The 60,948-nt window shown below is 35.6% G+C and overlaps 2 protein-coding genes and 1 non-coding gene across 3 annotated transcripts; 1 reads left to right on the plus strand and 2 right to left on the minus strand.

Annotated features, from left to right (window-relative positions):
• Nucleotides 1-7,018: 7,018 nt before the first annotated feature.
• Nucleotides 7,019-7,124, minus strand: LOC112731939 (small nucleolar RNA R71). Its single transcript, XR_003167687.1, has one exon. It is a non-coding gene; the product is annotated as a small nucleolar RNA R71 (small nucleolar RNA).
• A 26,706-nt stretch (nucleotides 7,125-33,830) lies between these two features.
• Nucleotides 33,831-51,691, plus strand: LOC112727933 (disease resistance protein RPP2A). Its single transcript, XM_072209581.1, has 11 exons — nucleotides 33,831-34,520; nucleotides 36,409-37,390; nucleotides 37,476-37,930; nucleotides 42,479-43,580; nucleotides 43,738-44,013; nucleotides 44,418-44,815; nucleotides 49,393-49,819; nucleotides 50,248-50,820; nucleotides 50,898-50,974; nucleotides 51,177-51,279; nucleotides 51,364-51,691. The coding sequence occupies exons 1-9, from the start codon at nucleotides 34,021-34,023 to the stop codon at nucleotides 50,949-50,951; spliced, it is 4,767 nt and encodes a 1,588-aa protein (XP_072065682.1). The 5' UTR covers nucleotides 33,831-34,020; the 3' UTR covers nucleotides 50,952-50,974; nucleotides 51,177-51,279; nucleotides 51,364-51,691.
• Nucleotides 50,132-59,785, minus strand: LOC112727929 (disease resistance protein RPP2A-like). The gene is given in 9 exon segments (XM_072209580.1): nucleotides 50,132-52,162; nucleotides 52,638-53,105; nucleotides 53,213-53,552; nucleotides 53,554-54,017; nucleotides 54,365-54,643; nucleotides 54,889-55,993; nucleotides 56,298-56,755; nucleotides 57,123-58,179; nucleotides 58,964-59,785. Coding segments are annotated over 9 exon segments (4,668 nt in total). The 5' UTR covers nucleotides 59,416-59,785; the 3' UTR covers nucleotides 50,132-52,117.
• Between the last annotated feature and the right edge of the window lie 1,163 nt (nucleotides 59,786-60,948).

Here is a 60,948-nt window from a genome sequence, read left to right on the forward strand (position 1 = left end):
TAGTTAATTAAAATTGAATTTTGAAAAAGAGAGAGAGGATTTTCGAAAATTAGAGAGAGAGAGTTAGTTAGATGGTTTTGAAAAAGATAAGAAACAAACAAAAAGTTAGTTAGTTGATTGAAAAAGATTTTGAAAATCAAATTTTGAAAAGATAAGAAGATAAGAAGTTAGAAAAGATATTTTAAAATCAAATTTTTGAAAAAGATACGATATAAAAGATATGATAAAATGATACTTTGAAAAATATTTGATTTTTTTTAAAATCACAATTAATGACTTGATTCACAAGAAATCACAAGATATGATTCTAGAACTTTAAGTTTGAATCTTTCTTAACAAGCAAGTAACAAACTTGAAATTTTTGAATCAAAGCATTAATTGATGATGATATTTTCGAAAATTATGTAATAAAATTAAGAAAAAGATTTTTGAGAAATATTTTTAAAATTTTCGAAAATAATTAAGAAAAATGAAAAAGATATGATTTTTGAAAAAGTTTTGAAAAAGATAAGATTTTTAAAATTGAAAATTTGGTTTGACTCATAAGAAACAACTAATTTTTAAAATTTTTTGAAAAGGTTAATCCAAGTTTTCGAAATTTTGAGAGAAAAAAAGGAAAAGATATATATATATATATTATATATATATATATATATATATATATATATATATATATATATTTTATTTTTGAATTTTTAATGATGAAAGAGAAAAACATGATTATGACCCAAAACATGAAAATTTTGGATCAAAACCAATGATGCATGCAAGAACACTATGAATGTCAAGATGAACACCAAGAACACTTTGAAGATCAAGATGAACATCAAGACTTTATTTTTGAAAATTTTTAATGCAAAGAAAACATGCAAGACACCAAACTTAGAAATTTGCAATGCTTAGATGATATGAATGCAAAAATGCATATGAAAAACAAGAAAAGACAAACAACAAGAAAATATAAAGATCAAACAAGAAGACTGGCCAAGAACAACTTGAAGATCATGAAGAACATATGATGAATTTTCGAAAAATGCAAGAAAAAGATGAACATACAATTCACACCAAACTTAAAACATGACACTAGACTCAAACAAGAAACATCAAATTATTTTTGATTTTATGATTTTATAAATTTTTTGGTCTTTTTTTCGAAAATTAATTTGTGAAAAACGAAAAAGAAGAAAATTTTTTTTTTGTATTTGTATTTTTTTTTCAAAAATAAAAAAATAAAATGCTTAAAAATAAAATAAAATTACCTAATCTGAGCAACAAGATGAACTGTTAGTTGTTCAAACTCGAACAATCCCCGGCAACGGCGCCAAAAACTTGGTACGCAGAATTGTGATCTCTGGTAATGGCTCCAAAGGACTTGGTGCTCTAATCTTAATTCATAATATGTCACAACTCCGTGTAACTAACCAGCAAGTGCACTGGGTCGTCCAAGTAATAAACCTTACGTGAGTAAGGGTCGATCCCACGGAGATTGTTGGTATGAAGCAAGCTATGGCCATCTTGTAAATCTCAGTCAGGTAGGGTCAAATGTGATTGGATTAGATAATTAAAAGATAAATACTTAATTAAATAATAAAGGATAGAAATACTTATGTAAATTCATTGGTAGGAATTTTAGATAAGCGTATGGAGATACTGTATGACTCTAGGACGTCTGCTTTTCTACTGCTTCCGTCCAATCTTTCTTACTCCTTTCCATGGCAAGCTGTATGTAAGGTGTCACCGTTGTCAATGGCTACTTCCCATCCTCTCAGTGAAAAAGGACCACATGCTCTGTCACGGCACGGCTAATCATCTGTCGGTTCTCGATCATACTGGAATAGGATTCTTCGTCCTTTTGCGTCTGTCACTACGCCCAGCACTCGCGAGTTTGAAGCTCGTCACAGTCATTCGATCATTGAATCCTACTCGGAATACCACAGACAAGGTTTAGACTTTCCGGATTCTCATGAATGCCGCCATCAATTCTAGCTTATACCACGAAGACTTTGATTCCACGGAATGTGAAGCTCGGTTGTCAGGCGAGTCGACCATGCATCGTGGGTCAACAATCTAAGAGATATGCGCCCGGTCTAATGTAGAACGGAGGTGGTTGTCAGGCACGCATTCATAGGTGAGAATGATGATGAGTGTCACGGATCATCACATTCATCAAGTTGTAGTGCAACGAATATCTTGGAATAAGAACAAGTTGAATTGAATAGAAGAAAATAGTAATTGCATTAATACTCGAGGTACAGTAGAGCTCCACACCTTAATCTATGGAGTGTAGAAACTCTACCGTTGAGAATACATAAGTGATAAAGGTTCAGGCATGGCCGTGAGGCCAGCCCCCCTAGGCGTGATCAATAGCCTCCTAAGATGAATAATAGAATAAAACTGAGACCAAAGATGATCCGAAGATGAAAATACAATAGTAAAAAGTTCTATTTATACTAAACTAGTTACTAGGGTTTACAGAAGTAAGTCTAAGTGCAGAAATCCACTTCCGGGGCCCACTTTGGTGTGTGCTTGGGCTGAACTCTAGTTATCCACGTGCAGAGGCCATTTCTGGAGTTGAACTCCAGGTTGTAACCTGTTTCTGGCGTTCAACTCTGGTTCGTGACGTTTTTTTGGCGTTTAACTCCAGACTGCAGCGTATAACTGGCGTTGAGCGCCAGTTTGCGTCATCAATTCTTGAACAAAGTATGGACTATTATATATTGCTGGAAAGCCCTGGATGTCTACTTTCCAATGCCATTAGAAGCGCGCCATTTAGAGTTCTGTAGCTCCAGAAAATCTATTTTGAGTGTAGGGAGGTCAGAATCCATCAGCATCAGCAGTCCTTTGTTAGCCTTTCTTTCAGAGTTTTGCTCAGGTCCTTCAATTTCAGCCAAAATTCACCTGAAATCACAGAAAAACACACAAACTCATAGTAAAGTCCAGAAATGTGAATTTAGCATAAAAACTAATAAAAACATCCCTAAAAATAACTAGATCCTACTAAAAACATACTAAAAACAATGCCAAAAAGCGTATAAATTATCCGCTCATCACTACCCTCACAACCTTCGTCACATCTATCTCACTAACCCTATCTTTGTCTACAAACAGTGACTCCCGTATCTTTACATCTTCACTCACTCATTCATATGTACCATCTTCTACTAAGGACGGTACATTTTTTTTCCTTTTCATTATCCATCTCTATCTCAGATAGAAAAAAGAAGAAAGCAGAATAAAGTAAACCAAATAGCAGAAAACACTTACCCCTCTTACTCGTGCCTTTATCAGTACTCTTTCTAACACATTTTGATAGAAGAAAAGCAAAATTTATGAAAACTATATGAATTCCAAAATAAAAAACACATGCAAGTTAAAGAAACTATTTGAGTTCCATATCAGAGATCCCCACCGTTCAATCCCATCAGAACAACGGTCCAGATGGCCTTGGTAAGTGGAAAAGATAAATCACCCTCTTTAATGATGTCATCAATTTCCTCTCACTATGTATTTTTTTAATTTAACTCATTTATCATTTTTTAACTTCTTTTATTTTCCATTTTAATAAAGTATCATGACCTGGGGGCTCCATATCTATAACGTATACCAAGTTATACATCGTCGTTTTAAAGCTCAATCTGCTTTATTAAAATCTCACCAGGCTCAACTTGGGGTCTATGATATGACTATTATAAGTCGGTTATGAAAAGCTCGACATATACGTTATAGATCAGCTATTAAAATCATAACAGCATAACAGAACGTTATGATCTCCATACGTTACCACCATAATTCGGCTAACGGACAATCTCGGATCATGAACTCCCAACATAAAAGAAAGGGAGGAACGTTGGAGTGCTTTCTGTAAGTACTTCCCCCTATATTTGTTCACTCTGCCTTAAGGTGTATCTCTTTTGAACAAGAAGCTCAGAGTAGAGATAAAGTAGCTCGGAGTAGAAAGTCGAAGAACGAGTTATACCTCGATCATCAAGCAAGAACAGATTTCATAACCATCTTCTCTCATAATATTCTGGATTTGATGCTGCTTGATGTGTGAGCATCTTCTCTGTCTTTTCCTAGTGAATTTGCACTTGAATTGCTAAGTTTGATCAAGATTTAATACATTTTAACCACTATGAATGCTACTTTGAGTTGTGTGCAATTCTGTTTATTTCAGGTAGCATTTTGGACGAATTTGACAGAGTTTTCAAGAAGAGACGAAGCTACAACAGAATAAAGGCTTGAAGCCAAACTTGGACTCTCCAAGTTTGGCGCCAGGAAGCTTTACAAGCCCTATAGTCATCACTACTTCAGCCACGCCAAACTTGGATCCTTCCAAGTGTGGTGCCACAACAAGAAAGCTTAAGGGAGCACACTGCCATCTCCACGCCGAACTTGAGTTCACTCAAGTTCGGCGCCAACATCAAGAAACTCCAAGGAAGGCAATGCGTGACTTCCACGCCAAACTTGCAGCACCTCAAGTTCGGCGCCAGCATGAAGTCTCCAAGGGAAGTGTGTGCGTGCAACTCCACGCCAAACTTGGATCATACCAAGTTTGGCGCCACAAGCCAAGAAGCAAAGGAAGACTCCCGGCCACTTCCACGCCAAACTTGGACCCTTCCAAGATTGGCGCCAACCTTTAGTTAGGCGTGGCAACACTACCCGAACCCGCGGGTACCCACCCCGCTCCTACCCGTTCGAGGCGGGTAATTACCCGCCCCGCATCGGGGCGGGTTTTAATGGGGTGGGTTCTTGGGCGGGGCGGGTTTAGGGTTAACCCGCCCCGGTATTATAATATATATAAATATATTTTTTTAATATATAATATACGTGATATATATAAAATAATTAGTAAAATAATTAATAATATTGTATCATATTTAAATTTTTACTTTAATTTATGTTATGTATATAAATGATGGTTATATAATTTTTAAAATTTAATTTTATTTGTTAGATTTAATAATTATAGGGGCGGGTAGGGACGGGGCGGGTTAGGGTTTAACATTTTACTACCCGCGGGTAAAGGTGGGGCGGGTTCGATGCGGGTTTTTGTACGGCAGGGCGGGGTCGGGTAGAGCAAAAACCCACCCCTACCCGCCCCGTTGCCACCTCTACCTTTAGTGCAAGAGTGGTCCCCAATTCGTCCTACAAATGCTGCACAAATCCTTCGATTTAAAATCTGATTAAACTTTTATTTTATTTATAATTAGGAAACTATATTATTTAGTTTAGCAAATATATTTTACATTAATTAGGATTAGATATAAAAGGGAAAAGAATCAGCCCTTCGTGCTCTTCTCTTCTCTTCTACCTCATTATGCAATTTACAGTTTTTAAGAATCCTAGTTTTCTCTCTGAACCATGAGCAACTAAACCTCCACTGTTAAGGTTAGGAGCTCTGTCTATTGTATGGATTGATACTATTATTTTTCTATTTTAATTCATGTACTGATTTATATTTCAAAAATTGTTTTCGTTCTTTATCTTATGAATTTGAGTGGAACGAAAGTATGACCCTTGTTCTAATTGAGTTCTTGTATAACTTGGAAAAGCTCTTTACTTGAACAACAGCTTGAAAACAATTTCTCTTAAACTTCTAATTATCTGGACTTAACGGGATACGTGACATATAATCCTCTTATATTTGGGTAATCAGGGCTTTTGTGGCATATAAACTAGAATTGAGCTTTACCCTCTAATTGGAATTAAGTGACCAAGGAATTGGCGGTTGATGAGAGTTAGAGGAGACTAAAAAGGTCTAAGAAATTAAGATTTAATCACATATAGTTTGCCATGAATTAAATCTTGCATTATTAAAATAGTTAGTAAGAAAAGTCAATCCGGAAAATAGATAACTCTGAAGTCTTAACTGTTTCTCCCATATTATTTACATCAATTTATTGCTTACTATTCTGATTCTCTGATTTACTGTTTAGTGCTTTTCAACTCTAAAACACCATTTTCTGTTTGTCTGACTAAGCCAATCACTCAATCATTGTTGCTTGATCTATCAATCTTCGTAGGATCGACCCTCACTCACCTGAGGTATTACTTGGTACGACCTGGTGCACTTGCCGGTTAGTTTGTGGTTGTAAATTTCGCACCAAGTTTTTGGCGCCGTTGCCGGGGATTGACTGTGATTGACAACTATTAGTTGTTTGATTGCTTATATTAGGCACTTTAGTTTTAATTTTATTTAATTTTACTTAGCAATTTTAGAAAATTTGTGCTACTGTTTTTTCCATAATTTCTAAAATTAAGTTTGGTATCCCCTAGTTATTTTTATTTTTATTTTTCCTGTTTATTTTTCTTAATAATTTTGAATTTTTCTGTCTTATTTTTACTTATAATTTTTGAATTTTATTGCTTATTTTATTTAGTATTTTTATTTTATTTCTTTTACACATGTTACCTCACTAGAAATTTTCTGCATTCTGACGTAGAGATTCTCACCTTTTTCTTGTCTTCTGTCTGTTTGTGAGCAGGAACAGGAACAAGGAACCTCTTATTGATTTTGATCCTAAACCTGAAAGGACTTTGAGGCAACATTTGCAACAAGTAAGACTTTACAAGGCTGCAAAGTCCACTATGGATCATAATCATGCTACTAATTCTAATGTGGCAAATCCAATTGAGAATGAACAACCAAGGAGAGTGCTAGGCTCATACACTGCTCCCAATGCAGATCTTTATGGCAAAAGTATTGTGGTGCCTCCTATAGCTGCAAACAACTTTGAACTGAAGCCACAGCTAGTTACACTTGTGCAACAAAATTGCCAGTATCATGGACTACCTCAGGAAGACCCGAATTAATTTATTTCTACTTTCCTGCAGATTTGTGATACAATGAAGACCAATGGAGTGAATCCTGAGGTATACAAACTCATGCTCTTCCCATTTGCTGTGAAGGATAGAGCAAAGCTGTGGTTATATTCTCAACCCAAGGAGAGTCTGGATACTTGGGATAAGGTTGTCACTGGATTTCTGACTAAATTTTTTCCACCTCAAAAGCTGACTAAGCTAAGGATGGAGGTTCAGACTTTCAGACAGAAAGATGGTGAGACCCTTTATGAAGCTTGGGAGAGATTCAAGCTACTGACTAGGCAATGCCCTCCGGACATGTTCTCTAGATGGACTCAGCTAGATATCTTTTATTAGGGCTTATGTGAAATGTCCAAGATGCGCTTAGATAATTATGCAGGTGGCTCTTTGCACATGAAGAAGACACCAGAGGAGACTACTGAGCTTATTGAGTTGGTTGCCAACAACCAATACTTATATTCCTCCAACAGGAATCTTATGAACTCTGAGACCCCTCAGAAGAGAGGCGTGTTGGAAGTAGAATCTGTTGATGCTCTTTTTGCTCAAAACAAGCTTTTGTCTCAGAAAATAAATCTAATTACTCAACAGTTGAGTGGAATGCAAATTTCAACAGTCAACACCCAAAATTCACCTCAAGAGGTCCCTTATGACATGCCAGGTAATTTTATGCAAAATGAGAATTATGATTATGCTCAATCTTCTTCTGAACAGGTCAATTACATGAGGAGTGGTCCTAGAAACCCCAATAATGATCCATATTCTAAGACCTACAATCAGGGGTGGAGAAATCACCCAAATTTTGGGTAGAGAGATCAACCTCAGAGATCACAGAATTTTCACAACAATTCTCAAGGCGTTTTCCAATAGAATAATCATAATAACCGCCAATTTCAGTCCCATCCACAACAACCACCTCAGCAGGCAAATTCTCTGCCCCAATAAAACTCTAATTGGGAGACAATGATGAATAGTTTTATGCAGGAAACCAGAGCTTCCATTAGAAACTTGGAGGTACAAATGGGCCAATTGAGCAAGCAAATACTTGAGAAGTCTTCAAGTACATTTCCTGGTGACATAGTGGTGAACCCAAGAGAAGATTTCAAGGCTATTCAATTGAGAAGTGGTAAAGTAGCTGGTTCTGAGATCAAGGTCAATGAGGAACTAGTTGAAAAAGAAGCTCCAGAGGAGAAGAAGGAAGAAGTAGAGTATGCCCCTCCAAAGCGTGCAGATAACTCATTCCCAGACTCTCTTGACACTTATCCTACATTTCCAAAGGCTCCTGAATACAAGCCAAAAAAGCCATATCCTCAGAGGCTTCAGAAGGCTTCCAAAGACAGGCAATTCTCTAAATTTTTAGAAGTCTTTAAGAAGTTACAAATCAACATTCCTTTTGTAGAGGCTCTTGAGCAAATGCCTCTCTATGCTAAATTTATGAAAGAATTGTTGACTAACAAGAGGAATTGGAAGGAGCAAGAAACAGTGGTGTTAACCAAGGAATGCAGTGCTATTATTCAACATAACCTTCCTGAGAAAATGCAAGATCTAGGTAGCTTTGTAATTCCTTGCACCATTGGAGATGTCACCATTCAGAGAGATTTATGTGATCTTGGAGCTAGCATCAATCTCATGCCACTTTCACTGATGAAAAAACTTCAAATTGAGGAGGTAAAACCCACTCGTATTTCTCTTCAACTTGCTGATCTTTCTATTAAACTTCCTGTGGGTGTTGTTGAGGATTTACTTGTGAAAGTAGGACCATTTGTTATATTAGACATGGAAGAGGATTTAAAATCCTCTATTATTCTTAGTAGACCCTTTTTAGCTACAGGTAGAGCTCCGATTGATGTGCGAAAGGGTGAATTAACCTTAAAGGTCAATGAAGAACAGGTGGTCCTTAATGTTTTTGAAGCTCTAAAGCACCCTAATGATTCTGAAGGGTGTATGAGAGTTGATGTTGTTGAACCACTTGTTCAAGAGGTATTGGAAGCTGAGGTACTTGATGATATTCTGGATCCTATTTCTGAGTATGAATTAGTTGAAGTTGATGATTCACCACCCCAGAAGGCTATAGTGCACATGCCTAAAGCAAAGGAGGAAGCCACCAAGCTTGAGCTAAAACCTTTGCCTCCTTCTTTGAAATATGTATTCTTGGGTGAAAATGATTCATATCCAGTGATTATTAGTTCTTCATTGAAGCCTGGAGAGGAAGAGGCGCTTATTATAGTGCTCAGGAGCCATAAAACAGCTTTTGGGTGGACTAGTGATTTAAAGGGGATTAGTACAACCAAGTGTATGCACAAGATCCTTCTTGAAGATGATGATAAACCGGTTGTGTAACCACAAAGGAGACTCAATCCAACCATGAAAGAAGTGGTCCAAAAAGAGGTAATAATACTTTGGGAAGCCGACATTATTTACCCTATTTCTGACAGTCCTTGGGTGAGTCCTGTGTAGGTGGTTCCCAAGAAAGGAGGGATGATAGTAATCAAGAATGAAAAGAATGAGCTTATTCCTACAAGAACCGTCACAGGATGGAGAATGTGCATAGACTACAGGAGGCTCAACACTGCTACAAGGAAGGATCACTTCCCCATGCCTTTCATTGATCAGATGCTTGAGAGGTTAGCTGGTCATATTTTTATTATTTTCTAGATGGATATTCTGGATATAATCAAATTGCAGTGAACCCTCAAGATCAAGAAAAGACAGCATTTACATGCCCTTTTGGAGTATTTGCTTACAGGAGAATGTCATTTGAACTTTGTAATGCTCCAGCAACTTTTTAGAGATGTATGCTTTCCATTTTTTTATATGGTTGAAAAGTTCATTGAGGTATTTATGGATGATTTCTCTGTTTTTGGTAATTCTTTTGAATCCTGCCTTAAGCAATTATCCCTGGTCTTGAAACGGTGTCAAGAATCAAACTTTGTTTTAAATTGAGAAAAATGTCATTTTACGGTTACATAGGGTATTGTTCTTGGACACCAGATTTCAAGTAAGGGGATTGAGGTTGATAGAGCAAAGGTGGAGGTAATTGAAAAATTACCACCACCAGTTAATGTTAAGGCAGTCAGGAGTTTCTTAGGTCATACAGGATTTTATAGAAGACTTATAAAGGACTTTTCAAAAATTGCTAAACCATTGAGCAACCTATTAGTTGTTGATGTTCCTTTTGTGTTTGATGCTGAATGCCTACATGATTTTGAAACTCTGAAAGCAAACCTTACCTCTGCTCCCATTATAGCTCCCCCTGACTGGGATTTACCATTTAAATTAATGTGTGATGCTAGTGATTTTGCTATAGGAGTTGTTTTAGGACAGAGGCATGACAAGCTTATACATGTCATTTACTATGCTAGGCGTGTGTTAAATGATGCTCAAAAGAATTACACAACTACAGAAAAAGAATTATTAGCTATTGTGTATGCTGTTGATAAGTTTAGGTCCTATTTAATTAGTTCTAAGGTTATTGTTTATACTGATCATGCTGCTTTGAAGTACCTTCTAACCAAATAGGATTCTAAACCAAGATTAATCAGATGGGTGTTACTCCTTCAGGAGTTTGATATTGAGATAAGAGACAGGAAAGGGTCAGAAAATCAAGTAGCTGATCACCTTTCCAGAATAGAGCCTGAAGAAGGAGTACAACCACCCACAGCTGTGATTGAGACATTTCTGGATGAGCAACTGTTCCTCATTCAGCAGGCTCCATGGTTTACAGACGTTGCAAATTACAAGGCCATGGATTTTATTCCAAAAGAGTACAATAGACAACATGTGAAGAAGCTACTGACTGATGCAAAGTACTACTTTTGGGAGGAACCATACCTTTTTAGAAGATGCTCAGATGGTATAATCTGGAAATGTGTTCCAGATGAGGAGACACAGCAGATTATTTGGCACTGTCATGGATCAGATTATGGAGGCCACTTTGGTGGTGAAAGGACAGCTACAAAGGTCCTTCAGAGCGGTTTTTACTGGCCGACTCTCTTCAGAGATTCAAGAGAATTTGTGAAGCACTGTGACAGGTGTGAAAGAGCTAAGAATCTCCCTGCCAACCATGAGATGCCACAGCAGGGGATTCTTGAGGTTGAGTTGTTTGATGTGTGGGGTATTGATTTCATGGGACCTTTTCCACCCTCATATTCCAACAACTATATTCTAGTGGTAGTTGATTATATGTCCAAGTGGGTGGAAGCTGTGGCTCTACCCATCAATAATGCCAAAGTGGTGATGAGCTTTCTTCAGAGATATATTTTCAGCCGGTTTAGTGTCCTAAGGACACTCATTAGTGATGGTGGAAGTCACTTCTGTAATAGACAGCTGGACTCACTTCTGCAGAGATATGGAGTCCATCATAAAGTGGCAACCCCCTATCACCCTCAGACAAGTGGACAGGTTGAGGTTTCCAACAGGGAACTCAAGAGGATTCTAGAAAAGACCGTCAGTGTCTCAAGAAAGGACTGGTCTAGGAAGCTTGATGATGCTCTCTGGGCTTACCAAACAGCTTACAAGACTCCTATTGACATGTCCCCTTATCAGCTGGTCTATGGTAAAGCCTGTCACTTGCCAGTTGAGTTGGAGCATAAAGCTTACTGGGAAATCAAGTATCTGAATCTTGATGCTCAGGCTGTAGGAATTAAGAGAATGCTTTAGTTGAATGAGCTTGATGAATTCAGGTATGCAGCTTATGAGAATACCAAGCCTATAAGGAGAGAACTAAGATATGGCATGACAAGAAGATTGCCATTAGAGTCTTTGAGCCAGGTCAAAGAGTGCTTTTATATAATTCAAGGCTCAAACTCTTTCCTGGGAAGCTGAAATCCCCGTGGTCAGGACCGTTTGTAGTTACCAGAGCTTCACCATATGGTCATGTAGAAATTCAAGAAGAGAATTCTGACAGAAAATTCACAATTAATGGTCAGAGGTTGAAGCACTATCTTGGAGGCGAGATTGATCGCCAACGATCCATTCATCTGCTGAATTAGCAAGATTGACCGTCAAGCTAGTGACGTTAAAGAAGCGCTTGTCGGGAGGCAACCTGAGAACTTCTTATCCTTAGTTTATTCTCCGTTGCGTTGGTTTTATTATTTATTTGATTTTTATTGAGTTTTTGCTGTTTTTCCTTTGTTTTACGTGTGTTTTGATCATGCAGAATTTTTCGAACAAGACCCCAGACACTTAGAAAATTTTTTGACCACCTTGGAGGTGCATGCTGCGGACTGTGTGATGCCAAACTTGGGAGAGGCTCTGGAAGGTCCACGCCGAACTTGAAAAATTCCAAGTTTGGCGTGGAGAACAACGTAACAGCGTGCAATTGAGGAAGAGTTGACGCCAAACTTGAACTGGCGTGGGATTGGTGTACAAAAGAGGGACTACGCTCTGCCAGGGTGATGCCGAACTTGGCTCCCCTGGCGTTTGGCGTGAGAAATAAAAAAAAGGTAGGGATTGGTGCCAAACTTGAGCTTCCTCAAGTTTGGCATGGAGATGAGATATCCAATGCGTAATTCACGACACCGAACGCCACTATCCCCAAGTTTGGCGCCAGCTAATTCGTTATTCCTAAATTTTTGCCAAATCTCCACAAATCACCAACCATATCACATGCATCCCTCTGATTAATCGTTCCCTTTTTTTCCACCCCCCATATATTCCTACAAACACCGTTTTGTTCTTTTTCCAACATTCCTATCCTTGCACTCGTGACCAGCAACACCTGCAAAGATTCTCCTTCCTTCCCAATATATTTGATAAACCACTATTTTATGGTTTATATTGTGTTTAATTGTGTGGTTTTATCATGATCCTTACCCACTCATTCAATAATTTAGTAAGCATTTATATTTCCTTCCTGAAATTATTACATGATTGAAAACTGCTTCCTAGAGACTTTTAATTATGCATTTTTATTCTCCTTTATTCCATTCGATGCCGTGATCTGTGTGTTAAGCGTTTCAAGCTTTATAGGGCATGAATGAGTTGGAGATTGGAAAGGAAGCTAGCAAAAATGGAAGGAACACAAGAAATTGAGGAGATAACCAGCGAGAAGTGACGCGGCCGTATGGCTCACGCGACCGCGCGGATTGGAAAAGCACAAGCGACGCGGAGGCGTGGACGACGCGAACGCGTGGCAAGGAAAAACGCGAATGACGCGTCCGCATGGATGACGCGATCGCGTGACGTGCGCGATCTGCATAATCTGCAGAATTCACTGGGGGCAATTTTGGACCCTATTTTGACCCAGTTTTCGGCCCAGAACAGCAGACTAGAGCCAGAGAACACGCAGAAACCAAAGAAAACATTAATTCTACACAGTTTTAGTTTTAGATCTAGTTTTTACTCCTCCTCTAGGTTTTTCTCTCTAGGCATTAATAGTTCTTAGGATTTTATTTTTCTCTTACTTTTTGCATTGGGATACTGAGAAGAGTTATTACCTCATCAAGACTTCGTCATTCTAGTTCGTTTTCTTTACTTGGTTCTTATTCTTCCATATCCTCTGCTTTGTTTAGTTTTACCATTGGAATATTTTTAGGATTATTTAATACAAGGATTACTTTTATTTTTAATTGATTATTTTGATTTTTCTTTACAATGTTTTTCTTTAATTCCCTTTCACATGTTATGAATTTTACATTCACAATGAGCGAGTAGTTCCCTAACTTGATGGGGAGTTGATTGAAAGGAACCCTTGAGTTGGAAGGATTGAAAGAAAGATTGTAATTGGGTTTACTGTTGGATTGCCCTCTAGTCACTAACACCAATTCCTTTTAATTAAGTGGGTTGCAACTTGTGAACAGACGTAGCATTCCAACTTGTTTGACTTTCCCTTACCTAGTAAAGGATAACTAAACAGGACAACCTTTAATTATCAATTAATCTCGAGAGTATTCCAACTAATCAACTCCTAGTCAAGGCTTTTATTTACATTATTCAAATTCTCCAATTTAATTTTCTATTTACTCAACTCAAACCTTTTTGAAAACATCTGATTAATAAAATAGCACACTTTTCTGCAACTCGTTGGGAGACAACCTGGGATTCATACTCCCAGTATTTTAATTTTAAATTTCTGTGACACCTTTCTAAATTGATAAGCGGATTTCTGGCGAGTTAAGAACTATACTTGCAACGTATATAATTTAATAATTTTTAATTCGCCAATTTCTGCCCGCATCAATTTTTGGCGTCGTTACCGGGGAGTTGCAATAGAGTGCTAAAGTTATTAATTAAAATTTATTTATTTGCATTTTATTTTATTTTTGTTACTATGAGCTGCATGTTTCTTTCGTCAAATGACGCGTTCACTTCCTGATCCAAACTTGCCATTATTCGATCCTGAAATTGAAAGGACTATTTCACGAATAAGGCGAGCTAAGCGTCGGTTAGTCCTCTCTGAGGGTGAATCTGAAAGGTCAGTTGAGGAAGAAACCAGCCCCCGCTCTACTGATTTGGTTGATTTACGTGCAGGAGACATGGCAGCTAGGAGAGTTACCATCCAGGAGGAAGGAGCCCCTGACTTTACAATGCAACCGTTTCAAGCGTATCACCTAGCGGTGGCTACAGATTTTGAAATAAAGACCGCACTGCTCAATTTGATGCCCAAGTTTCATGGCTTACCTGCTCAAGAGCCTATCAAGCACCTGAGAGATTTTCAAGCAGCCTGTTCTACTGTCAGACATGATGGTGCAGATGAAACTTCAATTTTGCTGAAAGCTTTCCCGTTTTCTCTTGAGGGAAAAGCAAGAGAGTGGTACTACACTCAACCCTTAGCAAATGTATCCAACTGGGATACACTCAGAAAAGAATTTTTGGAAAAATTCTTTCCATCTGAAGTTACTGATAAACTGAGGAAAGACATTTTTACGATTGTTCAGGATGACAACGAGACTCTCTTTGAATACTGGGAGCGCTTCAATAATCTTCTGGAAGCATGCCCCCACCACAGGATTGACAAGATAGTGTTACTCAGCTATATCACACAGGGCATGAGGCCCCAAGATAAGACCACATTGGAAAGTGCTAGCAATGGGTCTATGAAGAAGTACAAGACCACTGATGAGGCATGGCAATTGATAAGCAACTTAGCTGAATCTACTAGGAACCACAGGCAGAAACAAGGCCGTTCAAAAGCCGTTGCAGAAGTATCCTCTAGCAAAGACTGCTGCTCTAGCTCAGAGTATCTGTGAAATGACCAACTTACTGAAGCAGATGCAATTGAATCAACAACAAGTTCAGCAAGCTCAACCTCCTCCACCATAGCAAAGCCAACAGTTAGTCCCACAGAGAGTTTGCGGAGTCTGTGCTGATTATAGCCATTATACTGATGAATGCCCGCAACTCCAACAGGAAGACAACATGGTGGCATCCACTCATAACTTCTATGACCGCCCCAACCAAGGGTACAATCAAGGTGGAAATCATAACCATGGATGGCAGGACAATTCTAACCAGAATTGGAGGGACAACAATAACAGAGGAGGCAGAGATAATCAGGAAAATCAGAGGTGGAATAATAACAACAACAGGCAGCAGAATCAACCTTACAGAGCACCTCACCTGAGGCAATCCCAAGGACCACAGAATACCCAACAGCAGACCTCTCAATTTACTCATCCCTCTTCATCTCCTAATGAAGAGCTACTACAATCTATTGAGCGAAGACAACAGGCCATGGAAAATAACATTATGAATAACATTAATGCATCTCTGAATGGTCTGACCTCTACTTTGCAAGCTCTTGTTTCACATATTGGATCAATGCAAAATTCCAGTAACCAACCTTCAAGCTCCACTGGAATCCCCTCTCAACCATTACCCAATCCAAAGGGAGGCATTAATGCCATCACCCTAAGGTCCGGAACCACACTGCAGGAGAGGAATCAGGAGGAGCCAAGCCTACCAGAACACGCCTCAGCTGAAGAGGTAGTAGAAATAGAAGATGTTGAAGAGGAAGAGGACATACAGGACATAGCTGAAAAAGAAGAAGCCAAACCACAGGAGGAAGCACCAAAAGGCGTAGACACTGCAGAAAACACCACTCCCATTCCATTTCCACAACTTTCAAGGAAGCACAGGAAGCAGCTGGAACCCGATCCCAAAATGGTAGAAATATTCAAAAAGGTTGAGGTAAGTGTTCCTCTTTTTGATGTTACTCAACAGGTGCCTAAATATGCAAAGTTTCTAAAAGATTTATGTATACATAAAGACAAAATTAATGAATTAGAAACTATTCCTTTAGGTAGTTCCATATCTGCTTTAATGGGAGGATTACCTGAAAAGTGTAGTGACCCAGGTCCTTGTATAGTTAGTTGTACTATTGGTGGTGTAGTAATTTATGATTGCATATGTGATTTAGGAGCATGTGTTAGTATAATGCCTTTGTCTATATATGATATTTTGAGGCTCCCTCCCTTAAAAAGGTCGGCAGCTCGTTTTGTGTTAGCAGATAAAAGCATTATTACAGTGGCTGGAGTTGCTGAAGATGTTTTAGTGAACATTAAAGGACTTACATTTCCCACTGATTTTTATATCTTGGAGATGCCCCATAATGACTCAGATAAGCCATCATCAATCCTACTTGGAAGACCATTCCTAAAGATATCAAAATTCAAATTGGATGCTTTTTCAAGAACATACTCTTTTGAAATAGATGGCCGCATAGTAATCTTCAATCTGAATGGAGTCATTAAAAATCCTCCAGAAGATCATTCTATCTTCCAATGTGATGTCATAGATGAAATTGTAGCTGAAGTTCACAAGGAAGAGTTAGAAGAGAGGCACACTGGACAAGGTCCAAGTGTGGGGACCCTCTTGACTGACAATGAGGGCACTTCGACATTTTCACAAGCTCCAGACAATCCAGAATCTGCCCATAATCAGAAATTAGAGTTGAAACCCCTTCCTCCACATCTCAAATATGCTTATCTTGAAGATGAGCAGAAGTTTCCAGTTATCATTGCAAGGAAACTCACTTCTCAACAAGAAGAGCAGTTACTTGATGTACTGAGGAGGCACAAGAAGGCAATTGGGTGGAGTTTGGCAGACATAGTAGGCATCAACCCTCAAGTATGTGAGCACAAAATATTTTTAGAAGAGGGAGCAAGACCTGTCCGTCAACCCCAAAGAAGATTGAATCCCACTATCTTGGAAGTTGTCAAAAAGGAAGTGACCAGACTATTGGAAGCAGGTATCATCTATCCCATTTCAGATAGTGAATGGGTTAGCCCAGTACAAGTGGTGCCCAAGAAGTCTGGAGTCACTACAGTGAAGAATGAGCATAGAGAGCTCATAGCAACTAGAGTTCATAATGCTTGGAGAGACTGCATTGATTACAGGCGTCTCAACCAAGCCACCCATAAGGATCACTACCCAATTCCATTCATTGATCAAATGCTGGATCGCCTGTCAGGTAAATCACATTATTGCTTTTTAGATGGTTACACAGGTTATTTCCAGATTCATATAGCTCCTGAGGATTAGGAAAAGACCACTTTTACATGTCTTTTTGGGACTTATGCTTACAACAGAATGCCCTTTGGCTTGTGCAATGCACTAGCTACTTTCCAAAGGTGCATGATGAGTATTTTCTCTGATCTTATTGAGGACTGTATGGAGGTTTTTATGGACGATTTTAGCGTTTATGGTGATTCTTTTAGACTTTGCTTAGATGGATTATCTAGAGTATTAGATAGATGTGTTAATACAAACCTTATATTAAATTTTGAAAAATGTCATTTTATGGTAAAACAAGGGATTGTACTACGACATGTGGTTTCTAATAATGGCATTTCTGTAGACCCAACAAAGGTGAATGTTATTTCTAGTTTACCTTACCCCTCCTCTATGAGGGAGGTCCGTTCGTTCCTTGGCCATGCAGGTTTTTACAGGAGATTCATTAAGGACTTTAGTAAGGTAGCACTTCCCTTATCCAGATTACTGTAGAAAGATATTGAGTTCGAGTTCAGTGAGGATTGCAAACAAGCGTTTGATAAGCTGAAGACCGCCCTGACTCAAGCTCCAATTGTGAGAGGACCAGACTGGAGCCAACAATTTGAAATCATGTGCGATGCTTCCAACCATGCAGTAGGAGCAGCGCTGGCTCAGCATGAAGGTAAGGATCCTTTTGTTATTGCTTATGCGTCTAAGACTTTAGACACTGCCCAGTCCAATTATACTACTACTGAGAAAGAGCTTCTTGCTATTGTTTTTGCTCTGGATAAATTATGAGCTTATTTACTTGGTACTAGAGTAGTAGTGTATTCGGACCATGTAGCTTTAAAGTATCTATTAGCTAAAAAGGAGTCCAAACCAAGGCTTATACGTTGGAGACTGCTATTACAAGAATTTTATTTAGAAATAAAGGATAGGAGTGGTAACCAGAATTTAGTGGGAGACCACTTGAGTCGCCTTGAGCACATTAAGGATGATTCTACTCCTATAGATGATAATTTTCCATTTGATAACCTGCAAGCAGTATCTGAGGTAGTCCATTGGTACGCACCTGTAGCTAACTATCTAGTTAGCCGCACATTTCCTCCACACTTTTCTATGCATCAAAAAGACAAGCTGAAAAGTGAGTCTAAATATTATATATGGGATGACCCATATTTATGGAGATGTGGCGCTGATCAGGTAATTAGACATTGTGTGTCTCAATCAGAATTCCAGTCTATTTTAGAGGCCTGTCACTCATCTGAGAGTGGAGGACATTTTGGCCCTCAAAGAACAGCTAGAAAGATCTTAGACTGTGGATTCTGGTGGCCTACTCTTTTTAGAGACGCTGCTGAGTTTTGTAAATCTTGTCTCCCATGCCAAAAATTTAGTAATATATCCAGGAGGGATGAAATTCCTCAACAAATTATGCTTTTCTGTGAGATTTTTGATGTTTGGGGCATTGACTTCATGGGTCCATTTCCAAATTCTAATGGTTACTTTTATATATTGTTAGTTGTGGATTATGTTTCCAAATGGGTGGAAGCAATTCCTACCCGCACTGATGATGCTAACACTGTTGTTTTCTTTGTGAGAAACCATATTATTTGTCGCTTTGGATCACCACGAGCAATCGTGAGCGATCAAGGCACCCATTTTTGTAACAGGAGACTAACGGGATTAATGAAGAAGCATGGGATAATTCATAAGGTTGCAACAGCATACCATCCTCAGACCAATGGGCAAGCTGAGGTGTCAAACAGAGAGATAAAGCGTATCTTACAAAAAATAGTCAAACCTCATAGAAAAGACTGGAGCACCAGGCTACAAGATGCACTCTGGGCATATAGAACAGCATACAAAACACCCATTGGGATGAGTCCTTTCCACTTAGTTTATGGAAAAGCTTGTCATCTCCCAGTTGAAGTAGAGCACAAAGCCTTTTGGGCAGTCAAGGAGTGCAACATGGGAATTGAGAAAGCCGGAGCTGAAAGGAAGTTGCAACTGCAAGAACTGGAAAACCATCGCCTAGAAGCTTATGAGAACTCAAGAATATACAAGGAGAAGATGAAGGCTATACATGATCAGCACATCAAGAGAAAAGAGTTCCAACCTGGGGATTTAGTCCTCCTTTACAAATCTCGACTGAGGCTCATGCCAGGCAAGTTGAGATCAAGATGGGAAGGTCCATACAGAGTAGAGAAGGCCGAACCGTACGGAGTTTATCACCTAAGCCATCCTTCAAGCTCTGAACTTATCAAAGTTAATGGACAACGTCTGAAGCTATACCATGGCGAGAAGATGCAGAAAAACAAGGAACTTGAGATCTTCCTCTTGGAAGATCCCCACATAGCAGAAGATTGAGCTAGTGGAGCACCCAACTTACGGACGTTAAAGCAAAGTGCTAGGTGGGAGACAACCCACCATGGTATGATCATTCTTTTCTTTATTTATAGTTTTTCCTATTCAATAATTCTTCTCTTTATCAGTACTTTTGTGCATCTGCATTTACATACTTTTATTTCTTTTTAAAAAAAAATGCCATGCGACGCAACCGCATCAGTGACGCGTCCGCGTCGCAAGGAGAGGGGAGAAAATAAAAAACGAACAGAGAGTCACGCTGGAGCGTGGCTGGAGGTGTGCCAGTGGCACAAATCGTCCCACGCGACCGCGTCGCTGACGCGTCCGTGTCACATGGGAATAATGGCCTCCCACGCGACCGCGTGACCCACGCGGCCGCGTGCCCTGATTTTCGACGTAAAAAGGGTGCACAACGAATTATTGTGCGAGAGTGGTGCTGGATTGGTGCTGAACGCACAATTCTACCCACGCGGACGCATGGCTCACGCGTCCGTGTCATTCCCTTCTGAAGCCCACTCACGCGATCGCATGCCCCACGCGATCGCGTCACCCCAAATTTGGCAAATATATAAATTCAAATAGAGAGTTGTGCAGGCGCGAGGCTGCACTCGCACCAGAAGCACAACATGGGTCACGCGACCGCGTGACCGACGCGACCACGTCAACTGAACTAAAGTGCAATCACGCGAACGCGTGCCCCACGCGGCCGCGTCGCTTGTGCTGCACAGCTCAACCTAAATTGCCAAAATATCTTATCTTTCTCTTTCCCAAATCCTAATTTTTCTTTTCCCTCCTTATTTCTTCCTTCTCCCTTCTTCCTTCTATCTCACCTTTCACTCTCTCTCTCTCTCTCACCTCCATTAACAAGGTTTTATTTTCTTCTTCCCTCCTTCCTTTTTTGATCATTCTTCTTATTTTATATGTTATTTTCTTTTCTTTTCTTTTTCTTTTCATTATCCATATTTTCTTTCTTCTTCTTTTCCTTTTTACATGGTGTTGGAAATTTATTTGAATCTTTATTTCTCATTATATGCTTGTGGATTGTTGCAAATTGTTTGACAATTATATATTATTTTCTTTAAAGGGTTGCTTGCATGTTCACCTTAATACTTTCTATACCTTATTTACCATGCATGCTATGTGTTTGTGAAAAAGCCCATATGGCATTATGCACTTTTCTACATTACTTTACTCTAATATTCAATGCTTGCTTTTCACAAATTCCTTTTACTATTGTATTAATTGAATTTAATTGTCAATACAAACGTGATGGTTTGTTACAAAGTGATGCTTGATCTATGCTACTCATGCCCTTTGCCGACATGCCAATAAACACCTTGCATTCACTTGTCATCATATGCACCAGCTCTTTTCCATTGATGACTTTTCACATGTACTCATGAGCGTGTGTTAACGTCAGTTCCCTCTTAATGTGCATCCATCACCACCTTTTCCATTCTCTTCCTTGCTATATCTCTTTGAATTTAATTTACTTTCTCTTCCCTTTTTCAGGATGGCCACCAAGAAAGGAAAAGAGAAAGCTACTCCCAAACCCTAGCAAGAAGAGGAACTAAAAGAGCACTAGTGGCAGAGCCTTCTTCAACTGCAGTCAAGCCCTCAACAAAAGGAGTCAAGAGGATCATAAAGGTTTATGAAAAGGAGAAAGCCTTTCCAGCAAAGGACACTGCGCGATTTCCCAATCGCTACTGTGAGCATATGTTCCCTATCTTGGCAGAAAGGAGCTATAACAACGAATACCTTCTTATCCTCCCGCTCAATATTGCTACCTTTGTTGAGCCGCAAATTGAACGAAGACAATGGAGTTTCCTACAGAGACAGCCAAGGCAGGTCAATATTTCTTGGGTAGTCGAGTTCTACTCTAACTTCTACCTGCCAACCCTGCAGTCTGTCTATGTCCGTCAGAAGCAAGTCCCTATTACAGAAGAGGCCATTCAACAAGCTCTGGGTCTTCCCCCTATTCCAGAAGGAATGGACGCCTTTCAAGAAGCCGCACTCAAGCGCCAGAAGTACCAATTTGACTGGGACGCCGTTCTCAGAGTTATTGCATTACCTGGCAGCCGTTGGATCTACGGATACCATCGTACCCGCCCTAAGGGAATATCGGCTTCAGCACTTACCTTGGAGGCTCGCGTATGGGCACAGATCATGTCCCATTATGTCTTTCCGAGCACTCACGAGTCCTCCTTCACTGCGGACATGGCCATTCTACTATGGTGCATCCTTACAGACCAACCTCTGAATCTACCAAGACATATCCGGAATGCCATGGGACACGTACAAATTGCGGGCAACTTACCTTTTCCCGCCTTGGTCTCAGATCTATCTCAGCAGTCGGAGTCTCCTACAGAGCTGGGGACACCAAAGCCATGCTTCCACGGGATGATCAGTATATCCGTAACGGGAAATACCTCAGACTTCCAGCAGCCACTACAAGCCTTCCTACTGCACTGGTTGAAGATATTTCTTCTTCAACACCACAAGCACCTACAACAGACGAACTGCTCCAGCAAATAATCGAAAGGTTGGATCAGCAAGAAAAGAAAGCGAAGTTAAGAGAGCGCCGTAACAACCGCCGATTCAAACACCTCAGGGAGCTACTTAGAGGAGATTGCAGAGACTCAGACACCCCAGAATCCACTTCTTTTACCAGCACAGGGAGCCATGATGGTCCCGACTGTGGAGATACTGCTACCAGCCCACCCCTATTCCTGACAGATGGCACCGAGGACAGTGCAAAGCCTTAAGTGTGGGGAGGTCGGTCAGTACCTGACTTCCAGAGGTAATTTCTCTTCCCTAGCACCAATAAATTAGGATTTTAGTTAGATTTTCTTTCTTTTATAGAATAGGATAAATTGCATAGTAATAGGTTAGTTGCATGCATGTTCTACTTGATTGAAAAGACAATAAGTTTCTTCTAAGACTCTATCTTTAGAACAAAATTTCACTAATTTTAATTAAAAAAAATTTATGATAAATCTGCTTGAAGCTGTATTTAGAACATGATTTTTGAGCTAAAGAACACACAACCTGTGAAGATTTGAGCCTTTATGCATGGTTACATTATTTAACCATAATTATTTTATTCTTGTGTGTTTACTTCTCTATGATTGTAATCTATATTTTGTTTCATCCTATATGTCTAATATTTATTATTTTTGTATGCTTGCATATGATTGATGCCATTATTTGTTTAAACTCACTTATCCAAATTAAGCCTACCCTTTTCAATTACCTTTGTCAACTACTTTGAGCCTTTAAATCCCATTTGTTCTATATTTCACCACATTACTAGCCTTAAGCGGAAAAACAATTGTATATCCCAAATTGAATCTTTGGTCAGCTTAAGATAGAATTGTGTGTGCTAGTTAAGTATGGAAAATTGTGGGAACAAAAGTTATTAAGGGAATGTGTCATGATAATATAATGGGAATTTGGATACCTACTCATGTGAAACTATAAGAATTAAAAATCTATGTGCATTGATGAGCTATGTTTATTTTTAAGTCTATATTTAAAAAAAATCAATAAATAAATAAGGGGACAAAATTATCCCAATGCTGAATTAAGAATTCAAAGATCAATGCACATATGATAAAATTAAAATAAAAAGTTGATACATGAAGTATGGAATGCAAAAGGGAATTCTGGGTAGCTAGGTATGAATTCTAAGGTTACATTAAATATATATAGGTTGGGTTAAAGCTTGGGTTAATTAAAGATTCAATTTATAAGCTCACTTAACCATATATGTATCCCTACTCTTACCTTGGCCCCATTACAACCTTGAAAAGACCTCATAATATTTGCATTGGTATATTAACTGTTGTTGATTGGTTAGGAGAAGAACAAAAGTTAGAGAGCATGATTAGAGAAGGATAGAGTGATTATCCTATACACTAGAGAGATTAGAGCGTACATACATCATCAGTGAGGGTTCAATGCTTGAATTTCTATGTTCCCTACTTTCATGAGCTATCTTCTTGCACTTTTATCTGTCTTACTGTATAATGATAGAATTAGTGGAATTTGATTTGTAATTGTTTTGAAGATCTTATTTACTTTTGATCAAGTGGGCAAGAATCATATAGTTGCATTCATATATATAGGATTGCATTGCATTGCATGAGTTTCTACATGTTCATACTTATTTGTTTTATCTCCTTCAATTAAGCATGAAGACATACTAATGTTTAAGTGTGGGGAGGTTGATAAACCACTATTTTATGGTTTATATTGTGTTTAATTGTGTGATTTTATCATGATCCTTACCCACTTATTCATTAATTTAGCATACATTTATATTTCCTTCCTGAAATTATTACATGATTGAAAACTGCTTCCTAGAGACTTTTAATTATGCATTTTTATTCTCCTTTATTCCATTCGATGCCGTGATCTGTGTGTTAAGCGTTTCAGGCTTTATAGGGCATGAATGAGTTGGAGATTGGAAAGGAAGCTAGCAAAAATGGAAGAAACACAAGAAATTGAGGAGATAACCAGCGAGAAGTGACGCGGCCGCATGGCTCACGCGACCGCGCGGATTGGAAAAGCACAAGCGATGCGGAGGCGTGGACGACGTGAACGCGTGGCAAGGAAAAACGCGAATGACGCGTCCGCATGGATGACGCGATCGCGTGACGTGTGCGATCTGCATAATTTGCAGAATTCGCTAGGGTCGATTTTGGACCCTATTTTGACCCAGTTTTTGGCCCAGAACAGCAGACTAGAGCCAGAGAACATGCAGAAACCAAAGAGAACATTCATTCTACACAGTTTTAGTTTTAGATCTAGTTTTTACTCCTCCTCTAGGTTTTTCTCTCTAGGCATTAATAGTTCTTAGGATTTTATTTTTCTCTTACTTTTTGCATTGGGATACTGAGAAGAGTTATTACCTCATCAAGACTTCGTCATTCTAGTTCGTTTTCTTTACTTGGTTCTTATTCTTCCATATCCTTTGCTTTGTTTAGTTTTACCATTGGAATATTTTTAGGATTATTTAATACAAGGATTACTTTTATTTTTAATTGATTATTTTGATTTTTATTTACAATATTTTTCTTTAATTTCCTTTCACATGTTATGAATTTTACATTCACAATGAGCGAGTAGTTCCCTAACTTGATGGGGAGTTGATTGAAAGGAACCCTTGAGTTGGAAGGATTGAAAGAAAGATTGTAATTGGGTTTACTGTTAGATTGCCCTCTAGTCACTAACACCAATCCCTTTTAATTAAGTGGGTTGCAACTTGTGAACAGACGTAGCATTCCAACTTGTTTGACTTTCCCTTACCTAGTAAAGGATAACTAAACAGGACAACCTTTAATTATCAATTAATCTCGAGAGTATTCCAACAATAATAGGGATTCCAACTAATCAACTCCCAGTCAAGGCTTTTATTTATATTATTCAAATTCTCCAATTTAATTTCCTGTTTACTCAACTCAAACCTTTTTGAAAATATCTGATTAATAAAATAGCACACTTTTCTGCAACTCGTTGGGAGACGACCTGAGATTCATACTCCCAGTATTTTAATTTTAAATTTCTGTGACACCTTTCTAAATTGATAAGCGGATTTCTGGCGAGTTAAGAACTATACTTGCAACGTATATAATTTAATAATTTTTAATTCGCCAATTTCTACTCGCATCAATATTCCTCCTTCCAAGCCCATGCCCCCCCCCCCTTGAGCCCCAGCACCTGCAACCCTCATCTCGCTCCTTCCCAAGTTATTCATCCCCCCTACCCTTACCCGTGAACCCCAACATCCCTCCTCTACTCCCTATAAATAGCACCCCATTCCCCTTCAGCACACCCACCACATATCCCATTCATTCTTTCCTTCTTCCGATCACCACAACACTGCCACTCCTATTCCATCCTCACATACATCCATCCCCACACAAGTGTCTTCAACCCAATACCCCAACCCCTCTCTCCAACCCCCTTCTCTTAGACTACACGTTTGTCCACTACCTCCTCCCCCCTCCCCTTTTGACCGAATCACACAACACAATTCCCCCTCATTCTCTCTTAAAGCCTCACATCAACCACTCTTTAATTTCCCCATCCTCTTAACCACAACCTCTTTCCCTCCTGCCTACTTCTTTTTTCCTTTCTTCTTTTTTTTTTGCTTTCTGTATTTCTGTTACAAAAAAAATAAAAAATAGAACTTTTAGCATTAATTTTTTTTATCTTCTGTTTTATTTTCTATTTCAATTTCCGCTTTTCCTTCTTCTTCCCCTTTGTATTTCTTTATTTTGCTCGAGGACGAGCAACCGTTCTAAGTTTGGTATTGTCGCTCTGCTGGTTTATTCTGTTTATCTCCATGGCACCAAAGACCACCCAACCTTTCAAAAAGAGAAAAGGAAAAGAACCGGCCACCAGTTCTCATGATTCAAGAAGATTCTGCTCTAAACTGCATGAAGAGCACTTTTATGATGCTACTAGTAAGAGGTCGGTTCTGCCGGAAGTGCAGTTTAATATCCAACCGAATGAATATCCGAGAATTCAGCATGAGATTCAGAGAAGAGGATGGCAATTTCTGTGCAATCCGCACACACAGATGGGTCAATTAATGGTTCAAGAATTTTATGGGAACCTATGAATTACTTACAAGGATGTGTCTGGAGTCAATGAAAGGAACCATAGAAGCTTTGTAAGAGGAAGAGTCATTGACTTCAGCCCAGAGATTATCCAGCAGACTCTCCAGTTACCACAAACCATGCCCCCACTTCATTCCTACAGTGAGAGGGCGAATAGAGATTAGCGACTGGAGCAAGTAGTCGCTGGCATTTGCATTCCAGATGCCTAGTGGAAATTGGGGGCAAAGGGGAAGCCGGGCCATATCAGAGTCGGTGACCTGACGCCTTTGGCTAGGGGATGCACCATTTTATTTGCTAATCTATCATGCCTACAAGCAACCGGTCTGAGTGTACTGTAGACCAAGCCATCATGATTCACTGCATTCTGTTGGGAGAGCCAGTAGAGGTGGAGGACGTTATTGCTAAAAAAATTTACCATGTAGCCACCAACACTAAGGAGAATGCCAGGTTGGGCTTCCTACATCTCATCTTCTGCCTCGGTGAGGCCGCTAGGGTGAAGATAGAGAATGATTTCCCTATCCTAGTCGAGAAGCCCATCACAAATAAGACTATGGAACTGGTAAGAGACTATCAGAGACTTCCAAGAGTTGAACAGGTTGAAGAAGAAGCTGAAGAGGAGCAACCACTGCCTCAGAGACACTACTTTCCTCCTCTAGAATACTGGCAGTAGCTTGCATCCTCCATGGAGCAAATGAGGGTCTGTAATGACAGCCACTGGTAGCAGTACATGGCGTCTGTAGAAGAGATGAGAGCCACATAGAACAGCTATTGAGAGCATCTCTGTACCACCCTTGATGAGATGAGAGCTGATCAGAACCTTCAGCGGCAGGAGATCTCTCAGCTGAGACAGGATCATAGCCGTCTGAGAGGACCTTACAGAGCACAGCCTGAGGAGAGAGATCCCCACCAAGGAGATTGAAGTGGCTCAGTTCCTTTTCATTTTCCTTATTATTTTGCTATTTTTATGATTAGGTTCCTGTTTTCTGCTATTTTTGTTATTGCATGATCAGTTGCTATTTCAATTTCTATGTTCTAGTTTAATTTACTGCTTGTTTTGTTATTTGATTTTATTCTGAAAGAGTGTCTCATGTATTGCTCACTAAACTTGAAATCAAAAGAAAAGAAAGAAGAAAAAGATGTAATGCATGCGTAAGAGAGTTTATAAAAGAAAGTAGTCTCATTTAATCAAGTGTGGTGGTGTTTTCTGTGATTCTGAATGCATGACATGAACCGTACATGTTTAAATTTGAATCAAGAAATGTTGATGTATAAGGAATAGGAATTTAGAGAACTATTATGAATTTTCTAAAGTTAGTGAAAGTTAATCCTTGAAGCAAAAAGAAACAGCAAAGAAAAAATAAAAAGCAAGGTCCAAGGCTCTGAGCATCACTAACTAGGGACGTCAGACATGATTAAAAGCTCAAAGAGTTGTTTTCCTAGTCATATGCTTGTGGTATTCTTGTGTCAAGCAATTCTTGAGACAGAATATTTAGAGTCGAGACCAAATGCATTTAGCAGAGTATGCCAAAGGCTTTAAGCACCACTGTCTGGGAGTAGCTGAAAGAAAAATCAGAACTTCAAGAGAGTTCCCCAGTCAAGTGCTTGTGGTATTCTTGTGTCAATCAACCATTGAGACAGAGCATTTAAAGTCATGGCTAGGCTCAAGGTGCAAAGCACCAATTACTTGAGAATTAGAGGATATCTGCTGTGTTCAAGGATTTAACTGAAGTATAAAGATCAGAAAATTCATAATATGATCCGGATTCTAATTCCGAATGACAGTGACATTCCTCTGATTCAAAGGAGAGTGAGATGCCAAAACTATTCAGAATTACATTAGCTAAACCCCACTTTAAGAAGAGACATGAACATAACTGAACTCTCACCTCTCATGCAAATTCACATCTTAAGCATGTACTAATTTTGGTTACTTGAGGACAAGCAACGATTCAAGTTTGGTGTTGTGATGTGTGAGCATCTTCTCTATCTTTTCCTAGTGAATTAGCACTTGAATTGCTATGTTTGATCAAGATTTAATACATTTTAGCTACTATGAATGCTACTTTGAATTGTGTACAATTCTGTTTATTTTAGGTTGTATTCTGAACGAATTTGACAGAGTTTTCAAGAAGAGACGAAGCTACAGCAGAATAAAGGCTTGAAGCTAAACTTGGACTCTCCAAGTTTGGCACCAGGAAGCTTTACAAGCCCTATAGTCATCATTGCTTCATCCACGCCAAAATTGGATCCTTTCAAGTTTGGAGCCACAACAAGAAAGCTTAAGGGAGCACACTGCCATCTCCATGCCGAACTTGAGTTCACTCAAGTTCGGTGCCAACATCAAGAAACTCCAAGGAAGGCAATGCGTGACCTCCACGCCAAACTTGCAGCACCTCAAGTTCGGCGCCAGCATGAAGTCTCCAAGGGAAGTGTGTGCGTGCAACTCCACACCAAACTTGGATCATATCAAGTTTAGTGCCACAAGCCAAGAAGCAAAGGAAGACTCTCGGCCACTTCCATGCCAAACTTGGACCCTTCCAAGTTTGGCGCCAACCTTTAGTGCAAGAGTGGTCCCCAATTCGTCCTACAAATTAAAGGCTGCACAAATCCTTCGATTTAAAATCTGATTTTATTTATAATTAGGAAAAGATATTATTTAGTTTAGGAAATATATTTTACATTAATTAGGATTAGATATAAAAGGGAAAAGAATCAGCCTTTCGGGCTCTTCTCTTCTCTTCTACCTCATTCCGCAATTTACAGTTTTTCAGAATCCTAGTTTTCTCTCTAAACCATGAGCAACTAAACCTCCACTGTTAAGGTTAGGAGTTCTGTCTATTGTATGGATTGATACTATTATTTTTCTATTTTAATTCATGTACTGATTTATATTTCAAGAATTATTTTCGTTCTTTGTCTTATGAATTTGGGTGGAATGGAAGTATGACCCTTGTTCTAATTGAGTTCTTGTATAACTTGGAAAAGCTCTTTACTTGAACAACAGCTTGAAAACAATTTCTCTTAAACTTCTAATTATCTGGACTTAACGGGATACGTGACATATAATTCTCTTATATTTGAGTAATTAGGGCTTTTGTAGCATATAAACTAGAATTGAGCTTCACCCTCTAATTGGAATTAAGTGACCAAGGAACTAGCGGTTGATGAGAGTTAGAGGAGACTGAAAAGGTCTAAGGAATTAGGGTTTAGTCACATATAATTTGCCATGAATTAAATCTTGCATGATTAAAATAGTTAGTAAGAAAAGTCAACCCGAAAAATGGATAACTCTGAAGCCTTAACTGTTTCTCCCATATTATTTACATCAATTTATTGCTTGCTATTCTGATTCTCTGATTTACTGTTTAATGCTTTTGAACTCTAAAACACCATTTTCTGTTTGTCTGACTAAGCCAATCACTCAATCACTGTTGCTTGATCCATCAGTCCTCGTGGGATCGATCCTCACTCACCTGAAGTATTACTTGGTCCGACCCGATACACTTGCCAGTTAGTTTATGGTTGTAAATTCCGCACCACTGCTCAAAATACTCAGAAGATCTTGTTCAACCCACCCATCGGAGGAGGGAGAAGATGAAGATTAGGGTTCTTAGGTGGTAAGAGATCATGGGCGGTAGAATGAGACGCTATGCAGAAACGAGTAATGATTGTTGATGTGGTGGCGAGTGCGATGGCTGCTGCGAGGAAAGAAGAAGAGGAAGAGTTGTTGTTGCTGTTGTTCGAGTGAGTGCGAGAGAATATTGAGAGTTGTCTTAGAATTTAAGAAAAAAAAGAGGTATTCTCATATAGGAATTGTGATTTTTTTTTAGAACATTATGTTAATTTTAATATTTAAAAATTTAATTACAAATAATATAAAAATTTTATTAAAAAAATAAAAATTTAATTAAAAACTTAGTAAAATTATTGATACTAATATTTTGATAGATTAATTAAATCTAATATAAAAAACTAAAAGCTACTTATGTGGATTGCTAATAGTTGTGTTTAATATATATAATATCTAAAATTAATTTATAAATTTTAGTTAAATAAAAATTAATAGATATTAATTAAGACAAATAAATTTAGTATTTAACTATTCAAACAAATACTATACTGTTGAAATACTAGCAAGAGATATATTAAAAAAAACTTAGTTAAGTCGTTTTAGAAATGAAAAAAAAAAAACTACCATTTATACCTATGAATTTTATGAATACTAATAAAAATATTCGTAGAAGACGGAAAGTGACTTTGTACCCATGAAAGGTTGGGTCCGTCTGTCGATAGTATTCAGATGTTATTAACTTGTTTGCTCCGTTAACTTAAAGACCAACATGGCACGTTAAGTGCTTACTTGGCTATAAGACAACAATCTGACATTAATGCCCATGATTGTTAATATATTTGATATCTGTGACATTGGATATAACACAAATTTGACAAAACAAGACGTATAAATGTCATGAATTCACAAATTTACCCGAAAATCTGGTATTGTACACTAAGGCTAGCTACGTTTATTTTTGAGAACAGGATAAGACAAGACATTAAAAATAAGACATAAAGGATAGAGACACAGAATTTAGTGTTCCTAGATTCTATTTGGTAATAAAATAGAACAAATTATGAAAATATAATTTATTCTTTTTTTTCATTCAAAAAATTTGAGAAAAAAAATATAATAATAAAAAGTATAATTATGAAAAATTAACAAGAATAATAACAAAAAATGAAAAATAAGTTGTGTCCCTCGTTAGTGTCTTTGTGTCCTTCCTATCAGGATGGACATAAAATATACTAAATTCAATGTCACTGGACACAATATCTCTGTCAATGTCTTCTTTGCCAAACACGATTTTATGTCTTTGTGTCTCTGTATCCCTGTTTCAGTATCCTATCTTTGTAAACAAACGCAGCCTAAATAATAAAAATGTGACCTGAAAATAGAACTAAATAAAAGGCGTTCATTCCATATGCTATAATAAACTTTGAAATAATTTTAACATAAGCATTTGTTAACAAAAGTTTCAAAACAAGTCTACGAGTTTGATGTGAAAGTAGCAAATCCAAATTACCTAAAAGTACTAATACAAACCATAAACATGAAAGCATCAGGTAGTGCAATATAAGCAATAGGCGTAAGTTACAAAAAAAAAACCATAGTATCAGAGTTTGAAAGCTCTCATTACAGTGAGTCTTTGATAAAAAAAAACAAAGTCAAACTAGAAAATCCTATTTGTTGGGTGTGGAGTTGCTGCTGCCACTAGAATCCTATTGTTGTTGCCACTTGAAGATGTTCCTGGATTGGTGGGCGAAATTCAGGTATTGGCCATCTGCAGTGAGTCCTTACAGTGAGTCCTTGATAAAAAAAAAAACTTATATTAGATGAATTTAAAGCTAATGCTTAGCATCTGCAGCCTCTAAAGTCTCTTCCCAATACATCTCTTGCTCTCTGGCAGCATCCTCATCAAGATCATCAACAGTCATACCTTCAGTTATTGCTGTTGCACCCTGATGCTAACTACCGCTACCTGCTGCAGCTTCTCCGCTAGTCATAATTTTTTTCTTCTTGTCACATTCTCTTCTGTTATGACCAGAGTACTAAATGAAATCAATTAAAGTTGCTAAATAAAAATCAGATCAATTAAAATAGCTAAATGAATAAGAGTATTGAATAAAAATAAACAATTAACCTTACTAAATGAAAATAAGACTAAAATTTAGTTCTGAAATCAATTAAAATTTATAAATGAAAATCAGATCAATTAAAATAGCTAAATGACTTAAGAGTATTGAATAAAAACAAACAATTAACCATACTAAATAAAAATTAGATCAATTAAAGTAGCTAAATAACTAAGAGTACTGAATAAAAATAAACAATTAACTTTACTAAGTTTTAATCAATTACTAAATAAAAACAATTTGGAATGAAAACAACATAATCAACCATTTTTACCTTTTGCATGTCCGACATCAGGTTAAAGCCATTTGCTACATGGTCACTGTCATCATCTTGTAGGACAAGAACCATTTTCAATTATTCTTATTTTCTGACTCAACAATTGCATATGCTATTGAGATGATATGATTATTTGCATCGGCTCCAATAGCAGTAAATAGCTGGCCTCCGTAGTATCCTCTTAGAAATATGTCATCTAGTCCTATAAAAGGTCGACAATCTTCAATGAAACCTCTCTTGCATGCATTTAGACAAATATAAACTTTCTTAAATAAGAAACTCTCCAACCCAAGCAGGAGAAGTATGTATCTTTACTGTACTCCCTGAATTTGTCTTCAATATCTCAGTAAAATAGTCACGAAACCTAAGTATCTTTACTGTACTCCCTGGATTTGTCTTCAATCATCAAAAAGTGAATAAATCATCAATAAACATTATCAGTTTATAATATTACCCATCACCCATTTGTTTTCCAAATTAAGAAGACATGAATAAAATATCAAAAAATGAACAAACCATAAAAATACACCTATTATTTTTTCAAATTTTTTTTAAACTGAAACACAACCCCCACAGTGACATACTCTATACGATCAGTGAAACGAAAAGCTCTAACTTCAGTTAACAATTTCATGGTGAAAGAGTTCCGTGAAAGGAAAAATTGTTAACTAAAATGAAAAATTGGACACTAGCAATATAGGAAGGTGGCTTACCTCTCATTGTGGAAGTGATGACTGTCTTCCAATCATCTTGACACACCCACGCCACGAAAGGATCACTACCGGACCATGATTGTAGATTTTGGAGTGGCCGCCTTCAATTTTTCAGATCAGTTTTGTTGGAGTCCAGTAGGTGGTTCACGTCTCTCTCTGCTAGGGCATGCATAAGAGTGGTGAGGAAGAAGATGAAATGGTGCGGAGTGACCTCTAACTTTTCTCTCTCCCTTTCCTATATTCACTTAGAACGTTCTTAAAAAAATAAAAATCAAAAGTAGGTAAGCATTTAACGTGTCATATTGGTCTTTAAGTTAATGGAGCAAATGAATTAATAATGTATACTATCAATAGACGGACTCAACCTTTCATGAGCACAAAATCACTTTCTGTCTTCTATGGATACTTTTATTAAAGTTCATAAATTCATAGGTATAAATGGTAGTTTTTCCTTTTAGAATTTAAAGATTAAACTAACTCATTTATTATATACATGTTTAATTCTTATATATATTATAGAAAAAGAATAACTATTTATTTATATTAATTAACTATTTATTTATATTAATTTAGGTAGAAATTGACGTATAATTATTTTATATAAAATTGATATTTAAAATTTATTAGATAAATTAATAAATTTAACTAACTATTTTAATTATCAACTTTATATAAAAATAATTATGTGTGAATTTTTGCTGTTAATTTATTATTATAAAATAATGAAAAATGCTAGGGGGCCAGCAACATTTGGGATTTATAGCCATTAAATAGCCATCAATGAGGTTTTTAATGGTGAGAGATTAATGTGAGATTTCATCCAATGGGTCACTCTTCTTTGATGGTTACATGCTGGCTAGAATGTGATAAAATTGCTGGTCCCCTAAACTTTTCCTAAAATAATTTTAAAAAATATATATACTAGAATAAATAAATAATTGTAATATAGTACCCGATTCTTAATTGCCATACAATCATTGAATCATACATGACCTCAACCGTAATTGGGTCTAAACTGTGGCAACAAAAAGTAAGCTCAATAAGCTGCGTGTAGACCAACACTAACAGAGTCAACCAATTTCCTTTCCCCGAATCAAATATGACTTCCTCCACCACCAGAAACCAATATAGGGTTAATCCCTACAGAACAAGGATGTATGATGTGTTCATCAGTGTCAGTCGCCAACACCCTCATCGTCAACACTTCGCTTCACGCCTCTGTGGCGCTCTCATAGATGCTGGGGTACATGTTTGTGACGAGATACTTCTTAGAACAGGAGACTTTGTCTTTTCCCAGAGTGTGGGTGTACCGGCCGGAATCGAAGGTTCCAGAGTTTCTGTCATCATCTTCACAAAAGAATACTTGGATTCAGCATGGTGTTTCCAAGAGCTACTGAAAATTATGGAGTGTCGAAGTAGCAAGGCTCAGGTGGTTGTTCCAGTGTTCTGCGGTGTAGATCCGTCAGAAGTAAGGGATTATTCTGGTCACTTTGGAAGAGTTATGACTTCTCTTGATGGAAAATCAACACCGCGGCCGTGCCATGTTACCACGCTTCAAGAAGCCGCTGACATTTCACCAAGTTTTGTGACAGTTTCCGGGTAATCAAATACACTGTATATTTGTTGTTTTTCATTAATTTACTTTGCAAATATAATAATTTAATGTAAGTATAAAAAAAATTTACGTAGATAATTAATGGTATATTATTACATTAATAAAAATAATTATTTTTTAAATTTATATCTTTAAAAATCATCAAGATACATTAATTAAAATAGATTATTGTATCAAAATATTAAAATTAAACTCATATAATAAATATGAATATGTATATTTTTATATTAATATTATTTTAGTTAGTCAGTTATTTTTAAATAAATAAGATATTAATTTTTTAAGAAAATAATTATTTATAAAAAAATAATTTATAAAATTAGATAATCAATAGAAATAAAATATATAATTTAATATTTTTTTTAATAATAATAAATTTAACATTTTTACACTTACGTGTGAACGGATAAACTTTTTTTTGGACTTGAAACTTTTTGTCGTTTAAAGTGGATTTCAAAGATAAAACAAAAAGACTTATGATATTTTGCCAAAAACAAAAGTGTTGGTTTGCCAAATCCCAACAACGCGCAATGGCTCATACAAAATTAAACAGCGGACTGGGAATCTGGGATGTGGTTTAAAAAAAACCTGAAAGAATGGCTGTGTGAGTAGTGTAATGAACAAAAAAAAAAAAAAAAACAGCGGACAGAATTGGACAAAATCATTTTTTATTTTATTGACACATATTCTTTAATAAAATATTTATTAACAAAAAACCTTAAAAAACCTCTTTCAAGGTTAATTTGGTAAATTTTTATTTTTTAAAAATATCGTATCAAATTTGAATTTTGAAGAATAAATTACTAAAAATATATTACATAATTAAAATTGAACTAATTTTAGAATTAGCATAAGAAAATTTCCAGAAATAAACTGCACATAAGCTACTTTTTCTACATTATCTTTTGATAGATTTATTAGAAAGTTTTACAGATATATTAGTTTTTCTTAATTTATTTTATAATTTTGCCTGTTGACTGCTGAAATTTTTCATCCCTTAGTACCTTTTTTAAATTTGTTTTAGATAGATTTTCCTTTTTAAAAACTTTTCTTTCTACGGTAAATCTTTTATTATTATTATCTATCAATTATATTAGTTAAAAATATTAGAAAAGTAAATTATGTTTTTTTTTTGCTATAAATGATGGGGCATTTTTACGAATATCATAAAATAAAGGCAGGGGTGACTTTTTGTAACTATTGTTGGGATTTAGCTTGGAAATGCATTAAGCATTGGTAAATTCAATGCATTTTTTAATACATTCAATACTTGAAAATTTTCAAACACCTTTTTATTACATATATGTGCATTGATTCCACGTGAAAAGATTAGCAAATATTGAGAGTAAATGATCAATTTTGTTCTCTTAAATATCATTAGTTTTTTAGATTAGTCTCTAAAAAATTTTTTTAATTAAATTCGTAATTTAAAAATTACTAATGTAACATTAATCTTTTGTCACTTTTGTTTAAAATTTTCATTATTTCCCAAGCACTCCCCTTCTAATTGATTACTAATATGATTAATTTATACAATTAAATTAAATTAATTTTAAATTGAAAGAAACTTTGATTTAATTTCGTAAATTTATCATGTTAGCAATCAATTAGAAGGTGTGTGTTGTGATATCACTTAATGTGATATATTGATGAACTCTGACACTATGAACAATGAATGTAACTGAATGACTAATTTGACCAACTTAAATATTTTTAAAGATAAATTTATTTAAAAAAATATTTCAGTAAAAAATATGTTAGAGACGAATTTGAACATTCACTCAAATCTTAAGCTTACTAGGATTAGGAATGTTTCTATAAAATTTATTGAAGAATGCTTCCATAATTGACTATGCAATGTATACGTTGCAGGAAGGAAATGGAATCTATCAAGAGTATTGTTGAACATGTTGCTTTTTTAATAGATTCAAGAGACCTATTTGTTGCACAGCATCCTGTGGGAATTAAATCTCGTGTGCAAGATTTAATTCAAATATTAAACATTCATGAGAAACCAAATGATGTTCTTGTACTAGGGATTTGGGGAATGGGAGGAGCTGGTAAGACAACAATTGCCAAAGCTCTCTACAATAAAATTCGTCGTAAGTTTGAAGTGAGAAAATTCATCCCAGATATTAGCGATAGAATGGAGCAAAATGAAATGGATTCTTTGGCATCTTTACGAGATGAGATTCTTCATTGCATGAACCGAAAGAAAGCACTTCTTATACTTGACAATGTGGGAAGCAACAAAGAATTAGAGAATTTGCTTGTAAGTCATACATTGTTTGGTCCTGGTAGCATAATAATCATCACAACTAGGAATAAGCAACCACTTTATCTGGTTAGAGTTGACCATATATATAGAGTGAAAGAAATGGACTACAACGAATGCGTTGAGCTTTTTAGTTGGTGTGCATTCAAGAAAGCAACTCCTAGAAGAACATTTGCTGGGCTTATTAAGGAAGTAGTTGAATATTCTGATGGATTGCCATTGGCTATTGTAGCTTTTGGCTGTGTTTTAAGTGGAAGAAATATAGCAGAGTGGGGGATTGTATTGGATAGGGTCAAGATATTTCCCATTCAAGATGTCCAAGAGGTGTTAAAAATAAGCATTAATCGTTTGGATCACAAAGAGAAACAAGTATTTCTTGAGATAGCTTATTTCAGTCATGCGTTTAGTGGAATGTCGCGAAAAGATGCAATGCAGATATTAAATGGGTCTGAAGGAATTTTGGGGCTTGAACGCCAGAGTCTAGTGACGTTTGAGGAGAACAAGCTTCGCATGCATCCGTTGCTACAAGAGATAGGAAGAGAAATCTATCAGAAGGAATCATCTTCATTTAATCCTCAGGTGCATATTATGTTACAGTTTTATAAGAATCACTCAATGAATCTTGTAAATAATTATTTATTTAATTTGTTTTGGTCTATTGCAGCGAAAGGTATATGATGTATTCTTGAGCTTTCGTGGTACAGACACTCGTTCCACGTTCACCTCACATCTTCACGCATCTCTTGAAAATGCTGGCATTTATGTTTTTAAGGATGATGATGGACTTCTAAGAGGAGAGCAGGTCTCAATCTCACTTCTAAAAGCAATTGAAGAGTCTAAAATTTCAATCATTATTTTGTCACCAAATTACCCCAATTCAAAATGGTGTTTGAAAGAGCTGGAGACCATTATGCTGTATCATAAAAACAAAGCTCAAAAGGTGTTGCCAGTGTTCTATGGTGTAGATCCCTCGGAAGTGCGCAATCAAACAGGAGAGTTTGGACGAGCTTTTAAAGTTCTAATAGAAAGAATCCAAAAGAATAGAGACAATGAGCAGAGTTGGAGAGCAGCACTCAAACAAGTTGGTTGCATCTCAGGGTTTGTCATTCAACAATCAAGGTACTTTAATATCTTTTTCATCTTTTCAAGGTTAAAATAATGATGATTTTGAGGCAATAACTATCCTTTTAGTTTTTACACCATTTCACATGGTTTTTGAATGCACTGATTTGCTTGCTTGGTGGTAAGTGACCAACCAACATATAGCTAACACTTATAAAGAAATGCAAAATATAATGATTCATGTGTATATGTTGTTTGTCAACTTAGTTTGTAGAGTCATAATGTGGATGCAAATTATACTAAACTAGATATACACTTGCACCTTGCACGAAATTAAAATAAATTAATTTTTATATATAAAAAATTATTTAATAAACAAACCTTAAAAATTAATATTAAATAAATCTGTTTTGTTAAATTATATAAATAAATTTGTATTTAATTAGAGTTACTATTGTATAAAAGTTTAATTATTTTGTCGGTCCATATAATTTTACTAAATTTTCAATTAGGTTCTTATATTTTTTTTTTCTTTTCATGGGTCTCTATACTATATCAGATTTTGTAACTAAGTTTCTACCTTGATAAAAACATTAGAATTAACCGAATATTCTGTTAAACTATACAAAATATTCAGTCAAGTGTTTGGTATATTCGTTTTGTTTAACAGAATATTCTATTAATTTCAATATTTTTGTCACGGCAGAGACTTAATTACAAAATCTGATATGGTATAAGGTCTCAATAAAAAAAAAGCATAAGGACCTAATTGAAAATTCAATAAAATTATAAGAACAGACAGAATAATAAACCTTGTATATTAATTAATGGCTTATATTTGTAAGTTAAAACTTAAAAGTAATAATTTATGCTATTAGCCTTTTGTAACGTAAAAAAATTATAATTAGTTAAATAAATATTATCATCTATGCTTATTCATATAAAAAAATATTAATATAATATCAATATATAAATGCAATTGAAAACAGAAATAGAGTTGTATTTATATTTGTACTATACATAAAAAAATTAGAGAGTAAAGTATATATAGTAACTACTGCATAAAATAACTAATTTGTGAATTTAAATATGATTTTAAGTAAATATAAATGTGTTAATAATGATTATTTTTAAGAATTAGAAAGAAAAAATACACTTTGTGAATAAAAAATACTGTTTATTAAAAATTATATATTTTTCTAATGCTTCTAAATTGATTTTTCATTAAAGTTTTATTTTTCTATTTTGGTAAAAATTTGTATTTCAAATTTAAAAATATATTACTAATTTTTATCAAAAGAACATATTAATGAATTGTGGAGAATTTTTTGCTGAAAAATTTTAGAATCACAATTATGTTAAATTGATGTCCTCTTGTTTGAGCCTTTATTTCTCATATTTTTATAATAAAATTCAGTTTAATTTTTTTTAAAATAATGATAATTTTTAGCAAAGAAATAAATTAGCACATATAAACTTTCTTGTTATGTTTTATTATCATTGAATAATTATCCTTTATATTAGATTTTAATAAGTATTGCCAATGCCAATTTTCCTATAATGCACGGACACTGATATGGATACGGGACACGATACGATACGGAGACATGTGAATTTAAAATTCTTATAAGACACGGAGACACCACATATATATAAAATATAAAATATTTTTTAAATAAATTGTAATAATATTTTGATATTTTATAGATATTAAAATATAAATTAATCTTTTAATTATTTTTATTGTCTTTTTTTAATTATAATAAATATTTAAAATATTTTTAATAATTAATAATATATATTATTATTAAACTCATTTCAAGAATACATGTTAAAAATAAGGTTAGACACGTTGACACGTGATGGTATTTAGGTGTGTCCAAATGTGTCTAGAAAAAAAATTTTTATTTTTTATCAAGATACAGTTGAACACAAAAAACACGTGTCGAACGAATATTGATAAATATCGTGTCTAAAATATATTCGACACGTGAACACGACAAATAAAAAAAAAGTATTCGTACTTTATAGTAATTTTCTCATAATCTGTCATTATTTAAAATCACCCTAAAAAGAGTAAATGAAGTAAAAAGAATCTTAGTATCACTAAATAGAATCACGTTTTGAAAATATTAAAACTGAAAATGTATACATAAAATATATAAAATAATTTAAAATTTAATGCTTTTAAAATAAAAAATTTATACATAACTTGATCTATAAGTAAACTTTATGAAAATCCTGAATAGATTTTTACTCATTTGACTTAGTATAATCTTTATCTTTGTTCGTTTTAAGAAGTAGTTATTTTTATTTATTATTCTCTTTTGTCCTTTTTGTTTACATTTAAATATTACATTATAAAAATAAAAATATTAGATGAAATATAAATATAAATAATATTTAATTTTTAATTTTATTTTTTATGAATTATGGGATTGTATATTTTTAATAATATTATTATAATTAAATGATGTTAAAAGAATATAAGTTGTTGAAAGAAAAAATGTGATATACAAGTGACAAAGATTAAAAGATATAATTAGGCCAAACATAAAAAAATAAAAAATAAATCATAAGAATATTATACATTCTAGTATTTTAAGAAATTTATCATTTAATACATATGTTTAGTAAACTTAAATATTATAGTTCAAGAATAAAGTTATTAAATGTAATGCAAATATGAATAAATATTTTAATAATTGAAAATAATATCTATTTTTTTGTGAATCATGAAATCATGCATTTTCAACATTATTATTATGATTAAATAATATTAAAAAATATAAATTGTTGAAAAGAAATAAAAAAATGATATATAAGTGACAAAGACAATATATATATAATTGATAAACAGAATTAGGTCAAAAATAAAAAAACAAAACTTAAAAAATTATATGGACATCATACATTATAGTGTTTTAAGAATTCATCACCCAACATATATAATGAGCTAATTATTTAGCAAATTAAAATAAAAAATTATCGTCATCAACCAAATTTTTTAATTAATTGGGCAAAAAACATTATTAGCAAGGATATAAGAAAAAGAGTAAAATGCATAAGATTATATGAGATGAGATAAAAAATATGTGTGATGTGAATGTTAGTTTGTATAATAAACATGAAAAAAAGTGAGAATAAAAAGAGAAAATGAATTAAGTTTTATTAATTAATTTATTTTATTAAAAAAAATAACTTTACTATTAAAAGCTATGAGTAACTTACATAGATATAAAGAGTAAGAAATGATGAAGATATAAGATTAAACACTACGTAAAAAGAATAAAAAGTAACATGATGATAAAAAAAAATAATAAAATAATAATTTTACTAAAATATTTATGTGAAATATTAGAAGATATCTATTATATCAAGAGTTTATTGTTTTATTATTTAATTTTTATTATGTATTATAAATAAATAGATTTTTATAAAATACAATTTATTCTCTAAATAATATATAATATTAGATTTTATATTATTGATATGAATTAACATTTTTATACTATAATATTTTATAGAATTAGATAATTTCAAGTGTGAAATTATAAAATTAATGCTAAATTAATTATATGATAGTATAAATGTAATTCCAAATTGTTGCTTGTTGCAAACTAAGTTATTTATCGATGACATGAAACTTAAAAAATTATGTATTATTTACTCGTTATAACATTAGTTTGAACTCTTTTTTTATACAATTATATTAGATATACACTAAAATCAGTCATAAAAATTAATTATTAGTATAAAATATAGGTTGGAAGCCTGCCTCACCCCCAACCCTGACGTTTATTGAATGAGTCCCAAATTTCTACCCGTCCTGCTTAATGGCGGATTGGCAGGTTAAGCTCGCCAATTTTCCTTTTTTTTTTTTAAAATTATTAAACTATTAAATGTTAAAAAAATATATAATTTTATGAATATTTTAATAAACTTATAATTTTTAAAAATATAACAAAATTATAATTTCTAAATTTACAAAAACTAAAGTCTTTATAATTCTAAATATCTAATAAACATAATCATTAATCAAATTTTTTAAAATAAAATAATGAAACTAACATTGTCCAAAACATATAATTAAATATTGTCCAAATTTTTAATAAATCCAACATAGTTGAAATTATAATTTAAAGTAAAACGAACAAATATTTTAAATACAAGCATAAAAATAACGTTCCAAATTTAAAAAACCAAAACCCGTGAATTAGGCGGTGCGAATTAGACGAGCTTTTTTATTACAGTGATTTCAAATTTATAGCCTGTATTTTTTGGTGTGTTATGTGAACTGTCCGGCGAGTTTTCTGTTTACCACCCCTAGTTGAAATATAAAATAAATATTGAAAAATGGGTTCAAATATATGGTAGATGATTTTAGTGTAGAGAAATATTTTTGTTTTTTATATATTATAATAGATAAATGATAGACAGATAGATAGAGTCATAGTGCATGCGTAGAAAATGTGAGAATCTAAACAACTTAGTATGTTGGTCAATTGTTGAGAAAATGTTGGTTTTCTGGAATTTCATAATCATATATATGTTGCCAATGCAAAGTGGTAAGTGTACCTCTTATATCTGGTTTATATTTTACAGAAACGAAAGTGAGGCTATTAAGAACATAATTGAACAAGTCACTCGGATGCTAGACATGAAGGACCTGTTTGTTGCTAACCATCCAGTAGGAGTAGAACTTCGGGTTGAAGAGGTGATTAAAATGTTGAGGAATCAAAACACAAAAGATCCTCTATTATTAGGGATATGGGGCATGGGAGGGATCGGTAAAACAACTATTGCCAAAGCAGTTTATAACAAAATTTGTCGTGAATTCGAGGGTCGATGCTTCCTCTTAAATATCAGGGAAGTTTGGGATCAAGATAATGGCGGAGTTCATTTACAGGAACAACTTCTCTCCAGTATATACCAAACAATGAAACTAAAGATACAAAACGTGGAATCTGGAAAAGTGATATTAGAGGAAAGACTTGGCCAAAAGAAGATACTTGTTGTACTTGATGACGTGGACAAATTGGAGCAACTAAATGCTTTGGCTGCAAATCGTAAATGGTTCTGCCCAGGGAGTGTAATAATCATCACAACAAGGGATCAACGTCTTCTTAATTGGCTTCGAGTTGACAAGGTATATAGGCTGGAAAAGTTGAGTGACAGAGAATCTGTCGAACTTTTTAGTTGGCATGCATTTAAGGAACCATTTCCTATTGAAGAATTTGTCGGGTTTACAAGTAAAGTGGTCTCCTACTGTGGGAGATTACCGTTAGCACTTGAGGTTCTTGGATCACATTTGTTTAAAAGGGGAATACAAGAGTGGATAAGTGTTTTGGAGAAACTCAAAAACATTCCCAATGAGCAAATACAAAAGAAGCTGAAAATAAGCTTTGATGGTTTAAACGATGACGAAGATCGGGAAATATTCCTTGATATAGCTTTTTTCTTTATCGGAATGGACAAAGACGAAGTAATTGATATATTGAATGGCTGTGGATATTCTACTGAAATTGGGATCAGTGTTCTCAGGGAACGATCTCTTGTAACAATTGACTCTAAGAACAAACTTAGAATGCATTATTTGTTGCGAGATATGGGAAGAGAAATCATTCGTGAGAATCTACCTTTACCCGAAGAACGCAGTAGATTATGGAATCCAGAAGAAGTGCTTGATGTCTTATCAAAAGACATGGTATGAATCTCATGGATTTTTATTTGATTTTTGAGTTATATATTGTTTCTTGGATCCTAATAAGAAATTGGGTTTCAAATATCATTTAAACTCACTAGAGGCTACAAATAATTATCTAACCATGGCATTTTGTTTTTCTGTTTATTTTATTTTAAAGGGAACAAAAGCTATTCAGGGACTTGCTTTGAAGTTGTCAAGGATGAAACCAATTCATTTGAAGACCAATGCTTTTAGGAAGATGAAGAGACTAAGATTGCTTCAACTTGGTGGTGTACAACTCGATGGAGACTTTAAATACCTCTCAACCGATCTTCGATGGTTGTCCTGGCATGGATGTTCTTCAGAATATACAACTATAGGTTTTGATCAGGGAAATTTAGTTGCCATTGACTTCAAATATAGCAATCTCCAGCTAGTATGGAAGAAGAGGCAGGTACGATTATTTATGATGTAACAATAAACAACTATGCTAGGTGTATTTTAAAAGGAAAAGTATATGTAAACAATGAAAATACTAAACAATGTGAACAATGGATATAGGTAGACAATGAAAATATTAAACAATGTGAACAATGGATATATCGGATGTTTATTTTACTAGGTGTGCGGATGGTTATTCTAATATTAAGATTTAGGTGGGTAATTTAGAGGTGTAGTGTGTTTTGATTTGATTGGTGGTTGTTCATGTTATTCAAAAAAGTTATTAGTTACCTAAGATAATCCTTTAATATTATATCATAAAATGGTTAAAATTTTTTAAATTGTAAATTTCATCAATATAGTATAGAGCAGGTAGCTTCTTCATTTATTTATTTTTTTTTATTGAATTTTTTGCAGATGCTAATGAAGTTGGAAATTCTCAATCTTAGTCATTCTCAATATTTGACAGAAACTCCTGACTTTTCAAACATTCCTAATCTTAAAAAGTTAATACTCAAATATTGTTCAAGGCTATCTTTGGTTTCCCATACCATTGGAGATCTTAAAAAAATTCTTCTAGTCAATCTGAAAGGTTGCACAAGCCTTCGTATACTTCCAAGAAGCATCTACAAGTTGAAATTTCTGAAAACTCTCATTCTTTCTGGATGTTCAGAAATTAACAAGTTGGAAGAGGATTTAGAACAGATGGAATCTTTGACAACTTTGATGGCCAATAAAACTGCTATAACACAAGTGCCAAATGCATTGATAAGATTGAAAAGCATTGTATATGTTTCTTTGTGTGGCTTTGAAGGTGTTAGAAACAAGAGACTGAGAGAGTGATCTGAAAAGTATATTATTGAGTTGTGACCAAAGGTACAATATACAAGGGGTATTTATAGGTGCTAAATGAATCAAAGTAATAAAGACATAGAATCCTACAATAAATGTACAGATATACTATATAAATATAGACGATACTAATTGATCTAAATTGATTCTAATGATTCTCTAACATCCCCCCTCAAACTCAAGTGGGAGCTAAGGATACCAACTTGAGTTTGGATAACAAAGTCCGGAAACGAGTCGGGTGATGAGCTTTCGTGAAGATATCAGCAGTCTGATCTAGTGTTCCAACAGCAATGAGACGAACAGCATCAATAAGGATACGTTGCCGAATGAAGTGACAATCAATCTCAATGTGTTTGGTGCGTTCATGAAACACATCATTATGGGCGATCTGAATAGCACTGCGGTTATCGCAAAAAACATCAGTAGGGGACGACTGAGGAGCACCCAAATCTTCGAGAAGCCAACGAACCGAGATAACTTCAGCAGTGGTGTCAGCGAGGGCACGATACTCAGCTTCTGTGCTTGAGCGAGCAGTGAACGTTTGCTTCTTAGCACGCCAAGAAATGAGAGCGTCGCCAAGAAACAAACAGTAACCAGTAGTAGAACGACGATCAGTGGGATCACCAGCCCAATCAGCATCGGAGTAAGCCTGAAGAGACAAAGAGGAATGGGCAGGAAAATAAAGGCCATGAAATAGAGTGCCTTTGATGTAGCGAAGAATGCGTAGAACTGCCGCATAGTGAGTAGTACGAGGAGCGGACAAGAACTGGCTAAGTACATGAACTGGATAGGCGATGTCTGGTCGGGTGACAGTCAAGTAGACGAGACCGCCAACTAACTGTCGATAGAGAGTCGGATTATCCAAAACAGTGCTATCCATAGGGGTAAATCGAACATTAGGCTCAAGAGGAGTAGACTCAGTGCGACTATCGGTAATCCCAGCGCGAGCAAGAAGATCTGAAGCATACTTAGCCTGAGAGAGATAGATGCCATCATCGGTGGAGATGACCTCAAGACCAAGAAAATAACTGAGAGAACCAAGATCTTTCATCTCAAAGGTACGGTGAAGTGAGGCTTTGAGATCAGAGATACCATCAACATCATCACCAGTAATGATCATGTCATCAACATACAAAAGTAGAAGAACAACTCCACGTTCGCTTTTACGAATGAAGAGCGCATGCTCATGAGGGCTAGAAGTAAAACCAAGACTGCATATGGTAGTGCTGAACTTGCCAAACCATTCACGAGGAGCTTGCTTAAGTCCATAAAGTGCCTTGCGAAGGAGACAAACCTTATTAGAAGGACAAGGATATCCCGGAGGTGGCTTCATATAGACTTTCTTTTTCAAATCCCCATTAAGAAATGCATTCTTCACATCCATCTGACTGAGAGACCATTTTTTAACCGCGGCAATGACAAGAAGAGCTCTAACAGACGTAAGACGAGCGACAGGGGCAAAAGTCTCTTCATAATCAATACCATACTCTTGCGTACAACCTTGAGCAACCAAGCGGGCCTTATAACGGTCAATAGAGCCATCAGAGCGAGTCTTGATCTTGTATACCCATCTACTGCCCACAATTTCCTGATCAGAAGGAGGATCAACCAGATCCCAGGTGTGTGCTTTTTCAAGTGCCTGTAATTCTTCTTGCATTGCTTGTTGCCAATTTGGGTTTGAGGAGGCTTCTCTGAATGTCTTAGGTTCATGTTGATGAAGAATAGTAGAAAAGCAATGGTAATCAAGAAGATGAGGAGGTGGATGCCGTACCCTAGAAGAACGAGCAGGAGGAGGAGGCATGGCGGTAGGAGCAGGATCATCGTCCGGTCTGGAATCATCGGGAGATGGAGAAGGCGGAAGAACAGGAGGCTGTGGAGGGTCACTCGAGATAGAATCTGTAGAATCATTACTAGGAAAAAGATCAACATTGGGGTTAGTAAACAAAGGTGACTGAGTAGTAGGAATCGACTCAAAGGATGAGAATCGAGAAAACATGTGGTGCTCCCAGAAGACAACATGACGAGATATACGAATACGTTTAGAGAGAGGATCCCAACAACGATAACCCTTGTGTTCAGTGCCATAACCAAGAAAACAACACATACGAGCCCGAGGTTCAAGTTTACTATGTTCATGAGGCTGAAGAAGAACAAAACATACACAACCAAAAACTCGAAGAGAACTATAATCTGGGGAGGTATGATAAAGACGCTCAAAGGGAGTAACATTACCAAGAACAGAAGAAGGGAGTCGATTGATAACATGAACAGCAGTAAGAACAGCTTCACCCCAAGTACGTTCAGGACACGAAGAAGAAAGGAGCATTGCACGGACGGAGTCAAGAATGTGACGGTGTTTGCGTTCAGCTCTACCATTTTGTTGAGATGTACCAGGACAAGAAAACTCAGACAATGTACCCTGTTCTGCAAGAAAGGCTAAGAGTTTGGAATCACGGTATTCCATAGCATTATCACGTCGAAAAACCTTAATGACCTTGGAAAACTGAGTTTTAATCATAGTAGCAAAATTGATATAGATCTGAGGTAACTCATGGCGATTAGTCATCAAATAAACCCAAGTAAAACGGGAATAATCATCAATGAAAACGACAAAGTATCGAGCTCCGCCCATAGAGGCAGTGGGAGCGGGGCCCCAAACATCAGAGTGAATGAGATCAAAAGGAGAGCAAGCAAGAGATGAATTATTGTGAAAAGATAAAGCAGGTTGTTTGGCAGTTTGACAAGAAATACAATCAAAAGATTCATTTGGAACCTGACCTAAAACACCCCGAGAGACAAGAGGACGTAGTTTTCCTAAGGAGGTGTGGGCAAGACGCTGATGCCATAAGTGGAGGGTAGAGGGAGAAGAAGCAGCACAGAGATTTGGTACAGAAGGAATATGAAGATTCTCCAGTTCAAACAACCTTCCGACCTTACGTCCAGTCCCGATGATTTGTCCCGTCCGAGGATCCTGTACACGACAACCAGAAACAGAAAAAGTGACTTCAAAACCCAGATCAACAAGTTGACCAACTGAAATAAGATTGAAGTTTAATTTGGGAACATAATAAGTATCAGGAAGATTAAGAGTTGATTGGGATATAGAACCCTTGTGTGTTGCGTGCAAGAGGGAGCCATTTGCAGTATTGACAGTAGGTCCATTTGTAGTGGTAGACATGGACGAGACAATATTACGCAACGGAGACATGTGATTAAAGCAACCCGAGTCAAAGTACCATTTAGAATTACCTGGAGAGGTGGAAAAAGCAGCAGGGGTATTACCAGAAACAGAGAAAAGACGCTGAAGAAGAGATGCAATATCAGAAAGAGAGACAGGAGACGAGTTGAGTGGACTAGGACGTGGTGGGCGAGTAGGACAGGCAGTAATTAAATGTCCCGAGAGCTTGCAGTAACGGCAGAACAGCTGTGAATAATGGTAGCTAAGATGACCTTTCTGGTGGCATGTGCGACATTCAACAGAAGGACAGTCGGGGAAGAGGTGCCCAGAACGGTTACAGTTTCGACAGAATTTACCCTTTCTATCGGTGGCAGCAAAAACATCTGGCTTTTCCATGATAGCAGTTACAAAGATCAAAGAGAGGAGAGAAAACGGCAATTTCGGAGCAGAAAATGAGAAATCGGAGTGCAGAATCGGAAAGAGCTCACCAAAAAACCTTAGGGAGGGTCCCACTGTCTGCCACGTCAGCCGCCACGTCAGATTCCACGTCAGCAGCCACGTCAACAAGCAATGACACGTGGCAGACGGGGATTGGAGACGCAGGACACGTCAACAGCTGACAGGGCGCGAGGTGGCGCGCGGGTGGGAAGGTCGGGTCGGGTCGGTCTCGCGGGTCGGGCGCGGTTCGTCTCTCTTCTGGCTGCCACGTGGGCTTTGATGAGCCGTTGATCTGGAGCGCTGATCCAACGGTGACGGATGCTTCTGGAAGAGAACGCCTGCAACCGGACAGCCAACTTCAGGCGGCGCGTGGCGGCGCGTCCGGAGGAGTTTGGCGGTGATTCCGGTGGCGTTGAAAACTTTGCAACGAGTGGAAGGCGACGGTAGCGGCGGTGACGAACCGAAACGGCAGGAAGAGGTTGAAAACTGAGCACAAAGTACTGCTCGGAGACAACTAGACGGCGAACTTCAGACGGAGCGTGGCGGCGCGTGCGGTGGTTTCCGGTGACGAGGCTGGACTCGTTGAACTCGTAACGACGAGACGAAGGCGGTGGTAAGGGCGGTGACGAACCAAAGCGTCTGAAAAGGGAGCAAAAGAGAGACCAAAGAACACTGACGAAAGAGGAAAAGCAAAGGACTATAAACTAATATTCATGGAAAAAAAATGACCTAAGCTCTGGATACCATGTTAGAAACAAGAGACTGAGAGAGTGATCTGAAAAGTGTATTATTGAGTTGTGACCAAAGGTACAATATACAAGGGGTATTTATAGGTGCTAAATGAATCAAAGTAATAAAGACATAGAATCCTACAATAAATGTATAGATATACTATATAAATATAGACGATACTAATTGATCTAAATTGTCCCGTGATGTGTTTCCTTCAATCATTTGGTCATGGACCTCCCCAACAAATAACCTCTCACCCCAAATGCAAACATATGCAAATGTTTCATGTCTTGTTTCTTTAACTGTGCCAAATAATAGCTTCCATGGTACATCATCCATTATCGGAGAGCTCCCAAATATTCAGGGTATCAGGTTAGAAAGCGGTTCACAAATACAAACAACCGGAGATTTTACCTTGGATGCCATCAATATAAAAAATTGTAAGGAACTGGAAGCACCACCAGCCATATCACATGTTTTAAAAATGGATACCTCAGCCTTAGTTGATTGTCGCAGTCAAGGTGACATGTCTATATCAAAAGCTACCATCAGTTTCATTTTAATTCAAATGGTAACGAACTGTCCGGTCACAAAAATACTCAGAGAAAGCATTTCACAGGTTTGTTATATCTGTCTTCATACTATCAAATTTTATTTTCTTCTAATTTATTTCGTTTACTATATATATAGATAGATTCTTTCTATTTTTTAAAAATAATTTTAGCAAAAGTAGTATTACAAGATATTTATAAGGCATTTCTCAACTCTTAAACTAACTCTTGGAATTAGGTTAGTAAAACTGGAATTAATCTAGAGAGTATTTAGAAAGAGAGAAAACAAGAGCAAACAAAAGACCTTAGGCACAAATATTATTTGCAGAAAACTAACCAATGAATTGTTTATATGATCAACTGCAAAGAGAAATTAACACTTAGATTTGCAAATCATTAAAATATACTCTGTCATATCTTATACACTTATTACTTGAACAAGTGAAATTTGTATTCTTAACCAAGCATATGTTATTTTGAATCATTAATCATTCAGAAACTGGCTGCCAGTACCAGTGATGTGGGAGAATGTTTGCTCCCTGGTGACAACAATACTGATTGGTTAAGTTTCAATGGTGAAGGTTCTTCTGTGATTTTCGAAGTCCCTAAAGTGAAAGGGCATAATTTGAAGGCAGTGACATTGTGCATTGTTTATTCCTCCCCAGATATCATGACATATGAAGGCCTAATTCTTAAAAATCTGTTGATCATTAATCACACAAAGACCACTCCTTATCTATATGAGGGAGATACCTTGCTTTCACTTAGAGATGAAGATTGGCAGAATGTCATATCAAATCTTGAAGCTGGTGACAAAGTTCAGGAGGTTGTTGTTTTGGGGGATGGAATCGTTGCGAAGAACACTGCAGTTTACCTCATTCATGATGAGTCGATCGACCAAAACATTGATGAATGCCAAGAAGATGTCATTGTGAATAGCATGGTTGTTGGTAAGAAAGAAGATGCTTCTAATGTTGATGATATGAGAGATAAGAATTTCAGTGTCCCTGCTGTTGATGCTACACCTGCAATCAGTAATAAGATTCCTGTTTCCGGCACAGATAAAAAAGTAAGTGTGATGGATGTAAGTTTGTTACGTTCTATATTTTGACATAAACATAATTGTTGTCATTTTGGTTCTTGTAGTTCAAGTTGTTGGACAAATTGAATTGCTTCAACTGCAACAGAGCAAAATTGTAACAACTTAAGATCTAATTTTCAAGGTATGATATGATGGCCTTCCTATGCTGCTTTACTTCCCAGTTAGGCAAAATTGTAATCTAGTCTGGGTTTTCCTCGGGCTCCTTGCCTCAGCCCTGCTGCGCGTACAGCGCGGTTCTTGTGTCATGGATTTTTGCTATGAATCTCACAAGAAGTAAATAAACAAGCTGTAGTTTAAAATGAGAACGATAATGATGATTTCAGGTGTCTTATCTGCACAAGAAACTATATCTCCACCTTCTCTATCCAGATGGAGCTCGTTACTTGTATCTTGGCCTTCATGAATCTAATTCAGAAAAGACTTAATGTGGGTTTGTGCTTATTTAACTATTTGATTGCTGCATTTTATTTTCTAAACCATGAACTTTTTTTTTTCTGCACTTGTATTTAGGTTGACATTGGCATCATGAAAAAGGCTGGTGAATGGATGTAATAAGCATTGAAAGGATGTACGGCATTTTTGGAATGCAAAGAGTAAAGGGGCAGCTGAACAGAGTATGATGTTGGTGAGCACGACGACAAATGTGGTGTTAATTCTTCATACATTATATATAGAGAGCGTCGAACATAATCTAAACGTAGAATAGTAAAACGCTATAAATATCAGAGATCAGCAGAGTCTCCTTTATACTCCTTATTATGTAGAACTTAATCTTCAGAGTGGAAAAGTTTAGACTATTAATCAGAGATGGCTTGAGCAACATTTTTTTATTCTCCCATTAAAGCGTACTACTTAATAGCATCCTAAAAGTTAAGTGCACCTCTTGTTGCAACTTATCTGGAACCAATACTTACATCCCTGTCATCAATTTCACATTATATAAACAGCTTGTGTAAAGTTGGGTATTAGAAAAACTGATAGACTTAAATTTAAGTTGGTATCACAAGTGATAAACTAAAACCATATAATGAGTTAGATTTAATAGAAAGCAATAAGCAGAAAATTTAACTAAAACCTTTACGAGCATCGTGCATTGAAATGTTGTTTTGGGAAAAGTATGTGCAGAAATTTTTTTTAAAAAATGATCCCGAGGTTAGAAGGAAAACATATAATTTTAGATCTAGGCCACAAATTAAATTTTATCTTTCTTAGCCTACACTTACAACTTCAACTTAAATTGACAAGTGACAATACTCCTTGATAATCATACTCTCTGGAATTTTCGTTTTCCAAGTGACTTCAAATTTTTCTGAAAATAAGATATGAGCATTAGTTTTACACAGAATCAGCAGAGAAAATGAACAAAATAAGTACAAAAACATAGAGAAAGTAAAAGCGGAGAGAACTAATGTGTAATTGAATATGAAGTTTCAACAATTACATACTTCTTTATAGTATAGGCGAGTGTGAGCATATTATATAAGGTGGCAAAATGAATAAATGTACTTTTACATTTTTAATGACAGCAGAAAAGACTTTCTACAAGTTGATCATTTCAGCAGCAGTTAATTTGAAGTTCAAAATAATATCAGCACTCCCAAGATAAACTTAAAGGTAGTAACATAAAATATAGGAGTCAAATAAAAATGCAAATATCAACCAAGTCCTTAAAGTGCAATTTTGCTTTAAAAACTCTATCAAATTTAGCCTGCAACATAACATGGACGAAATAAATTTTATACTTTAAAATAATGTTCGTAGATACTTAGACAATTAGCACTTACATTGTTATCGCCACCATGAACAGTGAAATTTGCATATGCTACCATATCGTCAGCACAAACAATACCTTCAGCTTGTTGATCTGCATATACGAGATAAACTGCTATCTTCTTCACTGTGAATCCTAACCCCGCAACAACAACAATCTGCACTTTGTCACCAGCTTCAAGGTTTGATGTTACCTTCTGCCACTCCTCATCTTTAAGTGAAGCCAGTGTATCTCCATCATAGACATAAGGGGTGGTTTTTGTGTGATTTATGATAAACAGATTTTTGACAATATGGGCTTCTGACGGTACATTTTTTGGGGAAGAAGAATAGACTATACACAACAACACTGTCTTTAACCTACGCCCATTCACTTGAGGGACATGGAAAGTTACAGAAGAATCTTCGCTACTGTATGCTAACCAATCAGGATTCTTGTTGCCAGGAAGCAAACAATCTCCAGGTACTCTGGGACTAAATTTCTGCACAATCAAAAAAACATACTTTAGAATTGGAATGTAAATGTAAGGTGTAAATCTCAAACAGTTAATGTTTGAATCAAGTGAATAGGTTGACAATAGAGACAAACCTGAAAAATATTCTCTCTAAGTACCTCTGTGACAGAACAACTCATTCCCATTTGGATTAAAATTAAATTCAAGGAAATTTCATCTTCAATAATGTCATGTTTGCTGCAACAACCAGCTAATGATGAGGTACTCCTTTTTGAGACATTTGATGCACTTGATGTTACTATCATTTCATTGCAGTTTGTGACTTTAAAAGTATCATCAGAAGCTACATCTGCTATTTGAAGTTGTGAGCCACACTCCAGCCCAACATTCTGAACCTGTGGAAGCCCTCTGATGATGGATGATAGGCCTTGAGAATTTCTATTTGGAACTATTAAGGAAACAATATTTGACTTGGGGTGAGAAATTATTTGTTGGAGAGGTCCATGACCAAATGATTGAAGGAAACACATTGCGCGATAATCCTTCAAAGTCGCACAAAGAAATAAACACAATGCTCTTTAATCTTAGTAGTGCATGAGGCACTTGTGTTATGGCAGTTTTATCTGCCATCAAAGTTGCCAATGATTCCATCTGTTCTATGTCTTCCTCTAGCTTATCAATCAATGAACATCCTGAGAGAATGAGAGTTTTGAGAGATCTCAACTTGTAGATGCTTCTTGGAAGTACACGAAGCCTTGAACACCCTTTCAAATTGATTAGAAGAACTTGCTTGAGATGTTCAATGGTATGAGAAACCGAAGTCAACTTTGGGCAATATTTGAGTATTAACTTTTCAAGATTGGGCATATTTGAAAAGTCAGGAGTTTGTGTCAAGTGTTGAGAATGACCAAGATTGAGAATTTTTAGATTCTTCATCATCTGCAAGAATTTTAAGGAGATGAATTCAAGAACTAAAAAAAAACTAGATTTGAATATATGAAAATTCACTTGAATTGTTTTTAGAAATTTGTTAATAGGTATATACTTTTTTTTATAAGAATTTCATTAATATGAGAAAACAGAAATACAGAAAAGGTGGGGGAATAGAGTTCCCATATAAAAAAACAAAACACAACACAAACACCTATAAAAATGCAAAGCTCTCCAATCTTTCAACATGTCTAAAAAGATCATGAGCTTTGTTTTTCTCACTTGTTCTTGAAGTTTTCTTTGTTTGAAGTTTGCTATGTTCAACCACAAAAGTAAATAAAACTCAGAATTTATACCTGACCCTTCTTCCATACTAGGTTGAGTTTGCTATATTTGAAGTCAATGGCAACTAAATTTCCCAGATAAAAGTTTGCAGTTGTATATTCTGGAGGACATTCATGCCAGCACAACCATCGAAGATCTGTTGAAAGATATTTAAAGTCTCCAACAAGTTGCACATTCGCAAACTGAAGTAATCTGAGTCTCTTCATCTCCTTAAATGCTTCTGTCTTTAAGTGGGTTGGATTCAGTGACTTTGGCAGGTTCAAAGCAAGTCCCTCAATAGCTTTTGTTCCCTATAAATTATAGGAACCAAAAAGTAAAATTGGATTAAGGGTAGCTAAAAGAGCACTAAAAAATTGAAAAAAAAAGTCAAATAACTAAAACTCCAATCAGGTAGAATCATAAAAATTCAAGAGAATAGAATATAATTGAAGTTCCTCTCCCTTGTTTGAAAATATAATTTAAAAGGATGAAACAAAAGTTTTCACAATATATCATTGTTGTTGTATGAATTTGAAAACATACTTGAAATTCTTACCATGTCTTTTGATAATACATTAAGCACTTCATCTGGATTCCACAACCTACTGCGTTCCTCAGGTTTCATTGGCAAACTCTCGCGAATAATTTCTCTTCCCATGTCTCGCAGCAAACCATGCATGCCAAGTTTTCCCTTAGTGTCCACAGTAATAAGGCATCGTTCCATAAGAACATTCATTCCAATTTCAGCTGAATGCCCGCAGCCATTTAATATATCAATTACATCATTTTTGTCCATTCCAATAAAGAAAAATGCTACATCAAGAAATATTTCTCTATCCCTATCATCACTTAGACCATCAAAACTTATTTTAAGCTTCTTCTGTACATCATTGTTTGGAATAGTTTTGAGTTTATTCAAAACACTCCTCCATTCACATACTTTCCTATTAAACAGATGTGACCCAATTACCTCAAGAGCCAGTGGCAATCTCTCACAATATGAAACAACTTCATTAGCAAGTGAAGCAAACTCTTCTTTTGGACATGGTTCTTTGAATGCATGCCAGCTAAAAAGTTCAATGGATTCTTTGTCATTTAACTCTTTCATACTATATAACTTGTCAATTCTAAGACAACTTAGAAGATGCTCGTCTCTTGTTGTGATGATTATTATGCTACCGGGACAGAACCATTTACGGCTTGCAGCTAAAGAATTTAGCTGCTCCAATTTGTCCACATCATCAAGTACAAGAAGAATCTTTTTCTGGCCAAGTCTTTTTTCCAATATTGACTTTCCAGATTCAATGTTTTCTACCTTTATTTTCGTTGTCTTGAAGATAGAAGAAAGAAGTTGCTGTTGTAAATAAAGAATTCCATTATCTTGATCCCAAACTTCTCTTATATTTAGGAGGAAGCACCGACCTTCAAACTCGCGGAAAAGTTTATTATAAATCGCTTTGCTAATGGTTGTTTTACCACTCCCTCCCATGCCCCATATACCAAGTAGTAGAGGATTTTCTTGCTGCTGGTCTTTTAACAGTTCAATCACCTCTTCAACACGAGATTCAACTCCTACCGGATGATTAGCAACAAACAGTTCCTTCATGTCCAGCATATGAGTAATATGTTCAACAATGTTCTTAATATCCTCACTTTCATTCCTGCACCATAGGTACTAGAGATTATACAGACAGTAGGAGAAGATTTACAACTTTCTCAAGTTGTTTTAGTTTCATTGTAAGTATAATGTTGCTTAAAGTAAATAACATGCTAGTTAGACAAAATTAAGTTGAATTATATCAGTAAGAATTTCATAGGCATTTATATAGAAGTTAAAGAAAAAGAATTTTGATATGCAATTCCAAAATTTAGAATTTATACAAACTTGCTAAAAAAAACTTTACATATTTAAACATCTTTTGAATAGAGATTTCTCCAAAATGTGAAGTATATTAATTAATTTACCTGGATTTTCGGATGACAAACCCTGCAATGCACCCGACTTCACGGAGTGCTTTCCTCCAACTCTGCTCCTTGCCTTTTATTTTATCCGGATATCTTTTCATAAGGTTATCAAAAGCTTGTCCAAACTTACCAGTTTGATTTCGCACTTCCGAGGGATCTATATGGTAGAATACTGGCAGCACCTTTTGAGTTTTGTTTTTACAACAGAGCATGATGTGTTCCAACTCTTGCAAGCACCATCTTGAAAATGCATAATTTGGTGACAAAATAATGATAGAAGCTTTAGACTCTTCAATTGATTTCAGAAGCGAGATTGAGAGAGTTTCCCCTCTTGCTAGCCCGTTTTCATCCTTGAAAACATAGATACCAGCATTTTCAAGAGAGGCATAAAGATGTGAGATGAACTTTGAGCGAGTTTCTTTGCCTCGAAAGCTCAAGAATACATCATATGGCCTTTGCTGCATAAGTTTTTAAATGTGAAAATAAAACACACTGAACTAACTTTCGGACAAGTATTTGAATCTATGCAGCATACACTATAAACTGAATTAAAAGTTTTTTATAACATAGTAGGATACATTCACCTTAATTAAAAGTTTTTTAACAATTTATTTTTATTATTAATGAATTTATATTGGTAAAACGGGCTGATTTTCAGTACGCACATTACATAATTATTTAAAATAGGGTGGAGAGTAGGGAAATTTCAGGATTAAGGGAGTTGCAATTTTTTTTCTTTCTTTGTTATGTTCCAAAAAGAGTTTCAAAAACAAATGGCAACTATAAATCAATTTATGTGCTCATAAACCATAAGATCCTACAAACCTGAGGCACAATCGATGATTCCCTCATATACATTTCTCTTCCGATATCTTGTAGCAAACGATTCATGCAAAGCTTGTCCTCGTCAAACCACACAAGACTATACTCTTCAAGTCCTTTAATTGCTCTTGGTGCAACATTATGTCCAGCTTCTTGTAATATCTGACTTATATCATTTCGATTCATTCCAATAAAGAGATGTCTCAAATAAGCTAGTTCAAGGAATATTTTCTTTTCTTTAGATCCAACAGCATCTATGTTTTCTTTTAAAACCTGCCATACATCTTGCAAGGGGAATCTTTTGAAGCTGTCCAATACATTCTCCCACTCTTCTATACCTTTTTCAGATACAGCAGAGCCAACACACACAAGAGCCAGTGGCAGTCCATCAGAATATTCAATTGCATAATTAATAAGACCAGAATAACTTCTTTCAGGAGTGGCTTTGTTGAATGCGCTCCAACTAAAAAGCTCAACACATTCGTTGTAGTCCATTTCTTTCACTCTATATATATGATTAACTCCAATCTCATGAAGTCGATCATGTTTAGTTCTTGTCGTGATGATTATTATACTCCCAGGACCAAAGCATTCACGAGTTACTGGCAAAACCTCCAGTTCTCTTTCACTTCTTACATTGTCAAGTATAAGAAGTACCTTTATGTGAGGAAGTCCCCACCATTTATCTCTTGTTGAGTCAGCGTTATGCGTTTTTGTTGTAACTCGTTCTTGGAAAAATAATAGAAGCTCCTCTTCTAAACTAGACGTTCTTGCTGAATTTTTCATTATTCTATCCTTGATGTTTGGGACAAATTTCTTCACCTCAAAGTTGTGGCTAATTTGGTTGTAGAGGGCTTTAGCGATAGTTGTTTTACCTATTCCCGCCATTCCCCATATCGCCATTATCAGAACACCATCTTCATTCTGATTGTTTAAGAGTTGAATCAAATCTTGCACACGAGAGTCTACTCCCACCGGATGCTTTGCAATGAATAATTTCGCTGAATCTATCAAGGATGTAACATGTCCAACTATATCGTTCATAACTTTTATTTTATTCCTGAAAAAAAATATAAATATAAAGCATAATCATTAACCAATAATACAAATGATTGAGGATAGAAAAATATTAGAAGGCCATTAGAATTTATTGTTTTGGCCATCAGCTAGTTATCAATATTTAAAATTATAACATAAAGTATTTTGTTGGATTACTAAATTAAAGAAACTAGAATAAAGAAATTGATAAGTCTTTAAAGATTTGAAAATACATTTAAGTCTCTTACCTTTTTAAAATCTAGACATATTGATCCCTCATGTTTATATGGGTACGTCATATCCAACGAAAAATCAAACCTAACTTTTGTTGTATGATCTGATTGATATAGATAACAAATTAGACCAAATAATCGACGTGTCCAGATTTTAAAAAGATCAAAGGACTTAAATGTATTTTTAAATCCTCATACTTAAATATTCGCAGATCAAAAAATTAGAAATCAATTCATTTTCTCTAAATTTTAATTTTTTATACAATTAGAGTTTAGATTTTAGAATTTAGTTTAGAATTAGTCAAATGTTGACAAAAAAAGTAATAAATTTTGTTAGTCGCTCGTTTTACTCGTTCTCTACTTCTCTCTATCTTTGTTTTCTCTCCCAACTCTCTTCAAACCCTCTCACTCTCTGGTACCTTTACAAACACATTTAATCAGAGGAACATGATAAGAATTGAATGACAAAATCACGTTCCACTCTAGTCTCCAACAAGCCAATGATACTCAAAAGGTCATGGCTCATTAAGAATAAAGATCAAAGCATTAAAAAACATGGGAGAATTTAATTACCCTATATCCGGAAGAAACCTGGGTGAAATGGAAGCAACTTGTCGAAGCGCGGTCGCAAAACTCAACATCATGTTTTCATCCGTTCCTTGCAGAGTATCAGACAAAATCTGCCCAAAATAACCGCTCAGATTGCATACTTGGGAGGGATCTAAGCAATAGAACACGGGCACAACCTTCTGATCTTTGCTGCTCCGATGACACTCCATTATTTTCACCAGCTCTTGCAAACACAGGGCTGATTTAGCATAATCTATTGTGAAAACTATGATAGAAACTCTGCATCGTTCGATTGCGCCAGATAATAAAAGTTCATTAGTCTTGACCACGGCTTGGTCTGCTAAAACATGCAGTCCAACATATCTGAGTGCAGCATAGAGATCTGAAAAAAAAGGATCAAGGAAGTTCAATCCAGAACTAATGTACGCATCATATTCTTGGTTTTGGTAAGACATAGCAGCGATTGGTTAAAGGTGATGCACTGACTCAAGTCATATACAAGCTGAGGCTTAGGATGCTTATGCAGGATGCTGGAAGATCTTTTGTCAGTCGTAGGAAGTTAGAGAAGAAGTAAACCGGGACTTGATACCTTCTTTGTGAAGCAAATCAAGTCAATGATAGTAGTCGGTGGTCACTACTCACTATGACACGGTTGGGACTTGGGAATGCGATGCTGTAAATAACAACACTTTAATATTATAGGAAACGTTTCACATGTGTCAATTACTTTATTGGCATACCGTATCACATGTACGGTTCGATTGTTTGTATTATTTTGTTGTCTCGTGGTGTGTGTTTGGAAATACCAGAAATATCCCTGTTTTGCAAGTTAAAATTGGTAAATTACTTAAAGGGTTAGACTACAGCAACATATATGTGGTTATTAGAGGATGACTCCGTCAACACCTTGTTTTAGCTAAGTGTAGCCAATAAAGGTGAAAGTGGCCTGAGCTAATGGGTTGGGGTGGATGAGCCATTTGTTCTTAGATTTTTACCAAATTCTGTAGAAAATAAAAGTGAATAATGGACAAACTTTAAATATTTTCCACCACTATGTACTCGTGTTAAGAGAACAGACAACATAAAGTTAAAAATGACTTGAGATAAAATATGGCATAACTGTAATCTATTATATATATGTGTATTTTTAAGATTGATAATAATGATTGATGAATTAATATTAAAATTATACATGCTATTATTTTTAATAAAATTCCCAAGTGATTATATATACAATAATGGAGTTGTACTGAGTTAATTTATTTCAAATCATATTTATAATATAGAAAAGGTTTTAAATAATACTAATATGTTTTAAAAAAGTTATAATATGTACAGTAAAACAAACTCAATTTAATTTTAAAATCTTATATTTTTATTAAAAGGTATAAATAATATTGAGTATGAAAAAAAAAGACTAAAATCTTATATTTTAAAATCTTATATTTTTATAACTCATTTTTCAATTTATCCTTAACGTTTTTGTCAATTTATACTATGTCATTTTCTTTAAATAAAGTATTTTTATTAAGATAAATTTGTGAAACAAAATAATTTGTGAAATATATAAGATAAATTGAGTCGATAGGGGAAAAAGAATAAAAATTTAGTTGTAGTGGATAGGTTGAAACTATAGACGTTTTAAATAAAAAGACGTTAAAGTAGATTAAATTCAAATATGAATTATATTATAATTTATTATATATAATTAAATCAGTTACAAATATAATAAATACTACTTCTAATATTTTATGATTTAAAAATATATAATTGAATTATTATACCAATAACACAATTTATTTATTTATGACATACATATTTTAAATTTTTTTTTATTTGAGTTTTTGTTGTATTAAATTATTTTAAATTGTAATTTTTGGAGCATGATTAATATTTTACTGAGGAAATAAAAATTAAGAAAGGAAAAGATCTTACAACTAGAAAGATAATAAAAAATCAACCCAAATTTATTTTATTTAATATTTATT

The sequence above is a fragment of the Arachis hypogaea genome, chromosome 12, assembly GCF_003086295.3.
Source record: "Arachis hypogaea cultivar Tifrunner chromosome 12, arahy.Tifrunner.gnm2.J5K5, whole genome shotgun sequence".
In the NCBI taxonomy this organism is placed as follows: domain Eukaryota; kingdom Viridiplantae; phylum Streptophyta; class Magnoliopsida; order Fabales; family Fabaceae; genus Arachis; species Arachis hypogaea.

Coding starts and splice junctions, on each gene's coding strand:
- LOC112727933 (XM_072209581.1), top strand. CDS start 34,021: ATGACTTCCTCCACCACCAGAAACCAATATAGGGTTAATCCCTACAGA. Junction 49,820..50,247: donor TCAGAGAAAGCATTTCACAG/GTTTGTTATATC, acceptor TTAATCATTCAG/AAACTGGCTGCCAGTACCAG. Junction 50,821..50,897: donor TTTCCGGCACAGATAAAAAA/GTAAGTGTGATG, acceptor TGGTTCTTGTAG/TTCAAGTTGTTGGACAAATT.